Source organism: Micromesistius poutassou (assembly GCF_964030765.1).
Source record: "Micromesistius poutassou genome assembly, chromosome: 18".
NCBI classification, from domain to species: Eukaryota; Metazoa; Chordata; class Actinopteri; order Gadiformes; family Gadidae; genus Micromesistius; species Micromesistius poutassou.
In genome coordinates this window covers 10,391,781-10,463,869 of record NC_140288.1, presented here as the reverse complement: position 1 = coordinate 10,463,869, position 72,089 = coordinate 10,391,781, and the positions used below count along the sequence as shown (strand labels likewise).

Genomic DNA, 72,089 nt, shown 5'->3' with positions numbered 1-72,089 from the left:
ACGTAAGCTCGCCTTTTGCTGTCTATCAAGCAGAGACGGCTTTTCATTGGCGCAAAAAAAACGCCCATGGGTCGCAGCAGTGTGCGTCCCAGGCCAATGGTATGGCTTTTCAGTTTCTTTTATCACCACACGATTGGACAATTCAGCGAATCAATCAAATAAGCTACCTCCCTCAGCAACACTCGCGCAACACAACTACAGCAGAGAAGAGATGGATCGCTAACTAGCAGAGAGTTGTAAAAGCACTTTCCACCCATTTCAGTGGAGGAATTTGACTCCCCAAGCAATGTTATACTTAAAAGCAGCAAGTAAGTTACATATTAATTTAGTCTTTCGGCCTGTAGCATATAAATAATAAGCAACTGTCCCATATTTCTAACTGCATTTGAAAAAGCTATTGAGACACAATAATGGACGCTATAGGACAGTGATCATGATTTGCCTCAATATCATAATAACAACAATGGGTAAGCTTGCCCAGGCCCTGCAAGTCAGGATGTAGGCTATTAATCTGAATGAATAGTAGGTAATAGGTAGTGGTCATCTCCAAAATGCACCAGAATACAGGAAATCAAATCTACCAAATTATTTTTTTTTCTATTACTGTGCCCCACCAACATTTTTTATCACCAGCCACCACTGTCTAAACCTAACCCCTAAACCTAACCCTAACCCCTAAACCTAACCATAACCCCTAAACCTAACCCTAACCCTAAACCCCTAAACCTAACCTTAACCATAGCAGCTAATATCAAGCCAGAAAAAGCATGTATGACGGACCAATCAGAAATAGGGGCGGGCGTGTCTTTTCGGGATATTGGCGTGGGGTTAGGGTTAGGTTTAGGGGTTAGGGTTAGGGTTAGGTTTACGGGTTATGGGTTATGGTTAGGGTTAGGGGTTATGGTTAGGGTTAGGTTTAAGGGTTAGGGTTAGAGTCATGGTTAGGGTTAGAGCTCTTTTGTGACACTCTCGAATGTTCACAACGAGGGTACCGTAGCGTCCCGTTGAGTTGCATGCAACCCAGCCAATCACAGACAGAGTAGGGCGGGTCTTGGTGTGGCCAAGTAGTGACCAAAAATAACGCCTACGGGAATGAATGAGAAGGACATCGAGTCAGTCAACCTGCGATAAGCAGCTGATTCTGAACAAACTCGTCTTCGAGATGGACGTGTTTTAACGCATTTTTAGTAAATTAAATGTTAACACAACAATATATATTTGACCATTTAATTTTGGAAATTTTAGGGGAAGCTGAGCTTCCCTTGCAGTCTTAGAGAAATCGCCACTGGCGTAACCAAACAAGGAATTTGACTGTTTTGACGGTTAACCCTTGCTCTCAAAGTACAACATGTTTATATTAAAAAATAATGATAAAATAAAAAAACAGAAAGAACAGTACAAAATATAAATATACTGTTAAGTGTACAGTATGACAATACCATATCATTTACAAATTTACAAGAAAGAAGAATATACAATAACAATTTAGGAGAGGGAAGAAATGGTGCAATATCAGTACAGTCAGATTTAAATATAAATATATACGGTCAGAGATTTAAGTAAATATAAATATAGTGCCAGGCAGTTCAGTGCAATGGCAATATATTAATAATATTGGAATTATAAAATTGAAATATCCATGAGGTAGATGAGCAGAACAGTGTTGATGGACTATGTTCAGTGAAAGGGTGTGGGGCTATTTCAACAGAGTGACTGCTCGGGGAAAGAAGCTGTCTTTGTGGCTGGTTTTGGCAAAAAAGTGCCCTGTATCGCCTACCAGAGGGGAGGAGGTTGAACAGTTTGTGACCAGGATGTGAGCGGTCTGCGGAGATTTTTGCTGCCCTTTTCCTGACCCTGGACCGGTACAGGTCCTGGATGGTGGGAAGGTCAGCTCAATTGTCCGTTGCAGTCTGGCCCTGCGCCGTTTGGTGGCTGACCCAAACCAGACAGTGATGGAGGTGCTGATGACAGACTGTATGATGGCTGAGTAGAAGGTGGTCAGCAGCTCTATAGGCAAATTAGACTTCCTTAGTTGTCGCAGGAAGTATAACTTTTTCTGGACAGAGTCAATGTGGGGATACCATTTTAGGTCCTGAATACACACACTTGTATTGTCAATAAACGCAGACACTGGGTTTGCTGGTCTCTGTGATGTTGGTGGACAGGATGACCTGCAGGGGGCAGAAGAGAGCTTTAGACCGACCTGATAGCACCAGCACTCTGGGAGGAGATACGAGTGACCTGGCTAGGCTGGACTATGTATCGTCCCTCTGGTATCAAAGAGGTTCAATGTGTGAGCGAGAGTGGGGATTACCGTTCCAGAAACATGACCTTGAAAAAGGCAGAAGCTGCTACTTATGAGTGTGGCTGTAAGACATCCTAAAGACGGAACGCCGTGAGAGTACGTCGTCACGCACATTATCGCCGATTGAAGGTAATGGGAATCTTAAAGGTTAAGTAACGTGAACAAATTTGCTGGTACTAATCTGCAACCAAAGGTTTTATAGTAATGTTAAAATGTTCCAATACTTTGATTATTTTAATATTTAGGGCCAGCGTTTTATTTTGACTTAAAATGACACAAACGTCAGCATTTATTTGATCATTTGTTTCGTTTAACCATTTAGCTTATCAGTTAGAAAACTATATTGTCGGTTAACGGTTAAATGGTTTAATTGTTAAGATCACTAGTCGTGACGGAGGCAGAGGAAGTTTCCCGGCCCCCACCTTGGTGACTCCATCAGGTGCGGTCAAACACTCGTCTCTGCTCCTCCCGTGTGATCTGGGAGTGCAGCGGGAAGATGTGGTAGAAAACCCCCCCGAAAAAAACGACAAATGGATCATATTCCAGCAAATATGTTTCATATTAATACATTGATGTGTGTTTGTTATTTATCTCCACTGGGGGGGGGTAGTTTGTTTGGTCAAGAAATGAATGCATCACATCAGAAAGTACAGGACAGTAAAATTCATGAAAAATATCAACAAAAATTAAAAACAAATGTACAGAACCCATCTGTGGGTGTCGGGATGTGTTTGTTTGGCGATGCGTACCGAAGTATGGGTTCATCTCCAGGTGCCTCTGCATGGAGTAGATGAGGTCCCAGCTGGGCAGGAAGACCAGCACGGCGCCAGCCACCTGCAGGGTCTGTACCGGAGCAGCGCCTCAACCAGCTCGAAGGACGTCTCCTTCTCGCTCATCAGGCCCATGTACCGCTTGGTGTCCGCCGAGTACTCCGGCACGCACAGCACATTGCAGTCGGTCTGGAGGGTAACACATGGTAACGCACAGTAACATGTTACAGTTGGTCTGGAGGGCATGGTAACACATGGTAACACACGGTAACATGTTACAGTTGGTTTGGAGGACATGGTTACACACGGTAACACAAGGATCCATGTTGCAGTTGGCCTGGAGGAAACGTAACACATGCTACAGGAACAGGTCCGAACTCTGCTGTCTCTGATTGATTCAGAGACAGCAGGCCTGTGGTGATGCCACAGGCCCTTAGATGGTATTTCATGTGACATGGTACAGAGGTTTCCTTACGTCCTCATCTCCTCCCTCCTCATCCATGTCCTTCTTCTTGCGGCCATCGGATGGCGGGACGAAGTGGGTCATCTGAATGCAGTCCTCCATGTAGTACTCTGAGAGGAGAGACCGATCCACAAGACCGACCGACCGACCGACAGGACAGTGTTGTGGTGCGGCCCTACCATGCACCTCGAAAGTAGTCCTGGAACATGCTGGGCACAAACAGACATGTTTTATCATAACAATATGAGTGAAAGATAAACGTATATTTCTCAATTGCAAGAAATTCGAGGTGTGACTGACTTTAGCCGTAGTGGGTAGAGTATTGCTCATACCAGGCACGTGCCGTCCATATGGGCAGGTGGGGCGGCGAACTACTTGCAAAAGCATGCTCCCAAAAAAATAGTTTGTAAATCATTGCTCCAAGTCTATTTTTAATAATGTGATTGTCACATTAACTATCTAGTTTCTGTAGGCTTTCTGACTATTTATGGTCTGTTGACATCAAATTTTGGATGATGGTGGTGGGCGGCGATTCTAGCTGAGTTTAACGTCTCATGCAATGTTGGGGCAGGGCAGCTCAGCGTTCCTCCGTATGTTTATCACATAACCCTGCAGGCTTCAATAAGGATTTTAATCCGTGCTAACAGTGGATCCCCCGGCCCGTTCCCCCCCTTGTCTGTTCTATTTGGGAGACGAAGAGGTGAACTGTCCCCCCCCCCTTTTCTATGAAGGTATTATTGTAGCAAAAGTCTTGAGCATGCGTACACTAAAGTCACAAATGTGTAACAGTAAATTTGAAGTTGTAAATATTAATTTTGCATGTGTACACTAGTCACAAATGTGTAACAGTAAATTTGAAGTCGTAAATATTTTTTCTATAATTGTAAACACAAAATAGGGGCTACAAGTTCACAAGTCCTTTGTTACAGGTGCACAAATCCTATCCTGTGCATCACAACTTCAAAGAGTCATGCACTTGACACTTTTGCTACAATCATTACAGTGCAGTTGGTGCAAAACACATTTGCACATCCTGTTTCATATTCTGAGAACATGCACAACATTTGTGCATTTGTAAACCCAAATGTGAACTAATGCATCAGAAGTTGCACATCTGTGAAATATTTCCTCACAAATAAAATTATATAGATCGCTATGTTCATTTTAATGAGCGAGCACAAGTCCATCGATACAACTGCTCGAATCTGCTGTTACGAGTCTCAGCTGTTGTTTTTCCTGCGGGTACTTTTGCAACACGTCTAGGTGGTACATGTGTAGCAAAAATGATTTGTATCCGTATGATGCAGAGCGTCCGTGGGTGGGACAAAATTACAGCATAAACCAATGCAAGTCGCCGGCAGGGGGTGTACTTTTCAAACTACAATGGGACCTATCCAAGCAAACTCTTACTTTCTGGAGTCTTGAAAGAAGAGAAGAGGGCATCCTACACGACGGAGGTGGGTATCTTACATTATGTCAAATTAAATAACTTAGTTAAACTGAATTCCCCCCAAATTATTAAGTGTTCCCCCCCCCCCACATATGGCAGACACCTTCACCTTCCCTCAGATATTTGACTTTGTTGACTTTATGGGAGACAGTCCTCACTTTATGGGAGCTTGGCTCCCTCTGGCTCCCACGTAATTCGAACACTGCACTGCATGCAATGCATGCTGTGCGGTCCTGCGGCCAGGGATCAACATTCGTGGATCCCCACGAATGTTCAATATGGGATCCAAACTATTTTCTAATGATTTGGGGGGTATGGGGGAGGGGCAACTTCACACAGGCGGCGCAGTATGCCTCATGCCATCATGCCTTTACCAAAGTAAAGGCATGAGGGTCATTTTTAGTAGGCTACCACAGATGAATGAAGCCACAGTCAGTCAATTGTAGAAAATATACCACAGTTTACTTCTGTTGCTGGTAGACTAGCCGACAGCCTGCCCTGTGCCATAACCAATTGGAGGAGAGCCCTTCCAACCAATCAGAGGCGAAAAAGGCGGTACTTGCCCCTACCATCCTACGAAAAAAAGATTCGCCACCTGGAGCCACATTGACCTAACTTTATTGATACCAAGACAAAGAGTGTTAACACTAAATACACACCATATAAAAGATATGACATATCTTAGGCCCAATCCCATATTGCCCTTAACCCAAAATCTCAACCATACCCCTACCCCTACACCTTAACCCTACCCCTACGAAATGGGATGACAACCCTTCAAGACCCAGTTACAGTATGTCATTAGTAGTCGTTGACGGGGTTTTGATTTTCTTTATTTATCTATTTATTTTTGGCTCTTTTGATACAATATCTGTCTCTGGAATTTTACTGTATAGTTTGAATGTCTTAGGAATGCAACCTTACCAACATGGAAAAACGTAGCGCATATTAGCGATTTTGTAGTTATGCTTGCTATCCATGTTATAACGAAAATGACTACATTAAACAGAATAATAATGCCATCAAAGGGGCGAAATGGGACATGGAGATATGTCCAGTACTGTCATGAACCATCATCCGTGTTGTAAAGATTGCTAGTTAGCATGTTCGCTAACTAGCGATTAGCACCTATTAGCAATTTTGTGGTTATCCATGTTATAAAGAAAATGTTACAAGACTACATTAAACAGAATAATGATAATGACATCAAAGGGGGGAAATAGGACATGGAGATTATGATGGAGACTTATGGGCTTGTCCCGTGTGCGTGCTCGTACGCACTGAAAATTTCAGCTATGCACCAATCAACGTGGGCACCGCCCACATTCCCCACGGCACTGTGTATATAACGCGGCACAGAGCAGCGTTTGTCCTCCCTTTTCTTTCAGCAATTGTTGAAACCAGTCAACTACTTCGACTATCTACGATGAAGAAATGCAGCAGCGGCGTGACAGAGCCCACAGAGGTAAGGCCTCTCTGCTCCTCCTGCCCGGTGGCGTGACTGAGCCCACAGAGTTAAGGCCTCTCTGCTCCTCCTGCCCGGCGCCACGCCGTTCGCTTCGATGGTGCCAGTGAAGTCGGCATCATAGAAGAAGACTTAACATGGTGGAGGAAAAACCCCTAAAAGCGGTCTTCTACTGTCCAGACACCAGGTGGCGTCCAAACGTAGAGCCGCTGCCTCCCACCATCCCCAAACAGCTCGCCTCTGTGGGATAGACATGTGTCTGTGCCTCACTGAGCGCTGCGGATGTTACGAATATAACCTGCTCGCCTCTGCCTGTCGGCCATGACAGTCTCCTGCCAGACGACGTAGAAAACGCCGTCGTCATCGCTACGTCGAGGAGGACCAGACCGTGGAAGGATTGACCTGTTTTATCTTTCTTTCCTCACATAATGATATACATGTTGTATATATAATTTATGGAAAGTTATAAAGTCACACTTTACACAACCACGTGTAGAATTGTCACGCTCCCTCGCCCTCCCTTCAGCCTAGTGGTTGTAGTGTGGCATAGTATAGCCTGTGTTTGTTCGCCTCCATGCGGCAACCCTGTGTGCTTCATGAGCGGGCTGGGGACTTGTCGCACGTTGCCACACGTGCAGCCTCGTGTACCAGTCCCCTAGACCCCGACATTTCCCCTCTTCTCCCTACAGTCGGTTTGCTGTAAGGAGAAGGCGGATGTCTTGCAGACGAGCCAGACATCACACACGTTGTGAAGGTGGGAGGGGCCAGACAGCTTTAATCAGCTGTCCGCTCGCCCTCTCCCCGAGCGCTATGCGATTTGGCAAGAGCCTTTCTCCCTACAGTCGGTTCGCTTCAAGGAGAAGGCGGAGTTGCTTGTTGTACGTTCCTCTGTCACCCTGTTGTTGTTGGATAACACGCTGAAGTGGGAACCTCAGAGTGGTTTTTCCGCTTGCAGACAAGCAACTCCATCACAAACACAGTGTGAAGACGCCCTCCCTTGCGGTTGTAGGGCGGCTTAGTATAGCCAGGATTCTCCCACCTCCATGTGGCGTTCCCGTGTGCTTCATGAGCGGGCTGGGACTCGTCACCTGATGCCATTTGTACGGCCGGGTGTACCAGTCCCCTAGACCCTGACTTTCCCCGCTTTCTCCCTCTACAGTCTGTTTGCTGTATGGAGAAAGCGGAGCTGCCCGTTAGGGTGGCACGGTCCTCTGTCGCTTCAGCCGCCCCTGCAGCGGTATTCTCCGCCTGCAGACGAGCAATTCCGTCACTCCGCTCCTCTAGTTGGGAGGGGCCGTGTTGCTTGCCGCAGTTGGCTGCTTGGGTTTTTCCTAGCTCCGCCCCCAGTGGCGGATGTAGGAGAATGTTTGTTGCTCTGCATCGCCCTTTTTTCATATATTCTATGAAATGGGGTTGAGTCAGAAGTTACAGACTCTATCTCTATTCTCCTGATCATCGCTTTGCGTGCTCTTAGGAGAATTTAGGGTTATTTATAGTTGTTGTGTTTTGCACACCCTCAGCCTATTGAGCTAGGTCCCTGCTGAGAGCATGACTCTGCAGTGGAGGTGGTCTTTTCAGAGACAAGCCCATTCTGGATCTAAAAAAGCTGGCTCCACGCACCTCCTCATAGTCGACTCATCCACTCTGTGTTTGAGTCAGCTGCGTTGTTACGCCGAATTAGCTGCTCTTTGTCGCTTATTTCATGTAGGCTACGCCGTCTCGGCTTCGCCTCATGGTGGCGTCCCAGTGTTACGCTGGTATTAAGAGTGACCGGATATTCTGTCTTTAATATCCTGTCCTGTCCTGTTCTAATGAATGTTATCCTTGTCTCTTATACGCTTTGCGTTTATTGAGAAAGTTATGATTGCTTGTGTGGACTTTAATCCAATGTCACATATTTTCTCCAGTTTTACACATTCTGTGTGTTCACTGGCAACAAGAGCTTCTTCATTGCTTTGTGAAGCCGATTAGATGTCTGTTCATTGTTTTACCTGCCAGCAGTTCCTCTTACCGCCTCTCGTTGGGAGTGGACGTAAGAAGGGCCTTGCTGCTCGTCGCAGTTGGAGGCTTGGGTTTTTTCCTAGCTCCGCCCCCAGTGGCAGTGGACGTAGGAGAAGCCTTGTTGCTCTGCATCGCCCGGTTTTCATAGATTATGAATTACGGGTTGAGTCAGAAATTACAGACTTGCTTTATTCTCTTGATCCTCGCTTTGCGTGCTCTTGGGAGAATTTTGGGTTCTTGAGTCTGATGTGCCCTGTGACTTAGGTCTTGTGACTGGGGTCCAGCAGGAGTACATTGATTAGGCTCCGCTCGCAGCTTCACCTTAGCCCATAAGGCGAAGCCTACATGAAATAGAACGATAGTTATGTTATTATAACTCTAGTTCTATGATTGTAGGCATAGCCGTCTAGTTTCCCACCTGCTGTTCAATTCACCTTCACCTGCCTCCAATTGCTAAAAGAATAACGTGGAGGACAAACGCTGCTCTGCTCTTTTTCTTGATTTTCCATTTTCTCACAAGGTATTGTGGGAGCAAGCCTTACCTTACCTACTCTTACCCCTCAATAAAAGGACTAATGGGACAACCCTATGCTAGGGGTAGGGTTGAGCTTTTTGGGTTAAGGGCAGTAATTGGAATCAGCCTTAATCTAAACTTTATGACCATAAAGTACCATAAAGTAGGCTCCACTGGATCCAGACTCACGTTGATGTCTCTCTCGTGGATCTTGTCTACGATCACATGACTGATTCCTCTGAACCACGACTCCAACTTCCTCAGCAACACATACACACCTACACACACACACACACACAGTCCAAGGCAGGCCTGCCAATGTGGGGGAGCCCCAGATGTGGTGAGGCCTGGATCAGACCGTACCCATGGCGTGGGGCCAGGGGAGGACCGCCTCGAAGCAAACGCTGTAGCCACAGCTGTTCCCTAGCTCCTCCCCCCTTCTCGTAGGCCACAGGCCAGGAAACAGGAAACGTATCACAGATTGACCGAAACTAAACTAGCTCAGGGGCCATATTCATAAAGCCTTTTATTTTACCACCAGGAGTGCTCCTAACTCGTGCTAAAAGTTTTTACGGAACCTTTTTTCTTAAAGGTCCCATGACATGCCACCAGGTGTGGTGTGATAAGCCGTTACAAGCCGTTTTGGAAATCTGCCCCTTATGACATCACAGGTGGGTTTGTCCACCTGGATGTGTGACGGATAGATGAGCAACGTTTGCTACAGTCCACTGGGTAGGCTGGTAGACTGATCTATCCAGCATACATCTAGGTGGACACGCCCACCTGTGATGTCATAACAGACTGATTTTTAAAATGGCTTGTAACTGCTAATCACACTCACACCTGGTGGCATGTCATGGGACCTTAGTAATTCACAAAGCCAACAGTAGCCTTGGTGACGGTTACCTGGGTGACCACGATGTTGCAGTGTACGGAGTGGTGTCTGGTGATGCAGCGGTCCAGGATGTACTGGGGCACCTGGGTGCACTTCCCGCAGCCCGTGGCCCCCCCTGATGATCACCACGGAGCTGCCAGGGCCCTGCTCAAACCTCTTCTCTCCTGCAGGACGGCTTGCTCAGAGAGGATCTGGACATCACACACACACACACACACACACACACACACACACACACACACACACACACACACACACACACAGGTTAGCAGTAGAACACACACACACACACACACACACACACACACACACACACACACACACACACACACACACACAGGTCAGCAGTAGAATACACACACACACACACACACACACACAGGTCAGCAGTAGAAAACACACACACACAATTTTCCCCTTCCTTAATGCACTCCATGCTATTTTAAACTACATTTCCCATGATGCACTAGGAGTGGTGAACTTGCCTTATGCAGGCTCTCGTTGTGCTCGTGCTGGTAGCTCGAGCACGAGCACAGTTTGTTCGTGAGGTCAGAGCTGATCTGTTCTGGGGTGCACTGGGGAGGAAACACACACCATCATCATGTTGAGCAAACTTTATTTAAAAACCCATGGATCACAGAGAGGCTCTGATCAGAAACACCACCTTAGCAGTAAAGAAAGAAATTATGGTAAAAGTAGGCATTTAAACACAAAAGAGTACAAAAACAATAGTAACAAACATAAATATGCATATATTCACAAAAGGGGGGGGGACCAGGGCACGAAACCGCCCCCGCCTGCTGCTCGGACGGCTCGAATGACGCCATCTTGCCCTGGATCAGAGACATCGGGGGGCCGGTTGTGTCCACAACACACAGATTAACCATCCAATAGGAGACCAGAACACACATATGAACCGTCAAACAGTTTAACTTATAGTGACGTACATCACATATGAACCGTCAAACAGTTTAACTTATAGTGACGTGTGGTCCCAGGTTTAACTTACAGGCGGAAGGATGGTGACTCCCAGCTCCGTCACCAGACTCATCAGCTGGGGCTCCAGGTCTGGGGCCAGCCTGACGTCGTAGGGCTCCAGCTGGGAACACAACAGACCAGGTCAGGTCGGAGAAGCAGAAACTAAACCTGAAATAGAGAGACCAGCTGACAAGGAACATGGCAGTAAAATAAGTAGAAGGAAGAAAGAAAGAAGCTCCTGAAGAAGGAAAATCACCCACTGCCAGACAAAAGAAAGAAAGATAGAAAAAGACAAAGAAAATGGCCAACAAGCAACATATGAACCGTCCAATAGGAGACCAGAACATACATCACATATGAACCGTCAAACAGTTTAACTTATAGTGACGTACATCACATATGAACCGTCAAACAGTTTAACTTATAGTGACGTGTGGTCCCAGGTTTAACTTACAGGCGGAGGGATGGTGACTCCCAGCTTCTTGGTGATGCCACCGGCATCACCAAGAAGGCATCACTACGGCATCACCACGCCCAGGTGGTACAGCTGCTTCACCAGGGACAGAGCGCAGGACTTGGCCGCCAGCTTCTTGTTGGACCCATGCTCACCCGGCTCATCACCTCTGGGAAACGCCACAACCACCGTCATCACCATCACCATCACCACCACCACCACCACATTCTGATTCTGAAGTTTTATACAATCAACTTGGACTGGATTTAAATAAAACTGAGTAAAAAAAACAGACATACTTATGTCCAGTTGTCTCACGAACAACTGCATCTCTGCTATGTAAGTCCTGAAGAAGGAAAAACACCCATGATTCATAGTGGGATGATTAGCCTGCTCCTGTTACACCAGCGGCATTAGCGGTTGGAGTTTAAATAAAACCAGTGGAGTGGATTCATTCACCCACTGGCTGTCTGCAGCCTGCAGTGTTCTGATCTGCCCACAGGGGGCGCCTGTATGCTTTTCTGCCAGACTTGAAATCACCAATAATCATCAAGCCCCTGACTGCCCTATGACGAAACGGCCACACCATGAGTCATGACAAAACACTGATCGAATGCACTGAAACACCCATGGGACACATTTAGTCCATTTAAACATAGTCCCTGGGAGTATGCCCATCCGGTCTACATGTGGGGATCTGGAGAAAGCGTATGCCCAGTTCCCCCGGGAGATACTGTGGGAGTGCTGCGGGAGTATGGGGTGTGCGGTCACTCCTCATGGCCATCCAATCTCTGTACTCCCAAAGCGAGAGCTGTGTCCACGTTCTCGGCAGCAGGTCAGTTTCGTTCCCTGTGGGTGTTGGCCTCTGCCAGGGCTGCTCTTTGTCCCCAATCCTGTTTGTGATTTTCATGGACAGGATATCGAGGCGTAGTCAGGGTGGTGGGGGGGGGGTTGCAGTTCGGTGATCTGAGGATCACATTACTGCTTTTTGCAGATGATGTGGTCCTGATGGAATCATCGGCTTGTGACCTTCAGCACTCACTGGATCGGCTCGCAGCCGAGTGTGAAACGGCTCGGAAGAGGATCAGCACCACTAAATCTTAGGCCATGACTCTCAGCAGGAAACCGGTGGAATGCCTACTCCGGGTAGGAAATGAGTCCTTAACTCAAGTGAAGGAGTTCAAGTACCTCTGGGTCTTGTTTTTTGCGAGTGAGGGTACGATAGAGTGTGAGATTGGCCGGAGAATCTGAGCAGCGGGGGCGGTATTGCGTTCGCTTTAACGCACCGTTGTGACGAAAAGAGAGCTGAGCCGCAAGGCAAAGCTCTCGATCTACCGGTCGATCTTCTTTCCTACCCTCACCTATGGTCATGAAGGATGGGTGATGCCCGAAAGGACGAGATTGCGGCTACAAGCGGCCAAGATGTGTTATCTCAGGAGGCTGGCTGGCGTCTCCCTTAGGGATAGGGTGAGAGGCTCGGATTAGAGCCGCTGCTCCTATGCTTAGAAAGGATTCAAGTTCAAGTTCAAGTTCAAGTTTTATTTATCATGTACTCATAAATCATAATTTATCAGTATTGAAAATTGTTGTGCTCAAATGTCTGTTCAACTTAAAGAATAAATAAAATACTGGAGTTAAGGATGGAGAAAAAGGGTAGAATAAAAAATAATAATGTTCAAGGACAGTTCAGCATCCTGATGGCATGAGGGTAAAAACTATCCCTGTATCTGCTGGTACGAGTCCTTATGCTCTTGTAGCGTCTTCCAGAAGGCAGGAGGGAGAAAAGACTGTGGCTGGGATGACTAGGGTCAGAAATGATCCGCTTGGCCTTTCTCCTGCAGCGCTGGCTGTAAAGGTCCTGGATGGATGGTAACACAGTCCTTGTAATACGTTGTGCAGATTTGACCACTCTTTGTAAAGATTTCCTGTCCTGGGCATTGCTGTTACCATACCATGTTGTAATGCCACCGGTAAGAATGCTTTCTATGGTACATCGGTAAAAATTGGTCAGTATTTTGCAATCCATGCCAAATTTCCGCAGTCGCCGCAGAAAAAAGAGCCGCTGTTTAGCTGTCTTTGTGACCACACCAATATGGTGTGACCAGCTTAGATCATCACTGATGTTAATTCCAAGGAATCTGAAACAGTTGACTCTCTCCACTGCTGTGCTCCCGATGTAAATGGGTGAGTGTTCTCCTCCCTGCAGCCGCCTGTAGTCCACTATCAGCTCCTTGGTTTTGGTGGCATTGAGCAGCAGGCTATTATCCTGACACCAAGATGTCATAATAGCCACCTCTTCTCTGTAGGCAGACTCATCACCGTTCTTGATGCAGCCGATTATGGTGGTGTCATCAGCAAACTTGATGATGGTGTTGGAACTGTTAGTGGCTGTACAGTCAGATGTGAACAGTGAGTACAGCAGGGGGCTCAGCACACATCCCTGTGGAGCACCAGTGCTGAGTGTTAGACTGGAAGAGATTATGTTACCTAGCCGTACCGCCTGGGGCCTGTCTGTTAGGAAGTTTAGTATCCAGCTGCACATGGAGGGACTGATGTTCAGGTCTTGCAATTTCATAATGAGCCTAGATGGTATTATGGTGTTGAAGGCGGAGCTAAAGTCAATGAAAAGCATCCGTACGTACGTGTTGTTCTGATCCAGGTGAGAGAGAGCAGTATTCAAGGCCAAAGCTACAGCATCATCTGTAGACCTGTTAGGCCTATATGCAAACTGGAGAGGGTCTAATGTAGTAGACAGACAGGATGTAATATGATCTTTGACTAACCGCTCAAAGCACTTCATCACAACAGAGGTGAGCGCAACTGGGCGGTAATCATTAAGGCCGCTCGCTGATGGTTTCTTAGGGACTGGAATAATGGTGGCCCTCTTGAAGCTTGTGGGGACAACAGACTGGAACAGGGAGAGGTTGAAGATGTCAGTGAACACCTCTGCCAGTTCAGGAGCACAGGCCTTGAGAACACGGCCCGGGATGTTGTCAGGTCCTGGAGCTTTATGTGCATTCACTCTTCTGAAGGATTTGCACACATCGGTCACAGATACCTGAAAAGGGCAGCAGTCTTGTTCTAGCAGAACCTCTGATCTGATGGGAGTCTCAAACCGGGCATAGAAGATGTTTAGTTCTTCTGCAAGAGAAACAGAGACCTCTGCTTTTTGGCTCTTTCCTTTATAATCTGTGATGGTCCTTAACCCACTCCACATATCTCTGGTGTTAGATCCTGTGTAATATGACTCCACTTTCTCTCTGTACTGTCTCTTGGCCAACTTGATGGATTTCCTGAGTTCATATCTGGCTATTTTGTACTCACATGGGTCTCCAGAATGGTAGGCTGCTGTTCGTGCTTTGAGTGCTGAAGACACCTCTCCATTCACCCATGGCTTCTGGTTTGGAAAAGTTAGTACTGTCACTCGCGGTACAACGTCATCTATGCACTTGCATATATAGCCTGATACAAACTCAGTGTAATCGTTGATGTTATCAGCGGCATCCCGAAAAATTCCCCAGTCTGTTGTTTGGAAACAGTCACGTAATGCATCATCCGATTTATCTGTCCAGCGTTGTACTGATCGGATCACAGGCTGTTCACGTTTCAGCTTCTGCCTATAGGATGGTAGTAGGAGAACAGAGGAATGATCCGATTTGCCGAAGGCAGGGCGGGGGCGGGCTTTGTAGGCATGACTGTACGGCGTGTAGGCATGATCCAGGATGTTTTGAGCTCGAGTTGGGAAGTTACCGTGTTGACGGTACTTCGGTAAAACTTTTTTGAGGTTGGCTTTGTTGAAGTCGCCCGCCACAATGAATGCAGCCTCTGGATACAAAGTTTCCTGCCGATCGATGATTTCATATAGTTCGTCCATAGCCCGTTTGGTGTCGGCTTGGGGTGGAATGTAAACAGCGACAAAAAAGACTGCAGAGAATTCCCTGGGCAGATAAAATGGTCTGCACTTGACCATTGAATGTTCGAGATCAGGTGAGCATCCCGACGATGTTTTTTGCGTATCCACACACCACTGGTTGTTAATCAGGATACACACACCTCCACCTCTGTTCTTGCCCGATTCAGTTGTTCTGTCCTGCCGATGAATGGACAGGCCTTCGGAGTCTGAAATTGAGGGGTCCAGCCAGGTCTCCGTAAATACAAATGCATTGCAGTTCTTAATATCCCGTTGAAATGCCAACCTGGCTCTTAATTTCATCCAGCTTGTTGTCAAGTGACTGGACGTTAGCAAGGAGGATACTAGGAAGCGGAGGACGGTGTTGTCGTTTCCTTAATTTCACCAAGGTCCCGGCTCGTCTCCCTCTTTTCCTCCGGCGGCGTCTTTCCACAGGTATCCAGTGTAAACAGCCAGGTAAACAACTTTGGTAACCAACGGAGTGAAAGTCCCAAGATGTGTTTTCAGATTGTAGATTTAGTCTGATATTTAGGAGAGCCTCTCTGTCATACGTGATTAGCGCTTGACACGTTGCTAATACATGTGAAAATATCATAAAAAAGATTTAAAAAGCGTAAAGTTGAAGATTCAGTTGAGGTGGTTCAGGCATCTGGTCATGATGCCCACTGGGCGCCTCCCTTCGAAGGTGTTCCAGGCACATCCAGTGGGGAGGAGACCTCGGGGAAGACCCAGGACTAGGTGGAGAGATTATATCTCAACATTGGCCTGGGAACGCCTCTGGATCCCCCCGTCAGAGCTGGTCAATGTGGCCCGGTAAAGGGAAGTCTGGGGCCCCCTGCTGGAGCTGCTGCCCCCGTGACCCAACCCCAGATAAGCGGTTGAGGATGAGGATAAACGTAGTCCCATGTCTGATTGGCTGTGAATTTTGGTGTTCCGTCCGTCTTCTCCATCTGACTGAACGCCAACGTATCCTTGATATCATTGTGATGGGATATCTGGCACTCATGGTCTAGAACACACATTTGGTTGAGCTGAACCCTTGTTGTGAAACTTAAAGGTGCTTTAAGTAATAGGGGTATACCGATAAATAAGATTGATCGTCATAAAAGCCACTTGTCACTGGGTGTGATTGTCTGACCGATGATAGTCTAAAATAACGTCCCAAATAATCTAAAACTATTTAAAGAATTGGCACAGCGCTAGTAAGTACAATTTCAGAGTGGTAAAGAGAGGAAAAGAGTATGATTTCAAAACTTAAACACAAAAAACGTCTTCTCCCTCTCTCTTCCCCTCCCTCCCCTGGGGAATGCACTGGGACAGTACACAGGTACTGTGGGCATTGTACCGGCAATGAAATTACAGCATATACGTTTCCACCTGGCAACCCAGCCTTAGAATTAGAGTACAGAATCCAAACTGGCAACCAAGCCTTACGACTAGATTACCGAATCCAACCTGGCAACCCCACCTTACAACTACAGTATAGGATCCAACCTGGCAACCGATCCTCAGAACTAGGCCCTATTTCTAAGGCTAAGGTTAGTCTAGTCAAGCCTAGTTCTAAGGCTACCCTAGTTACTAGGTTTTTACTAATAACTAGAGTTAACCTGACAACCCAGCCTTAAAACTAGAGGGTATTTCTAACTTATTACACTCAGCGTGTAATAATAACTTATTACACTCCTTGAAGTTGATGGTATGCTGAGGGGTTGCGATCCCGTGCATGGCTGACCTGTTGTGGTCGGGGCCCACATAGCGGTTTATAAACTCTGAGGTCATCTTCTCCTTCTGGAAGAACTGAGTCAGCCCAGCCCTGGCATTTTCCATGGTCCAGTTGCCATGGAGACCAGCGTTGAGGTCCATCCCCTCTGACTCAAGAGTCTGAGGACACAGGGCACGCGTTGGTGATGCTACGCTACACCCCATTGGCTGCTGTGGTCAATCAATCAAAAGCTTGGAGACTAGTGGTGTGTTCCAGGCAACCCGTAACTCGTGATTTCACGACTTCATACTCACGACTCACGACTTGTTAGCGTTCCAGGCAAGTCACGACTAACAAACAAACAAACAAACCTGCGGCTCTGTTTTGATGGTGTCCGCGCCAGCAAGCCAGATCTGCTCGCACAGGTGCAATGACTTTTATGGAAACCTCACTTCACTTACACGAGCAGAGCTTGGATTGCTGGTGCAAAGACGTTCTGCTCGCGAAGATACCAAAAAATAAACCGTTAAACTTAACTGACAAATCGACATGGCCGACCGTGTAGCATTTGTGTTTTTGTGCGAAACTTTTTATCGCCAAAGGAGCCGGGTCCTTGCCCAGCTGAACGAAGAGGAAGAGGATGAACTGCGTGTAAGGTAATGAATGTTGGATGCCTCTCCCTTTAAGAAAGGTCTTTAAGTCTAAAGTCTTTAAGGTCTGGGTAAGTAGAACTGATAAAATAACAGAAATTAACTATATAAACTAAGCTTTTGCAATCTGCAAAATCAACTGGTTTTTAGAGGTCTGGTTTTGTGAAGACAAAGTCTGAAACTGGAAATATTCACAGCTCCATAATCGATAAAATAATAATATTTGATCAGTACCATGTATTTCCTGATATGTGATTGGCTGCAAACTTACAGGAAGTGACCTACCACATTGGTTTCCTGTTCGTCTTTTCGAGAGTAGTACTCCTGCAGTTTGGCTCCTCGTTCCCATGGGGCACCTCCTCCAACACCTCCAACGAGTGTGTGAATTTCCGAGTGTGTGTGTTTGTGTATTTCAGCATGTGTTTGTGTATTTGTGTGTGTGTTTTCTACCCTGTTCAAACTTCACCAGCATGTGTGGGGGCCCACTGGAGTAGCCTCGTGAGACCATCCTGATCTCGCAAGCTCCATTGTATTTACTCGCAGATCAGTCTGGTAACCTGCGATAGAGAAAATTTGGAGCCGATCGCAGAATGACCGGCCAATCAGCGTTGGTTTTGAGGCGGGTTTAGGTGTGACGCAACAAGAAGCGATTGTTCAGTCTAAACAACATGGCGGCTTCCACGGATGAGATGAGCATAGCTATCGCGCAAGTTTTATCAGAATTAGTGAGTATTCCTTCACTGAAAGAAGAGCAAAAAACGTCACCGGAGGCAAAGATGTTTTTGCTCTTCTCTCGACTGGTTTTAGATAGAGTTTGATCTACCAACTGGCTACGCTAGTCGCGAAGAAAATGGGAAGGTCAAGAATCCCATAGTAGTGGTAGTGTCTCCATTGGTTGCCCTGATGGAAGATCAAATTGAAGAGGCTGGGAAGCTAGGAGGATGCCATGCAGTGTCTCTGCCATGCAGCTGGGAGGAATAAACGACACAGACATCCTCCACGGCCGATTCCAGTTGGTGTTTGGTAGCCCTGAATCTTGGGTACTTAACGAGAAATGGAGGAATATGCTTTCCTCAGAAGTGTACCGTGAAAGCTTGCTGGGGATTGTCATTGATGAGGTTCATGTCACATACAAATGGTAAATTTAAAAATGTTAACGTTAGCTATGTTACCTAACTTAATTGTATGTAAAACAATGGCATTAGAAGAACCGCGAAGTCCTTGAAGCCAAACTAACGCTAGCTACACTAACTAGCTAGAGAACAAGCACTAGCAATTTGTTCATAAACAACGTTGGCTTACAGTCACAAAAGGATGAAATGTTTTTGTATGTTACATAAACGTCTATATTTATGTTGTATGTCAATGCCAAACAACCTATCCAGAGTGATAAGCTAGCTAGCGTTAGCTAATTTAACATTGCCCTTGCTGTAAATGCTTCTATGCATGTTGTTATTAACCTTTACTCAGTAAGACTCATTTGCCGCTTTTCCACCGACAGTATCAGCTCGACTCGACTCAACTCACCTCGACTCGACTCGGTTCCAGGCGCGTTTCCATCTAAAAAAGTACCTCTTCAATGTGGGCGGGTCGTAGAAAAGAAGCTCTCCACCATGGGCGGGTCGTCATTAGGTCACACAACCACACCCGACACACATGACGTGCAGCCTAACTCTAGCCCCGGGAAAGGAGCGACACACACGGCGAAACGCTGATCAGTGTCCCCCTCGGGAGCGGGTTCGTGGACTCCAACCACGCCGGACACAACTTAACTTTGAGTGATTATTCCCATTTACCAGCAGTCTGTTTACGTCACACAAAAGTACCTACTCCGCTCGCTTGGAACCTCGACGGAGGTAGTACTAAAAAAAAGTACCCGATACTAGGTACCAGGTACTTTTTTTGCCAATGGAAACGCAAAAAAGGCATGGCGAGTCGAGTCGAGTCGAGCTGGTACTGGCGGTGGAAAAGCGGCAATTGTTGGATCTCTTTTTCTGTCAACCAGGGGAGAGGGTGCAAAAGGGGAGGCTGCCTTCAGGGAGAGCTTTGCCAGGCTGGGAGAATTCCGATCCATTGCCAAACAAGGTGAGCTAGTTAATTGGGGGCCAAAGCAGTGAAGCTCTGTAGTCATCCATCGTGTTTCTACGTTTTCTTATTATGTGTGTTTGTCTTTCAGGTACACCTGTGTTAACGCTGACAGCGTCTGCTGATACCAAGAACAGACCCTGGGTGACCAAGCTGCTGCATATGGAGAATGCAACTGAAGTGACTGTTTGCCCAAACAGGACAAATATCAGGCTTGGACTGACACAGGTTCCATCCAATGACATCCAATAAAGCTGCATGGACTGGGTAGTGAAGGAGGTCAAAGATAAGGCACTATCAATGTCCCCCATCATTATTTATTGCAAATCACTGAAGTCAGTAGGGAAGGTGTTCTGCTATCTTAAAGCAGAACTTGGTGAAGATAGGAACCTTCTGATAGGAATGTTTCATAGTAAGACACTCACGCAGTATAAACACCGAGTGCTGGCATCGTTTAATGAAGAGGGGAGCTGCAGGGTTGTTGTAGCAACAACAGCTCTCGGGATGGGCTTGAATTTTCCGAATGCTTCACATATTGTCATGTATGGGTCATCAGATGATGTAGAGGATATTGTTCAACAGGTTGGACGGGCTGGCAGAAATGGGTTGCAATCACATGCAATTTTGTATGTTATCAAACAGTCCGTCAAGGTGGATAAAGTAAACTGCTTTAGAAAAGCTTTATTCAGCCATTTTGAGGAGCACACCACAAGTGTTGAGCCAGGACATCTGTGCTGTACCTATTGCCACTCCGTATGTTCATGTGCATCTGATGTTTGTGGAGAGCCTATTCCTAAACATGAGTTGTTAGAACCAGATGTTTGCATTGATCTGAAATGTAGAGCAGTAACAGATGATGATAAAACCTTAGTCCGGGATATGTTGGAGTACAGGAGCTCTTTAGTTAACACTGCTCATCTCTTCACTAGCAGGTCAGCCTGTACAGGATTTAGCACTGAACTTATTGAAGCAGTGGTAGAACACAGCAAACACATATTTGACTTGGCTTATATTGTTACCAACCTTCCAGTATTCACAGCACGACATGCAAGAGAAATCCTACTAGTAATTAGTGAGGTTTTTGGTGATATTGAGTTGGATATAGAGCCTACTTCCCAGGAGGAGAGTTTCACAGAGCCAGACATTGATTACACTGGTTATTTTCATGAGGATGAGGACTTGTGAGATGGGAACCCAACACAGCAGCACAGACTCAGACTGTCACCACCATTCAGGTGCAGGCCATTAGTGTCGATTACAACAACTCAGAATATTACTCAACCTGAACTCAACCTAAGCTGTGGTCTTGTATTTTGTCAAGTATTTAAATTACTTTGCCATGTACAGTTTCTTGAACCAATGCAATTGATAAAGCTGCTCAAAAGTGTGTGTCACTGTTGCTCAAAACTGTTTATTTTTGATTAATGATACTTGCATCATTGTGAAACAAAGTTTGGCATTTGTTACTATTTGATCATGAAACAATGACCCATGGTACACTTGTTTCTCTTTTTAATCTAAGTTTGACGTGACGATTGAGGTCGATGCTTCTGCTGGGTTTGTTTCTTTCTCTGCTTCTTGCCATCTTCTAAAAACAGCAAACTTGTTCTCTTGTCTACCAAGCAAGCGGAAGCAACGCATGCAAATCCGACCTGATCTAGACACATTTTCAGACAGCGGTAGCCCTAATTCTGTTAGCCACTCACTAATGCTTTTTTCTCTTGGATCCTTCTTTTGGAATATGGACTGGACACCTGAAAGTGTGCCTTTTATACGTATCCCGTATCCCAAAAGTTCTCCAACAGAAGGTTCCCAGATGGATATGCTGAGCAAAAGCGAATCAATCCATCTGGCGGAGTCAGGTTACCACTGGAGGGCAGGCTGCTGTACACCTCTCCATCACCACTAGGGGGCGGAGGGCTGTCCGGTACAGTAACACTGGCCTCACACACACACACACACACACACACACACACACACACACCTTTAAGCTGAGATTTGTTCAACTCACAGAAGTCATTAGGGAAGTCTCAGGAACAAGATAATTTCTAAGGTTTATAAATAATATTGTATATTATGAATCATTTCCTTTAAAATACTGTATACTTATTACACATTTTTCATTGGCTGAAATTGTGCCCAGTGATGTCACAAGTTACAAGTTTCAACATTTCCCTCGTTTTTTTTGCGGTAAAATATGAATCAAAACTTAGTGTAAGGCTGTAATGCTTATGCATAATACCTGTTATGGAAATATGTGATTGCTGCACAGTGTTTTCTTATTCACTGTTTTAACAGTACATCTTCTCACCACCATGTCAGCTCTTTTCCTGCTGCTTCTAGGAAGTGCGCTCCCGTCTGGGAACGGCTATATGGTTTTGGTGCATGCGCGAATGAAGCAGTTGCTTCTCCTCTAAATCAATTATCTTTATCTTAACATGTACTTTGTATGTAGTGGCATGTGTCCATGCATGAATGTTAACTGTAAGCCTGATGTAGTGAATTTGTTATAGGTACCTTTTTAACTCTGTTTGATGCATATTTGTTGGATGATTGTGAAAGACTGTTGTGGTCACCTCGCGTATTCGAGATGTGGGCCACTGGATTGGAGAGTGGGCAAAAACACAAGGGCAATTCTCATGGGGCGTCCTTCTTTCTGGTGGAGTTCCCCATGCTGGTTTAGTTGAAGCTCTTGATGGTGATGTTGTAGGTCGGGGTGAGCCTCTTCTTTCTGCACCAGGCATACAGGAAGTTCTTGATATCCTCCATTCTGCAACATGGACCTACAAAGAAAAGGACAGCAGATTAAAACATGGCGCCCATCCATTCCTATGAAAACTGCTCATAGGCGCAGGGCAACCATGGGAGAACCATGCTGATTGAGTTGAACATAGACATATAAAGAGTAGACACCGCATTGGCTGCTGGGTGCAAGAAATGCGGCCGCCATCTTGGACTGGTCATACTCCTAGTTGCGTAGCAGCAGAAGACACAAGATGCCAGAGCACTGTGCAGCATATTCCTGCTGAAATTGGTGGACCATCGCAAACAGGCCTCTGCAAGAAGAAAGAAAAAAAGAAAACAGTCCTTTCAGGGGTTTTAGCTCATACAAAAACGTGTTTCATGTTTTATAGATATCTAATATATTCATATATTGTTTATGTAGGCTATGTATATATTTATATATAGCCTAATCATAGCTGACAATAGCTGACTTTACTGCCCCTATCTGTTTCTGCTTCTCTATCATATTTATAGTGTGTGAAATGCAAAATACCTAACCCTAACCCTAACCCTAGCCTTCATGACATATCATAAGGTGACCAGACGTTCCCGTTTTTGGTTGCCTGTCCCCGGCTAAATACAGAAAAAACTACCTGTCCCCATTTTGTTTTTGAAGACACATCAGATTGCTAGTTAAACTGGAAATGTCAGTTTTTTCCCCCCCTTTTCGGGATTATGTTCCCAGTTTTGATCTCGGACTTCTGCATGGTCACTTTATATATATCAGAATATTCTATTACTGTTAAGCCCACTAAGAATATTAAAACTAGTCAAACCATGTGTCCTGTATCATAGCTACATGTATGACCTTTGCGGCAAAAAAGCCTGCGTGAAAATCAGTTTGGTATTCAGTGAGGTTTGACTAATTGAATGCGCTGACAGTTCATTGCACCAGCCAAACAGATTACACTGAGTGGAGCAGTCGACCGGTCCAAGATGGTGGCCCCGCGGCGCGTCAGCGCCGGTAGCGGTCGATGCGGCGTCTATTCTTTATTATGACTATGGAGTTGAAGACATTGTGCTGTGTTCCGATATCCATACTTCCATGAGTACACTTAAACGTACGACACATCTGCTCTCACTAAGCGTGCTGATTTTCAGATGTCAGTGTCATTCCAAATCGAATACTCCATGGTGCACTGACTGGAAATTACGATCCCGACTGCCGCTGCGGCTCCTCCCCCGCAATAAATATCCCGCTTTGAACGGTGAACTCTTTACGCATAGTTGCTATAAAAATATATAAAAGCTATAAAGCTGTATAAAATGACTCCATTAATGCAGGCTATGTGGAAAATGCACCGATGTTGGCTCAGCCTGGCTCTGCCTCTTCCGCTACATAGCTAAGATGGCTGCCGTTGAGCACGAAAAGTGTGCATCGATCCACACTCCGCAGTTTGACCATTTTGAGTACACCATCCGGGTCCTTTCAGTACACTTCTCTTCGCCCCAAACTTAATTGGAACGCCCTACGTACTCAAGCTAAGTATAGTGATTACAGATAGTATGGATATTGGAACACAGCATGCTCCAATATCCAGAAATACGTCACCTTCACTATCTACGACGCGCCTCTGGCCACACTGCCCCCTATTGGACTAGTACAACACTCCAAGCAATGTGTATGTGCAAGACTTGTGTAACAGGAGACCAAACAAATACCTCAGGGGGAAGCGGTAATGTCATTTGGTCAGTAATCAAGAGGTCGCTAGTTCGATTCTCTCCTCAGTCAGGCATAAATACTGTGGTATTTGTGTTGTCATTTGTAAGTCTTTGACATTTAACAAACCAATAGGCGTTTACAATTTATTAAATATAGATAGATAGACCAATAGGTCTATTTATTTATATATATATTATAAAAAGGCCTATTGGTCTATCAATATCTAAGCTATATATTATTATATGTATGTTTTTATTATACTGATGCACGTATATTAGTGCTAAATATACGTGTGTCAGTATAATAAAAACGTACATATGTAATATACTTTGATATCAGTGTAACACGGTTCACACTAAATTCCCCAGTGGCTGAAGTGGTAGAGACGTCAGGTTAGTGATCAAGAGGTTACGTATTTGTTTCCCTCCAATTATTTTAGCTCTTTTAGTCAAACTTATTGACACATCCACCTCTTTCATTTGAAAATGTTAATATGATTATACTAAAATGTTCAATTATTATTATCAATTATATATTTATTCTGTTCAATGAGATGTTAACTGATGAAAAGCTTTTGGTTGTGACTGAAACCAATTGGGAGAGCCCACTGGGATAGGTGACAACATCAACACAACAACCACAGAAAATAGCCGCCACCACTAGCCAAAATCCTGTTATCAGTTAACATCTCATTGAACAGAATAAATATAGAAATTATAGTGTCTGTCTTTCTCTTCATCTCCCTCGCTCTCCTTCTCTCTCTCTCAATCGCTCTCTCTATCTCAGGTTACGGGATCCGTTTCACTGGGGCAGTGGAGGGACAGCAATACAATGATGGTGGGGTCTTTACTAATGGATGACCCACCACTGATTAACATGACCCCTCCCCTACCAGCACGGCCACCCCCACCCCCTCCATCCTGTCATGTCCACCAGACAGTAGACAGAGCCTGACCTATCTTGGTATAGGGGGCTGGTGTGCATGGTTGTAGTTCTATAAAAAAACAATTGTGTGGAGGCTTAAGATACTTAAGGCGCACTCACACTAGGCAAAGTTGCCCTGTACCGTACTCAAGTACGATTGCCCCCCCCTCACTGTGCCGCTGGCCAGTGCTCACACTAGGCAATCTCAACTGGGCCTGAGTACGATTGCCTTTTGTACATATAGGTTGCATATCCGTGCGTGTGCGCGTGTCGGCTCAATAGCATCTGTACCGTAAGGTATTTAACTGTACTTGAGTATGGATGGCATGCTCACACTAGCCAATCAATCTAGACTTTGGGGGACAAACATACTCGGGCACGGTACAGATGGCCTAGTGTGAGTGCGCCCTTAGTGTAGGTACACATGCACGGAAAGGCGAGTGCGCGCGCACACACACACCCACACACACACCATACACATACACACACACACACCCCACAACCCACACATCCTCACTCAATTTGCACAGGAAGAGACACACTTTGCCAATTACTTTGTTGGTTACATTTATTTGTTGTAATTTGTAAAAAGAAGGAAGTTCCATTTTTAGCCTAGGTTTATTTTTTGTAATTTTAGTATAGTCATCTGTTTTCATCTGTTATCTGTAGGTCATCTGTATATAGTCATGTTCATTTGTTGATGTTTTGAAATGGCCTTTTTTAAGCACCAGATTCATTCTGATTCTAAAAAGCATTTTCATTCACGAAATGTATCTTTGAATTGCATCAACTAAATTAATGACAGTGTGAACTAGATAATAAAAATCTGTTTACACAACATCGTCATGTCCAGTTTAATAGTTTAATATTCATATTCGCCCAGATGAAGCGGTTGTTTAATTGGGGTGGATGTTCTATTTCGGCCATTCACCGGGATATCTTGGGTTAACTGGGTGTAGTGATATTATAGCCGAAGTAATGTTGATTCTGTACGCCAATCTGTAGGCCTATACTTAAACACATAGTTAATTCACTATGTATTTAATTCCTGCTTGGTGATGCTGTATGCTGATTTGTCAATTAATAAAATGATATTGCCCTTGCATTTTTCCTCCTTTGTTTTATCTACAATAAAGAAAAAAAAGATATATCTTTACTTTTTGTAATTTAAGTACAAGAAAATTAATCTCTAACATTCACGGCTATTTAGCACACATGCTATATACCAAAAATCATGTTTCAACATCGTCATGTCCAGTTTAGGGGAATAAATATATTTATGTTTGTCCTATAGCGCACAATGATATATATATATATATATATATATATATATAGTCTGAAACGTGCTAGCCTATACAAATAAAGTTGTCTTTGATCTAATCCCGTTTTTAATCCTCTGCGCATGATAATCAGCAGCCAAGAGACGTGTGCGAATAAATGCTTAAATGCTGAAATAACGAGGCCTACTATTTATAAATCCATACTATGACCAGGCTACTACCTGGCTATTTGTATTACTAGTGTATTATTATTTTTATATTACTATTTTCAATGTTGAAAAAAGGTTTGCTGTTCCAAAGACCCATATAATATTTTTGAAACATAATTTCCAACGATACATAGGGCTAGAACAGGAAAGGCTATATATGCCTATATGCTATATCAATGCAAATACATTATAGACCCAATTCCAACGCAATTTCAATGTATACAAACTAGCCTATGTAGGCTGATAAATATCACAAAAATATTGAGATATATTGTATTTGTATGCGAAACAAAACAGATTTTGTTTGCTTGCTTTTTTTGCAGCTCGAATCATCAATGCTCGGGTTGGGCAGGCCTACCTAATACTATAGGCATACTAATATTATATTAATAAACTAAATATTAAGCTATAGGGCCTAATAGCCAACTAAATGCTAATATTCAAAAAATATATATATGAGAGTGTATTAGTGGTGGTGGTATAAATGTTGTGGACGCACAATGACGCATTGCATTTCTCAGTACTCATATCTTATATTCGCGCCCTGCGCGGTCACCTGGCCCGTCCGTCCTCCACGCACGAGACGCGGTGTCCGTTACCGGCTGGCCGCGCGACGTCACCTGGACCCGGAGAATGAAACCAACGAGCGTTTTAAATATTCATCGAGGGGGTATTCATCTCCTACACACACACACACACACACACACACACACACACACACACACACACACACGCACACACGCACACACGCACACGCGCACACGCGCACACACGCCCCAACAGGTGACCCGCGGATAGCGTTACCTTTTCCAGGTGGAAACCAAGCAGAGGTTCGCGGGGCTTTGGGGTCGCGTTAAGACGCCTCACCAGGCGGACTTCAAGCGACGCGTCACCCGGGGTGGATTTCACCGTCGCTATTCACTCCACACAAGTGTAACCGTACACGACGCAGAATACTCCTAAATATTAGACGATTTCAGAGATGAATTAATTATCAACAGCCGGTAAGCGGACTCTACGGCCGTCGGCGATGCGTGTGGGTAGAGTTTACCCCGGATATATAAGACACTCGGGTACCGATGAGGACAGCGTGAGCCCCCCTGGAGCCTGTAGCGCCTCTAGACAAGTGGGCCCCCGCTGCTCTCTCGGGGCCGTGCTGCAGGACGAGGTGCGCAGCAAGAACCGGGACGTTTTGTCTGCCAACGAGGACCTACCGGTCCGTCCCGTCCCAGGTTGTATGCTCTCAGAATATTACCTTCTCGTTGTATTTTTGGGGTGTTAATACTTGGTCGGACCTAGCAGCCTAATTGTAGCCCTGATGTGCATTGTTTTCTTGAATTATTACAAAAGAGTAGATTTACAGAGAACGCCTTAATTAATGGCATTTTTGTTGTAAGAAGATTAACGTTCATACAGCAAAACAAATAAGCCTACGTCCCTTCCTAACCCGGTGTCCTCACATCAGTAATGACCCCCTCCTCCACCACAACAGTAGGCCTACTACTGGAAATCTACTATTTTAGTTCTTGATTATCTCTGGCCATCTGGCCATGGTCATTTGATCCCGCACTAGCTATTTCCAACTAAGCATCCTCCTTCTACCGCAGCAGCACTGACAGACAGCAGGCCTCCTGGCCCTAATCCCGGAGCCGGGGACTCGCAGTTCATTAATGCTTCTGATGCAGTAGGCCTGCAGCACTGAGGGAAAGGCCCGTTCACGTTAAAGGTACTGCGTCTACGATAGGCTACATAATCCTAAAAAATATGTGTTGAAAGTGTTGGAGCCTAATTTGTAAAATGGATAGAGCCTCATTTGTTGTATTTATTGGTGGGCCCTCTGTCGGGCCTTTATGGTAAAAGGCCTTTTGCAACCAAAAAGGGAGGTAAAATCAATGGATAAAATGTAAAAACTATAGATTTAAATCCCCCCCACGCCCGTTCAACCTATATTAGGCTACTTCCACTCGAGTCTCATAACCTGTTCGGTAGGACATGCCTCAAAGTAATGGCCTATTCAGTAAATAATCCCAAACACAGGCCTAAGTATTTCCAAGCAGGGCCACACGTCTGTCTCCTGAACCGAACACGACACACACAGCGGAGGGCTGGGCCCAGTGATTCGCCGTGAAATCGTTTAATCCGGAGGGGGCGAAGCAATCCTCATCTGCTCGCTCTGCACTAGTCTCTCCGGTGGAGATCCAAGCACTTTTTAAGGTTGCCTCGGCACCCGTGTGGCTCCACCTTAAAAAGAAAAAAAGAAAAACGCTTGCACCTGGGCCAGTGACAGCGCAAAACGGGGGGGGGGGGCGAGAGAGAGAGAGAGAGAGAGAGAGAGAGAGAGAGAGAGAGAGAGAGAGAGAGAGAGAGGCGGGCTGGATTATTCCTTTGGTGCTGGGAGGAGCGGGGGGGGGGGGGGGTAAGGGGAGAGTAAGATGCTTACAAACTAATTATCTTTCCATTGGCAAATCCTTCTCTGCTCACTGCCGTCCGCCTCGGAGCGCCTCGGAGGAGCGGAGGAGGATGGAGCGGAGAGGCGCTCTTTTGTCGGCGCTACACCGTCCGGTGCAGGGCCCTACTCTGGGAGGTCGCAGCGGCGCACGCACCTGGAGTCCCGCAGGTAACCGGGAGAGAGCGAGGGGAGAGAGAGAGAGAGAGAGAGAGAGAGAGAGAGAGAGAGAGAGAGAGAGAGAGAGAGAGAGAGAGAGAGAGAGAGAGAGGGCTGGTATGGAGAGAAGAGGGCTGAATTTGACACTTGATACTCAGGAAGTTAAGGACGCCGCTCTGCATTTCTTTGTCTCATAGTGATCGTGCTCGCTGCGAGCAGCACGGATCCCGGGGCTTTGTATCGTGTGTGTCGTTGAAGTAGAACCGGCAGGTAGTTGTAGTTTTAGCAGTTTATTCGGAACAGTAATGTTTGTTAATACCGGAGCCGGGTCGGTCCTCTTCGTAGGGGGTGTGGATGACGCACCGCATGAGGCCGGGTCAGATCCTGAGGTTATAAAGAGACTATGAGTGGAAGTGATACTCGGTCCTGGTTTTGGGTCGTGACTTGTGTGTTAGGCTACCTTCTTCATCCCGGAGCAGCAGAAGGTAGGACATCATTTAGGCTACTCACTTGAAAGTTGAAACACTTCGTCATTATATTAATGATCGCTAAATCCCAAACTGTAGTATAAATCGCGGCTATAGGCCTATTCAATGGAAACGAATTAAAAATCCAAATCAGGCCAATGGTTTATTCAAATTGGATCGCGGTTTAACTATGCGCTTTTATTCTCTACCTGCATTATTAGCGAAATTCGGCCTGCAATTAAAGATAAAAAATTAACCTAAAAAACAAAACGTTTCGATATAAATTCCCATCTATTTAATTCGCCTATTTATTATGCTATAATTGTGATGTTTTCAGCATTTATTGAGAGTAAGGTTTATAACATGGGCCTCAGCGATCCACTGCACCTGTTCTCCGAGCAGAACCAGAGAGGAACGGGCCTACAAACTCCCGTATGTGAGGCCTTCTTCAACCTAAAGTTTATTTGAGTGTATATTTTAACGTGTTCGATTTATCTTATTTCTCGTATAGGTTCGTATACGACTATTATTATCGTAGGCTGTTATTTATTATAATCGTATAGTCTAAATGAGAGGCCGCATTCAATCGTTTCACCTTGAATTGAAACCATCGATTACCCGATGACCTACAGAAGCTGATCCTGTGAGGCTATGAGTTCGAGTTTACTCTACAACCTGTCACACAGCCCTAGGCTACAGGACACCTGGCCAAATCCTCCAGGGCCCGACGCCGTATTCAGACAAATGCGATTAAGTCAAGGGCTTTGCTGCTCGGCTGTCTCTGTGTTTTAGATGAATGGGTGATGACCAGGACACAATGCAGTGTAGATCTGCAGTCAATCCCTGCCGTGGGATGTTATTCCGGTTAACAAATATAGGTCTAGGGGCCATAGGCCTATGATATACATCCATATTTTAAGGCAAAATTGTTTATAAATAAATACATATATATGTATATAACCCCATTTTTCCTATAATCTAAACGCAGGAAATGGGAAAGATATGACATTTTATATAATAAATATTACTATCGAAGCTATCTTGACAGTCCATGTAAAATTGCAGCTATGTTTTTTATTAATGGGTAAAAATAGGACTAGTGTTTATGAGATCTATTAGAAGGCCCTCCCAGTCATCTGCTCATGGTGTTTATCATGGTATATTATTACATTAATTACCTCAAAGAAATGTGATTGGCTCAGGTGGGAATATGGCATCAGTATCCATTCAGGTATGATGGTTCGTAATGGAGGTGACCTTGTTAAAGTGGAGACTGACTGGTTTACACAGGGAAATCATAATGCAAATCCTTCTTCTTCCTATAGCGTTCCTTTGGTGTAGTGGGGTGATGGGATGGGTAGGGAGAGCGGGGGTGGGGGGGGGGGAGGGGCGGGGGGGTATAGACAGCAGCCTATAAAGGACATAGCTTCCTTTCAACTTTGGTGTTTTAGTGCTATTGATTTCCCCAGGAAATGGCGCCTGGAGTCCTGCTCAGGGAGCCATTTGGAAGTCTGAGGAATCACTTAGTACACGGTTTGATGGCAGGGATCAATGGGGCCCGAGCTCTGCCCATCCCGGAGTGAGGGGAGAGAGATAATGGTTGCTCGGATTTGGGTGGGGTGGGGTGGGTGTACTCCAAGGGTGAGGCCCCCGGACTGCGGACATCCACCCGGTGCAGAGCAGGGCAGGGCTCTTAATATAATATAATATATTTATATATTTATTAATATATTATATTAATATATATATTTAATGGGACATTATGTCCACTGCAAGCTTTTTTAGATATGGAAGTTGATGTTCAGTGTGCAATGTTTTGGGGTATTTAGTTAGAGTTTAGCACCGTATTGCAGTAGAAACTGGACAGGGATTTTAGACATTTTCCGTTTTTTTCAGTGGTAGAGCTGTGATTATTTAGGAAGATTAAACCCTGGAGTTGTCTTTTTTCATACACTTTGAGGTAAAGTGTCCGCACTCTACTCGTTTAAGTGATGATAAGAATGAGGAATATGTATCATTCTTATGATTTCATTCAATGATCAATTAAGTCATACTCCTAGTATGGTGGCAGGGTCATCAACCAATATCAAAATTGATCAATTAATCACCTAAAATCTGGTGGTCCATCGCTCAGGGTTATTTGAAAGTGGGGGGATCATTTTAGAAGCTCAGGTTAAGAAAGTCGCCATGTAGTCTGTAGTAGACCACCTTACATTGGAGAGGATGTGGGTTAGAGTCGGACCTGACCTTGAATAGTATGGAGCCATGGGAAGGTAACATGTATGCGTCATATAACTTAAGTCTTTATTGGGGGAATGGGTAAGTATTTTATTTTGAAAACCGTGAAATGTTTTGATGTTATGACTTCCATTCCCCACAATTAAAAAACAATTGCAAGGAGAAATTAGAATTGTATTTCAGTGAATAGGCAGTGCTTAGTTAAATGAATATTAAAAACATGTTTTGTATTGCATGCTAATATGTAATGTTGGATTGATTGTCCTATATCATCTAATGAATGCCAAATGTTAACCGATCTTTCCCATGTAATGCAAAGAAGGAGGGGTTTAGGAAGTAGGCAACAAGAGGATACCGAAGGGTGGATGAGGCTTGGTCCTACGTGCTGCTATGGTCCCTCACCTGTCCTCTTTACTGCAGTGCAGTACTCAGAATATGCTGCGTCACTCCGTAACTTTGCAGTCCTTGGAACAACATCAACTCTCTCCTCTCTCCTTATTTGATGTATCATGGCTGCTGTTTCCTTCCTCTCTTCCTCCTCTCCTCTAGGCTATGGGTAGGTAGGGATAGGGGGGGTGAGATGGCGTAAACCATGACTCCTGTTCTGTGTATGGCACTGGTAGAATTCACTGTGAAAGCACACTATCAGTGAATTACCATAGGGCCATAAACAGAGCAGAGAAAGAACCACATATCCCACGCCTGTCTCTTGACCCCCCCCCCCCCCCCCCATCTCATTGGCTATGGCCATGCGTGTGGGTGGAGCTTCATGTGATCATGTCAGGCATCTTGCTTCTGCAACACTTAAGTACTTCTCGGTAAGATGAAAAGCTCTGGGTCTTTCTGGCTTGATTTAAAAAAGTATGTGTTTGTTATCTGCATCTTTCGCTTTCTAACTTCTCAACAACTCCCTCTTCTTCTTTGCCCATTTTGGCACTAGCACATTTTTGCTTCTGTTTATATACTTTGAGCAATTATGTGTGGTGCCAATATGGGACAAGAGAGACTAGCATCGGTGAAGTTTGATTGGCTCACGTTGTCTTCCGATGGGTACGTGACAAGATGGAGGCCGGATGGGGAGTGGGGGTGGGGGTGTGGTGGGATGGGGTAGCTCCCGGATTGGTTTCAGAGTTCTCCTTGCTGCACTGTGTAGGTCATTTGCTATATCTGGTTGTCCTTTTTGCCATGTAATGTGAGCTCCACAATGCAATTGATTTGGGAAGGGCAAAATTCAATAGACGCATGGGCCCGCTTCTGAAAGACATGGAGTCTGCTGAACCTCCCCTATGCATTCTCCAATGCCGTCGTGCCTTTTAAAGCTTGAGGTGAAGACTTTCTATGTTCTTGCCTTTTGCCCTTGGCGCACAGCACGATGGAGAAAGACCATATATAATGAGGAGCAAATTGGCCACTTACTGCAGGGGGGAAAGTAAGTGGGTGTGTAGTTATATCTTCCCCTTTTTTCCCGGTTTGTTCAAAAGACAACCCATGGCCCTTATGACCAATCACACCAATCCAGTGTTAAGGTTTGCCTCAGTCTCATTTGTTGTCCATTAACAACAACGCCATTTATTCATTCGTTTGTTTGGGGTTGGTGAGGGGAGTACGTCTTAGAAGCCGCTCTCTGGCGGTATTTGGCAATGGTAGAACTCACACTGGTGAGCTAGAAGGATCCGGTGGTTCTAGACTTGCCAACTACCGCTCTGGATCTAAGCTCCGACACAGAGGAGGGAACCAGAACGTTCCGGTTCTTCTCAGCAAGTCTCTGGGGTCATACAGCGAGTGAGTGGCTGCCGGTGACGAAGGGTGGGCTGGAATAATGTTCCCACCCTGAGCACCCCAGTTTCAAAACTCCAATGACCCCCCTCACCTGTCACTCAGAAGGAGATCAGCATCATGGCTGCATGCTCCGTTGTGTGTGTATATAAATGTGTATTTATATATTTGTTGTTGTCGACGCCCATGACCCTCATAAGTGAACCAGAATGTTGGGAGCAGTTGGGGGTCAAGAAGAAATTCTGAGAATTCTATGCACTGCAGTGATGGATTAAAAATACGAAACTTAGTCTTCACTATTTTGGACCCTCAAAATAGTGAATTTAGTAACAGAAACACAAATTCCCAGAATGAAATGTTGACAGTTGTATTCATTAATGGTGTATTGTACAAACTCCAAAAGGCATTTTAAACACAACTTACATTGAGTCTTCCTACATCACTTCATCACAGAAGGTACATTATTTTGTCTAAAAAATCGACAAAATGTAAAGGTTAGTTTCGCTCACCCTGAGTTCCCTCCTCACTCCAGAGGAGTTGGGTAGCCAGTTGTGGATGAAATTCCAGGACAAACAATTTAATTATTCCTTCTGTGTGATATTGAATACATATATTAAGATAAATGTCCACAAAACACAAAAAAATCAATAATACGTAAACAATGAAATAGGCATATGTTTCCTAGATATATTGTGTAAAGTTATGTTATTGACTTGTTCATTCTTCATCATTTAGATACCAAGACATAAATGTATATAGTGTTACCTCAATTTCGTTGCATAGTAAAAAATCAATCTGTATTTGATTTGCGTTTCTGTGGAAATGGGCTGTACACCATGTGACATTTGGAGTTAGAAGAAACCAACTGACTTCCCATGTGCTTTGTGAACCAACAACATAAAATAAACCCCAAAAGTGGGTGGGTACCATTTCAAGACAAAACATATTGAATTGCTTCTCAGAAAAATGACAAAAGACAAAAGACAACAAAAGACGACAAAAGACGACAAAAGACAACAATAGCAGATGAAATGTTCAGAACAGACCAATCAGAATGGGGATGACATCCCAGGGCTGATTCATGATGAAGACTGGTGTAGCTTGAAGATGGAATAAGGAGAGCTGTTAGCAACATTTCTTTTCATGAGCATGAGACATGCATCAATACACCAATAAAACAAACAGTTTTGAAAATGTTACATTTTCGGATCTTTTTAAATACTAGCTAGCTAACTAACTAGCCTGATCACTAGTGGAAGCCGCCAAGAAACACAATACTGAAACAATTTGTGGAATAATGAACTCTCAAATACTGCTTTACAATCTGTGACCTGGCCCTTGGATCAAAAATAGTAAACTTACCGTACATCCTTTAAAGAACCTTCATGTTGCATATGGGCAGTGGATTTACTTTTGAAAGCAATTTTAACTTATATTTAGTCAAAGTCATTGATTGCTTCTTGCATTCATTTAGCTCACCCAAATGTCTGTATTCCCTGTTTGTTAAATCATGTACACCGACAGGTTTCATCTCAATGTCATTGTGTCGGAAATGGAATACAGTTCAGAGAGAGAGAGAGAGAGTGAGCGAGAGCACGAGAGAGAGAGAGATGAAAACAGACCCGTCAGCCCTCCGGGCATAAAGGGTCACCTGTTCTCCCTGGGTCCACCAACAGGGGGTGTCTGTCTCAGGCCACTGCTGTAATTGGCAAGGCGGTCGGTGTCAGCTTACCCCCCCTCTCTCAATGCAGCTTTTCTCTCTCTGTTCCTCTCTTTCTCGTCTCCCTCCCCCCAAACCTGCTGGGTAAAACTATGTATGGAGGGAGCAAGGTCTGTCTCTCTCTCTCTCTCTCTCTCTCTCTCTCTCTCTCTCAGACACTTTGCTGAAACAATCCGTCCACAGTATGGTTAGGCTGAGCTGCGTATATCTGGGTCAGAGTCTGTTAATGTAGGTGACAGGGGGATCTGGCAGATTAGAACCACTCTATCTGCCTTTGCATAAATCCTGCTTTATAGCCCGACAATTCAGCTTTGGATAATATGATTTGTATTGTTGCTGCTGCTTTGTCCCCATCGCATCTCCTGGTCTGAAATATTTGTTCCTGCATAGATAGACGCCGTTGGACCTGTGCCAGAGCTGTTTTTATTGATATATTTTTCATATTTTTTTCTATTGTGAGAGAGAGAGAGAGAGAGAGAGAGAGAGAGAGAGAGAGAGAGAGAGAGAGAGAGAGAGACGGGAAATACTCAGCAAGCCAAAATGAAGGAACTCAATGTTAGCTCTGATAAACAGAATGCGGAACATGATAGGCAACTAACTTGACTTTTACATTATTTTTTATCTGTGAATAGCTGGTGAAGTATGTATTAATTGTACATGACATGAAGACCTGCTGATCACAAAGAACAATGTTCCCATATCTCAGATGCAAATAAATGTATATATTGCTCTCTCTCTCTAATGATTTTTCCCTGCAGCAAAGTGCATTGCGTGGAATCGCTGTTGTCAATGCAAGGCCTCCTCCAGATGGGCCGAGAAGCTCAGGTTACACTGCATTTTTCTGCCGCCCAACTATCCCACAGCCCCTGTGGCCTCACCCCACACACACACACACACACACACACACACACACACACACACACACACACACACACACACACACACACACACACACACACACACACACACACACACACACACACACACACACACACACACACACACACACACACACACACACACACACACACACACAGCCCGCCACAAGTGAGTGGCGGGCTGAGACAGAGCGTGCTTGTGTTCTCTACTGAGCATTAGCCAGATCTGATTAGGATCCGTCATCCTTACGCAGCGTCTGGACTGGAGGTGCGGAGGTGAGAATCTCATCATGGGGAGCAGACGGTTCCGCTACTCATCCGTTCATTCACAATGTTTATAATCTCTGTGCTATTGGTTACGTTCATCTCTATTAGACGACATAATGCCTGTTGTATCTCTGGCTGTGTGGAGATGGCATTTTTTAGAATCTTGAATTTATTGAAAAAAGCTCTGGGATATATGTCCAAGAGAAGGTGACATGATAAATTTGACAGATGGGTCTTACAGTCAGTACAGGACTGTAACAAGGTGATGCTGTGTAAGCTGCAGAGGGCAGGACTGATTTCCATCAATACATGCTATTCTATCAAACGACAATTCACCAGCAGTCCCTCGGTCGGCCAACCCTCCAATTCCATTAACTATGTTCAGAATTATTGCCTTTCAATGAAACATCAGGTGGTTTCATTGGTTAATTCCATCAGTAATTAGCCACAGTCACGTGGATTCTTTTTTTTTGGCATTGTACAGTCATCTCCACTGACACACTGACACTGAACAGAGCCAGCAGTCGTGTGTAGAGGTCTTTCTGTGTGTGTGTGTGTGTGTGTGTGTGTGTGACGGGCAGGCGTACAGGGCGCTGGTGGGGGAGGTGAGTGAGTGGGTGTAGTAGCTCCCGGGATGCGAGTATTAAGAAACGATTAGTGAAGATTAAAGTGCTGCGGCCAAAGCCTGCCAGCCTGCCTGCACGACTCCCTGCTGCTAGGATGAACCCCGCCCTTCTCCACCACCCCCACCTCACCCCTGGAGCCTCGGGGTGAAATCAATCACTGCTCACCATCCCCTTCTTCTTGGCTTCCCAGTGATCCACCTCCACCACCTGTCCGTCACCATGACCCCCACACCCACCACCACCTCGCCCGACTTCAACCCCTCCACATCCACCTCTAACATCATAGCGGCACACCTCACCAACACCAACACCATCACCACCACCACATCCACCAAAGACAGTCACCTTGTGTCTGCTGGACAAGACCCTCTAAGCTTGGACTGGCTGCAGATGAAAGCCATCCATCAGATTTCTCCCCCCCCCCACTCTGCCCCAGACAAAGAAAAGAGCGATCGATGTGAGCAGTGATTTCTGTGAGTGCAGAGCTGTTTGTGCGTTTGCGCCAGCACTTCCTATAATACATGTGCCTCTAAACACGCACGCACACATGCACACACAAACACAATTAAGCCAGGGTGATAAGCACACAACAGTTACAATATGAGGACATCCTGGTCCCCACAAGTCAGGCAAGAATCAGTTTAATTTCACAAAGATCAACAAGCTCAAAATATCTCCACAGGAGGTTGTTTATTCACAGACGTGTGGGAAGACACACCTGGGAGACCAGCTTCCAGGAATCCCAACGCTAACAAGGTCTTAATCTGTACAGACGCGGTTCATGGAATTACCTCAAATTTACTAAGCGCCTAAAAGTAGCAACCCCTGGGAGGTATATACACACACACACACACACCATCACAGAGCTCCAAACACTCCCTATGTGAAATAACGCCCCCTGCTCCCCCCCATATGAAATTGACGAGGAAGTTTATGAAGAACTTGGCAGAAGCAAACCGATTTTCTGTTTATGTTGATATTCGTATGAATGCAAGCTGCGTCCGGCTGAAGGGACATGATAGACGATGGCCGCTGACAGATTAAGGCCTGGCTGTCTCTCGCCCCCTCTCGCTCTCCTCCTGGTGTGTCGCTCGGCAACAGAAGGGCCTTGCTGGCAAATCCTGGGCTTTAAAGTGGGAGGAGGGGCTGGCCCACCTAGATTATGATGTAATCATCAGGTCTCTGTCACGCACAGCAGTAGGGGTGGGGAGTGAGGGGGCGAGGTTTAGAGGTCACAGAGTTTGATGCTTTTATTCTGCTTCTTTATTTAACCACAGCACATTTAACGCATGTATCACCGATGGGAGTAAAAGCGGCTTTTTACATTTAGAGGGATTTCATATATACTGTCTGAAGGCAATGTCTCTGCTGGAACACATGTTTTCGAAGTGTTTGGATATGGTTTCATCGCCCTTTAAATAAAAACATAATATGCTTTATTGAATGGCCTCCATGTATTAAACGGTTGTTTATGTCCATTCTACCCACTTTCCTAAAGCATTACAAACACTGTAAAATAGAAGTATGTTAAATGGACTGCATTTACGTACACTTATCTAACCACATATCTAGACACATTTAAAGCTCCATCTTCTCACACATTCCATACAATAATATCGCATCTGATAACCAGTCCACAAAGTACTGTAGGACGATAACAATGTGTACAACCAAACACATCAAAAATGTTTTCTAGTTAGATTTTGATTATTAACTTCAAATCCTGTCAACCGCCTGACTTAGTAGGAGTTGCCCAATACTACTATTTTGGCGGGGCACACTTATAATGATTAACATCCACCTCCTTAATGTAGCTCCATTCCTTGGTGGGTTCAATGAAATGTCGATCATTTTAAGCAAGAGACACAATTGGTGAACAGCAACCATTTTATTGGGATTTCTTTTCTTAAATACAGAGATTTGTTTGGCTTCACACTAACTGTGACTATAGCGGTGAAGTGAGGCAGGTCTCGGTGAACAATTTGCTTGAGGATAGAAATGTTTCACACATTTACATAGATTTGAATTAAAAATGAGAAGAGAAAGAAAAAACACTTAACTATTTAGACCGCAGTCTCTCTTTACAGGATTTGTAGAAAATTAGAATGCAAGGTGTCTATTATTCCATGCGGTGTACATAAATGGACAGTTAGTGGACAAAATGGCTGCTTCCTGAGGTCAGCAAAGCAGTATATAAAAACACTGACCAATATCCTGAGTCGTCTTGGCATGTGCATGGACTAGAGCGAACAGCACAGGAAATAACCATACACATAAAAAGTACATTGTCAACGTAATATTTCATTGGGCGACACGAGGATTCGGTTGGAGTGAATACAGGGCAGACGCTGTATGAGGGGAAATCATGGGGGGAAATACATTTGATGGTGGAAGATATGCCTGCGCGAGTTTAGAGCAATAACCCCCGCAGGAGTTTGAGTCAAAAAATGAGTTGTCTGGTTACAGCCGTAGAAGTGGCTAATAAAAGGTAAGACGCAGTGTGTACAACGACAGACAGCGATCATGTCCAGGCTAGCCCCGCAGGCTTTCCTCCCTCGCTTTGGTTAATCTTGTCATCTTCACCAAACTAAATAAAAGTATTCTAAAAGTAATCCTAAAGAAATAAATACTAAAAACTTGCAACACGGTTAACGTCACAGGAGCTAAACACCACCCCCCCCCCCTAACAAAAAATGTCTGGTAAAGAAAAGAACAAACACAAGGCATCATCATTATCAACACAAAGCAACAAACCCAGTCAACACATCAGAGGTCACATTGTAATATCATGGGAGCACGCTTAAAAATATATGTTACACTGTACATGGGGTCACACATCACACTGTACAGGGGGTCACCGCGGGGTCACACGTCACACTGTACAGGGGGGTCACCACAGGGTCACCGCCGGGTCACATGTCACACTGTACAGGGGGTCACCACGGGGTCACCCGTCACACTGTACAGGGGGTCACCACGGAGTCACCGTGGGGTCACACGTCACACTGTACAGGGAGTCACCACGGGGTCACCGCGGGGTCACCAGGAGGCGTGGGGAGGCCAAGAGGAGAAGGAGAGTCGACTAATCCGTCTGCTCGACGTCGGGGCTTGCACGTGGGCGGTGGCACGTGCACGCCCCGACGCCGGGACTCATTGTCACTGCTCCAGGGTCACGACCTCTACCGCCTGGCCATCCAGCGTCACCGTGTTGTCCACGCGCGTAGCCACAGGCGCCATGGCAACCTGCACGGGCCGGTTGCCCTGCGCCAGGCTGGTCACCACCGTCTGGTACATACTGACCGGGATCTGGACCAGGCCTGGGGAGCAGGAGGAACAGGAGGAGGATGAGGAGGAGCAGGAGCAGGAGCAGGAGGAGCAGGAAGAGGAGCAGGAGAAGGAGTAGGACGAGGAGCAGGAGCAGGACAAGGACGAGGAGCAGCAGCAGGAGCAGGAGGAGGACGAGGAGGAGCAGGAGCAGGACCAGGAGCAGGAAGAGGAAGAGGAAAGTACAACAATTGGTAGTATTTAGTATTTCAAAGGTAAATGGAGTGCATTTATACTGCGCTCTCTGACCTGTGGCCAGTCAAAGTGCTTCACATTCACCCGTTCACACACATAGACCCGTGTGTGTTAGGGTTAGTGTGAATGGGTTAGTGTGTTAGGGCAGACCACCAACAGGCTCCGCCATGTTCTCCTGTTTACTTTATGGACATGTTGTGGTATTTATCTTTTCTACTCATCTTGTAAAACACTTTGTCACCTATTTGCAGTGCTATACAAATCAAGATATGATCATTATTATTATCATTATCATCATCATCATCATCATCATGATTATCGCTGGTGTCTGGGCCTACCCCCGCCCACCCCCATCCCAGCTGTGTGTATGAATACACACGCATACACATAAGGTATCTGCTCTAGGGATTATCTCTTTAGACAACACCCCGCCCCCCTTCAAGCTGTCGGTGTCATTGGCCGGACAGGAAGGTCATGTTGACGGGGGGGGGGGGATCCAGGAAGTGGACTTTAACCCATCCCGCATAAGATGCTGCGTTCAGAACCTTACGTGCAAGGCAGTAACACACTCGCACACAAACAATGTCTTCATTGAGTTCAGTGCGCCAGGATGGCACGTTTATCTGTCAGGTTAAAATAAGCTGTGGGGGGGGGGGGGGGGGGTGATTATGGAGTGGGGCTTAGGGGGCTTTGGAGTGGGGGCCAACGGCACAGCATGCTTACTCCATCAAGCGGACCCACTCCAACTTCATTACTGTGATGTTAAGGGTGTGTGTGTGTGTGTTTGTGTCAATGCATGTGTGTGCATTTGGGTCTGTGAATGTTCATGTCTGCCTCTGTGTGTTACTACAAAAGGTGATGTTAACTGTGTGTGTGTGTGTGCACATGTGCGTGTGCGTGTGTAAGCAGGCCAATCAGGCTCCTTCAGAAGGTGCTCAAGGACCCTCTGGTGCTCAGCAGAGGTCAGGCGGGCTCCAGGCGGGCTCTGGCTCCAGGCTGGCTCTGACAGGTCTTACTGCTGGAGCCAAGAGCTCCATGTATGAAGCCTGATGACCCCCAATGCATTCACACATGACTTATCATACAAACATAATGTTAAGAGCCTTCAGAGAAGCACTAAATAAATATAGAAGGGTTAGGTATATTTTTATATATCATATAATTATTATTACTTACACACTGACCTCTGTACATGTCAGTTATTTGAAACTAATACAATATTAATAATATCAAGCATATTCCGTTTTCTGTTGAATATTCAATTTATTTTTTTTAAAGATTTATTTTTTGCATTTTTCAGCTTTATTATAGAGAGAGACAGAGAGGAAAGTGTGGAAGACAGAGGGGAAGACATGCAGTAAATGACCCATGCCGGATTTGATCCTGGGTCTCTGCGATTAGGACTTTGCCTAATGTGCGCCTTAGCCCAGTGCGCCACCGGGGCTCCCCAAATACTCAATTTATTTAACTAAAATGTGCAGCATTTTTCATGAATCTTTGGAATTGTTTAATTTACACCTTTGTTGTATATTCATTAACTTTTGTCAAACACAATTTCCTGTGCCCCATTTCAACTCCATCGCTGTGACCAGTGGTTTAAGTGGGATTTGGCAGGTGGGGGATTTTTTTTTCAAATTTTGTGTTGACTCCCCATGTAACAACATATTGGGTATTCTTTTTCGGATACGATAAGAATCACTGTTGTTCAAAGTATCACACAACTTAATTGCTTGACATGAGAGAAGCTATGAAATAATTAAAAATCAGGACAAAATATGTGTATATATATGTCTATCAGTGGTTGCTGGTGATTAAATTTGTGTGTGGGGAGTAGTCATGGACGACGTCTGGGGGTCCTCCTCCAGAAAATGTTGAATTTGGTAGATGTGATTTCCTGTATTCTGGTGCGTTCAGATTCATAGCCTATGTATGCTTAATGAACCACAAGTTTGATTTAAAGGAGAATTTCACTAATATTCGGTGGATATTTAGTCGAATAGCAACATAAATTTCTAATTTGGTGCCTTCTTGACCGAGAAAAGGCAGACAGAGACTATTTGGAGCTTGTGGATTGAAGACGACAACTTCCACAATGCCAATCAGCGTTCACTCCCTGACGGACGTAACATAACAGCCAATCAGCGTTCACTCCCTGCAGTCCAGAGTCAATGCAGCAGGAGGAGGTGATTGTTTCCGTTTGCGGTCTCCCGGAGCTCTATATCTACAAAATATAATAATATATAGGTATCTATATAATATAATATAATATAAAATATCACGGCCAAAAGCTGTGTGTGCCTTCAGATGATATTATGAATTAAAGACTGTCGGGCATTCCATCAAATGTGTCTAATTTTCCTTTGGTTGCAGGTCGGGCGTCTATATCAATTTATAGCGGGTCTGGTCGGGTGTGGAATGTAATTTGCGGGTGCAGGTTTGCAAAATAAGACCCATGTATTGATTCTCGGCCATGGTGGAGAAGGAATTTGAGGAAAGCAACTTTGGCTTTGACTTTCTAAGTCCAGATTGAACCACGACTTCAGATTGATGTGGAAGGACCAGAGACGTCGTAATACCCGATGCAGTCGTTTATTCGTAATAGCATCCAGGCGCACACAGCTTTTGGCCGTGATATTGTATATTATATTATAGATGTCTATATATTATATTATTTAGATATAGAGCTCCAGGTCTCCCGCCGGAGCTCCCGGAGTTTTCTAGAATATCTTATAGAACACGGCTCCGGATGGTATTATGAATAAACGACTGCGTCTCTGGTACTACATTATTGCTTCTTTAGCGCTCGTGTGATCTACCCGTCACACGGTAACGTCACACCAGTGTACTCTCTACACTGTTTATACCATACACCCCTAAGTCCCACCCACTGGAACTAGTGCTTGTAGTTTTTTAGAGCCCCCCCCCCCCCCCTTACACTGCCTGCTTTAAATGACGCAAAAATCTTAATTTTGCATCATTTAAAGCAGGAAGTGTTAGAGGTAGATACAAAGCTTTCCCATCTAAGGGGCAAATGAGGGAATGATGCAGGACCATTCAAAAATATGACCGATACCGATACAAAGCCTAATGCAAATGGGTGAAGTGTCCCTTTAAAAGAAACAACAACAGCCACATGAGTGATTAGTAGGGATGGGTCAGAATATTCGATTATTCGATCCCGAGGGTTAAAGTCGATTTTTAACATTTGGACCGTTAACATTTTTTCCTATTCAAATAAATAAGAATTAACGGACGGAACTAATGTTGGTTCTGTAGCACTATTAGTTTTTATTATTATTATTAATCATGTACAGATAAACAATATACACAATACACTAGGGGTGTACGGTATAGAAATGGTATAGGCAGTCTGCTATTGCGCAAGCACGCAGCCGTGCAGCAAGTGCGCCTGCGTCCCTTCACAAGCTCTCATTCCACACCGTACGAGACAGACGCTGGTAGCGTGAAGCTGTCTCTGCATCTCAGACATCGCTTCCACAGGCATTTTCCAAAGCTTACGACAAAAAAAGCCAGCGGTGGAACGAGATAACAAACGCCGTCAGATGTTGTTTACCATCACTGTCAACACAGTCACTGTTTACCTGTGTATGGACTAGGGCTTTGACTCCGAACTTCGTTATTTGAATATTACAATTTTTTATAATATTCAAAAGAATATTAGGCAGCCCTTAATATTCTAACCTTTTATTGGCATTATTTTTTGTAAACGGGACGTAGACCGACTCATTTCACGTATTCCTGTGAGACCAGGTTGCCTTAATTACATCTGTCGCATATTTAAGGTGAAAACTAAACGTCAAGGGAAAGAGGCGGTGGTTGCAAAAAGTATTTAGATCGCTTATTAATTTCACTCGTTGCTTATAATGGTTTATTCGTTTCCCAGTATCATTTTCTTAATTTAGAAGACAGTTTTGTTCATTTTTTAATTGTAAAATAAATAAAATGTTTTTTTTTAAGTTATTGGAAGCGAGTCGAGCTGACCCTTGCCTGCTGTACCCACGGCCCAAAATAAAGAATAGCCAAGACAATACCCTTAATTCAAACATTCAGTTTCATTTGGCCTCAATTGGCTACGGATGCGAACTTGGAACGAACATGCACATCGCGAAGTCTTACCTCTCTATCCCTGCCACGTCTATCCCTGCTGAGCGGGTTTTTTCCGCTGCAGGTGTTATGGTCAATAGGCTCCGCACTCGTCTCCTCCCAGCACATGTTGACATGCTGTTTTTCCTTAATAAAAACTTGGTTTGATGAGACTGCCTTTTGGCTCTCTTGATTTGTTGATAGCTAGGAGCAATTTGATATGCCTGTCCAAAGGTAAGAAAGGCTATCTTAATTTTCTGTTCCACAAGCCTGCTTTGTCAAAATGTTGTTCGGCTACTAAGTAATTTCATTGATATCCTCCTTTATTATAAAGGGCGATCATTTTCGTTCCTGCATGTGGCCTAAAGTCTATTTATTTGTTTGCACTAGGGCCTGTCTTTTAGGTAGGCCCAGGGCCGCCGCTCCCCATACGCAGAGTAGAGCGCGTAGGGCACCAAGTAGGCCTACCTGGGGGGGCCCCCCCAAAATTAAGGTTGATAATTATTACACTATTACATTAAAATTTACAAAATATATAAATGAATTACGAACCGGCCCACCGTTGTTATTTCTTAATTGTGAATTACACTCCGATTTTCGCATCGGAGGCGGAGCAGCCTTTCTCAGCGCACTGTGAATGTCGGCACACATCGAATAATCGATTATTCGTTCATACCACCCACCGATTATTCAACCATGAAAATTTTGAGTTATTCACATCCCTAGTGATTAGTATGTTTTTCAGTGCAAAGGGCTCACATACATCATAATTCAATGATGGCACAAAACTGAAAAACAGCGGCCCAACATTAAGTGCAACAAGTAGCATTATATTCAGTGCAGTTGTAGTAGTTGTAGTGGCGACTTAAGTTGAAATCTTTCATGACTGATAACGTTTCTAAGCAAACTAGACACATGGGTTTGCCTTTGAATTATATGAACAGACACTGTCCAGTGTTTCCCACACATAGGCGCTGTTCAATCTGTGGCGCTGCGCCACAGATTGAACAACGAGCGCCACAAATTGATCCCGCTTTTCTTATTTATTTTTACTTGAACGCGATTTTTTAATGTAACTCCGCCAGCCCGTAATCGCCCCCCCGTAATGCTGCCAGTCCGACATGTTCCCATTCCGACAGTCCTGTGCACGTATGCAAATTAGCCATGTGCGCCAAACAGAAGAAGGGCCCTATCTTGCGCCCGGCACAATTGACTTTCTACACCGACGCGATGTGTCGTTGCTAGTTTGCACCCGGCGCAAAGCTGATCTTCCCCCGCAACAACCAGGCACCACTACACTTGCATGTTAAATATTATGATGTCAAAGATTATTCATACGTGTGAAACTGCATAGAAATAGCGTGTGGATTGTGGAAACATTTTTTTTCCATAGGGCTGCATGAATGAACATGAATGAAGTTTAGTAGGCTATGTCATGCGTTAAAATAATAATAACAATAATACATTCGAGCAAAGTATATTCCAGGCTTCCAAAACAAAATCTAGTTTTAGGGTAAATGATTGGTTAAATGATTTGGGAAAGAACAGCTGATACAGCGGTAAGTTGTACTTTTAAATCAATGCATCTGCAAACACTGTACAGCAAACACATATGTTCTTGACCCAGACATCGTGTACAAGCCCATTACTTTTAGGATTGAAGAGTATTTGATCGTGAGAAAACATAGTTTTACCGCGAGTGAGTATTTAATAGAATGAATGAATGCGGGTGATGCTTGGTGCGCGTGTGTGTGCGCGCCCATCTGTCTAAACACACGCAAATTAAACACGTAAGTGTATGAGAACGAAATCGAGTCAGTCGACCTGCGATAAGCAGCTGATTCTGAACGGACTCGTCTTCGAGATAGACGTGTTCTAACGCATTTTTTATCAATGAAATGTTAACACAACAGTATATATCTGACCATTTAATTTTTGAAATTTTAGGTGAAGCCGAGCTTCCCTTGCAGTCGAGAAGTCGCCACTACGAAAGAATGCAATGTATCCAACTAGCGGGATCTAAACAAACTAAGCTCCAGCGAATTACTACAATGCAGAAGTAGTGGAGAATGGCGAAACACAGCAACTCTAGCCTACTCTCAACCAAAATAAAAATAATCGCCGCCCGGTGCAGCAGTGTGAACTGCCCCGTTTTTAGAACGTCTCAGCCCGTCTCGTCGCAAGGAGTCGCAAGGAGTTGCGAGTTGCAAGCAGTTGCGTCGCAAATCTTTGGTCTGAACTGGGTCCCGGAGCGTTCCGGCCCACTTTAACCCCTGGCTGTGACTTTGGGTCTAGAACAGGCAGCGTGGAAACTTCCCATCACTCAGGGAAACTCATAAACGTGTCACAGCAGCAAACACCCAGCACTTCACATGTATTAACACCCTGCACTTCACATGTATTAACACCCTGCACTTCACATGTATTGGGTACATTTTACAGCCTATTTTGTGAGGTTTGGTTAACGGGGAAAGACGATGACTGATGTTGTGGAGAGGTGTGGTGGTGACCTACTGCGAAACACTGGAAAAATTAAAACTGCGCGCAGTGATGAACGGGACCTCGTACCGGCTTGCGGCCGTTTTAAAACTGTGCTTCTTTAAAACTGCGCGCAGTGATGAACGGGACCTCGTACCGGCTTGCGGCCGTTTTAAAACTGCGCTTCTTTAAAACTTGTCAGCGCACATGTTACGACGGCACGTGACGCGGCTGCAAGCAGGTGCTCGGTCCCGTTCATCACTGCGCGCAGTTTTAATTTTAATTTTTCGCGAACTTATGTAATTTTAACTTTTTGCGAATTTATGTAATCTGTAGAAGCAGATGAGATTAATTCCCTAGGAGGAGTTTGTTGAAATACAAGGCGAAAAAGTGAAAAAATGCTCGGTCCCATTCATCACTGCGCGCAGTTTTAATTTTTCGCGAACTTATGTAATTTTAACTTTTTGCGAATTTATGTAATCTGTAGAAGTGGATGAGATTAATTCCCTAGGAGGAGTTTGTTGAAATACAAGGCAAAAAAGTGAAAATATTCCATTCAAAATGGCCAACTTTGACGGCACGCCACAGACACGCCCTTCAACGTACAGTCAGAAATAACACGCCGTTGGTTCAGCTCCATTTGATGACTGTACTGACCAATTGTGAAGCAGGTCCGATAAATTCCCTAGGAGGAGTTCGTTCAAATACAAGGCGAAAAAGCGAAATTTGCCGGTAAAAGTGCAAATTAAAAAAGAAAACAGCCGACTTCCGGTGGGTCCAAGAGGCTTTTCTGTAGGTATTGGCATGTTGTACGTGCCTACCGAGTTTCATACATATTGGTGAAACGTGGCGCAGGGGCTGGTTTTTAAAGTTCCTGTAGGGGGCGCTACAAACATGACAAACACGAATTTTGGTATGTGAGCTACAGGCACCAGTTTACACGTGTCCTGTGAATTTCATATTTATAACTATTACGGTCTCCGCAGAGTGATTTTGAGCCTCTGGCGGCCATGTTGTTTTTCCAATCGACTTAATTTTACTTGAGCAGTTAGAACTTTCATCCCCAAAGGCCACTGAGTTGGTCCCGCTCAAATCAAACATTGCATCTATGAACTGTGGCTATTTTAGTAACAGGCCACGCCCATTTTGAAGCCACGCCCTATTTGAAAAAATGTTGACTTTATCTTGTTCAGAATTTGATTCTGAACAACTTTAGTAGAGGGGTCCAAGATCATAGGAGTCCAATTCATGTAGATATGTGCAATTTACTATTTTCGGGGTGAAAACCACACCCCTTTTAGAACTCAATGGCTCATGGGAGCTTTAAAATTTACAGTACAGACTAATCCTTATATGAGATTGAAGATAATGGGCCATAGATGATATGTGCCAAAGGATTTTTGTGAAAGTCGAAAAACCTGGGATCCTTGGGGAATTGACTGTTTTTAACTAAATTCAAAATGGCGGGAAATGTGGCTACCGGAAGTGCTAAGTTAGTATCTGCAAATTGTTCATCATGAGGTTTTGCATGTGTGGCAAAAGTTTCATAAGTGTAGGTGAAACCGGTGACGAGATATGCTTGTGTAAACGTTGAAATTTTGGCATAGTTGGAATAGCGCCACCTTGGGGCGAATGTGAATTTGACGGCTAGAATCTCAAATTTTACAGCAGTCCCACCAAATGTGCCAAGAAAAAATGAGTTTTCGTATATGTTCAGGGGGGGGAAAATGCAGTCAAAGTTCTGAAAAATAATAATAGGGAAGAATAATAAACTAACCAAAAACAATAGGGACCTTGCAGGTTCTGCTCGGTCCCTAATAATCAGAGCAAAAACAATAGGGACCTTGCAGGTTCTGCTCGGTCCCTAATGATTATCATTCTAGGAATGTTACACGATATGCTTATGAATTAAATATATAGCTGAGGGTCATTACATTGAAGAACATAAAACGATAAAGCATGGTATCTAATTTTAATTAGTTTCTCTCTGATGTCTTAAACATCCTATTTAATTCATCATTTTAGGGGCATGTCTTCTCAAAACAATTCATTTGGAGCATAAAACTGGCTATCACGATAAGCCAATTCAAGTTTTCATTTCCGGACGATACAATACCAATCAAAGACGATAAGAGAACATTGAATTATTGCCGGTTCGATCACCAGTTCTTCAAGGTTGGCTATAAAACTAGCTAATGAGCTTGGTTACACACAAACATCCATGTTGTTCATGGACAGCAAAAGTGCATACACATCATAAATATCATGTACTCATGTGTATCATTAATGTATATACATCACTCACATTACATGTGTGTTTGTGTGTGTGTGTGTGTGTGTGTGTGTGTGTGAGACAGTGAGTGTGTGTAGCCTGGCCTAGTGCTGACAGCTGGCCCAGTGATTAGTCTGTGGACTATAATGGAGTCGACCAAAGCTCTTTAGGAAAGCTCCAGGGAGACACGTCCATACCCCTGGGCTAACACACGGTGTGTGTGCGCGTTCTCATACGGTGTGTTCCCATGTGTGTGTTCCTGTGTGTGTGCGTGCATGCACACGGTTCCAACACCATAGGGAAGAGCGGAGGCAGGAGATGTATTGGATACAAGAAACGAGACTGATTGACAACATAAGTCCTGACCCCAGGCTCCCTGAATCCATCCCACTGGGTGAGCTGAGGCTCACTAGCCTAGCTCACTAGCTAGCCGCGAAAACGAGCTGCCGTTGGCGCTTACTCGTTGGCAATGGAAGACTGCTCTGGAGGGATCGTGTTGCATGTTACCTTTAACCCCTGGGCTGTCACGCTTCGGGTCAACGATATTGACACGTCAAGGTTATTTTTAACTTTTATTTTTACTAAAACCCTTTTTGGGAAAAACATGGTCATTGACTTGACTGAAAGTCATGGGAGGCTATGCTAACGCTAGCACACTGCTAGTCGGTACAGAATTGTACAAAAACAAACAATCGACAATAATCAATCAGATGACTGCCGGCACTAGCTTCTTAACGGCTATGGGCTTCTTCTAAGCCCCCCACTCCCCAGCACAGGGCAGATGCCCACTCTGAATGCATATAGTGGAGCAGTAAGTAGGCTCATGTATCAAACCGTATCATTATGGGAAGAAGGGCTAATGCTAGCAGGAAGACACACCCTTCATACAGAACCATCTGTCAAACTAGCTCCAGGGGTTATGCTGCACTGTGCTAATAGCTAACCCTTCATACAGAACCACCACTAGCTCCAGGGGCTACACTGCACTGTGCTAATAGCTAACCCTTCCCCACCGAGCAGGAAACAGATGAATACGCAGAGAAGAAGTGTGTGCGTGTTTGTGTGTACATTTTAACAGCAAGAGGCACCTGTGTGTGTGTGTAGCAGGAAGTGGTACCTGTAGCGTCCTGCACCCCGGCCAGAGCCCCCACCGCCGCGGCTGTCTCCCCGGCGAGGACAATCTGCCCGCCCCCCTGCAGGGTGGCCTCCGCTAGCGTAGCCACCGCGTGCGCCGCGGCCTCACTGCAACACACACACACACACACGATTAATACAGAAAAACAACATCTTCATCCTTACAACGAGAGCAGCCTGCTCCTAACCCTTCATCGTGTTGAGTGTGAAACTAATGACAATCGGTTGTGTTCTGAAGATGACAATGAAGTTCACTTGAGCCTAACCCAGGAGCGCTTAGGGTTAGCACTCCTAGGTTAGGCTAGTGGCACGTTGCTAGTTCGAGTCCCCTAATCCGGGTTTAATATTTGTTTTATTAGGATGTGTGTGTTTTGGCCCCACTTTTAAACAACACACACTACCCGGAGCCGGGCTCCTCAAAGGGGACGTGCAGTGGAGGGTTTGGCCTTCTCTGGCCCCTCCCCCCCGCCCCAACAGGCCCAGCAGGGCTGATTCATTACCCAGGAGAGATGTGTTTCCCATCAGGTCTTACACCTGAGACACACGTGTGTCTGCAGCCTGAGCTGACCCGCCGCCCAGGGGCCAGCTGCAGTTCATCACCGCATAGGACAAATAAAGAAGAAACAGAGACACAGAGAGAGAGCGAGAGAGAGACCGAGACACAGAGTGAGAGAGGGAGAGAGACAGGCAGACACACACACACACACACACACACACACACACACACACACACACACACACACACACACACACACACACACACACACACACACACACACACACACACACACACACACACACAGGAAGATACAAAGAGAGTAAGGGAAGGAACAGAAAGCATCGAACCCCCACCCCTGTGGGGTGGGGAAGGGGGACAGAATGTTCCGCAGTCTTCCGTGGAGGCCTCCTCAGGTAAACAGCTGAGGTAGTGGATCGGGGCCTCAGGTGAGTCCAGGTAACGAGCCCTGGTGGGACCTGCTATACAGCTGCACTGTCTGCCTCAGTGCAGCAGGAGGAAACACGGCACACGGACGATTGGAATACTTTGGTCTGATGGTCGTAAACATCGGCAGCAACGCAACCGTTAGACACACGAGCGACCCGCCTGATGACATCTGCACCGTTCTGACGGCTGAAATATTACTTAAATATATTAATTAAATATGTGCTGAAGCATCGCCATCGCCGCAGCCGGCAGTTTGTTAGCTAAACCCCTGTTGTGCGCCGTCTCCTTGGTTACAGGAGGACACCTGGGTGGAGGGGGGTGGTGGGTGTGGCCATCAGCCGCTTATTATCTCTGGTCTGTAAGCAGATACGCTAGCTTTAGCAGCTAACATGACAGCGGCTGCTATTGTATCTCCCCTTCCTGCGCAGCAACATCAGCGCTAACCCTAACCCTAACCCTACAAACCGCCCTGAGAGGAATAAACTCTCCCACATGGTTTAGCCTCGATGTGTGGCCTTGCTGTTAAAGCAACGATGGACGCTCCTGGGGTCTAAAGGATGGTGCAGTGACTCGACACTTGGACACTACTAACTACTTCCATTTTCTCTGCATTTGTATAGTCAACACGTACTGTACAGCACGATGTGCTACAAACCTGCTTCGGACCTGACACCACACAACTCTTGAGCACGCCAGAATCAGGGATCATCAATCCCGGCGTGCTCCAGAGACTTCTGTGTGTTGCTGCTCCCCACCTCCAAGTGTTTTGGATCATGACCCATTTTGGGGTCTCCACCCATGGCTTAAGAACCTTTTCCTCCTCCCCCCTCTTCCCCTTTCCATTGTAGCAGGGACCATCACCTGTTGAGCGCCATGGTAACGGTTGCCCCCGGCTGCATGTCCTGGGAGGCTGCGACCGCCGCCTCAGCCAGCGACGCCACCGCCTGCGTGGCCTCCGAGGCCTGGGTGGTCTGGATGGTCATTTCACCCCCCTGCAGCGTGGCCCAGTTCTGTTCCACCTTGGTGGGGCGTCGGAGGGAGAGAGAGAGAGAGAGAGAGAGAGAGAGAGAGAGAGAGAGAGAGAGAGAGAGAGAGAGAGAGAGAGAGAGAGAGAGAGAGAGAGAGAGAGAGAGAGAGAGACACACCGAGAGTAAGGGCCACGAGGAGAAATGGTAATTCTTGCAATTGACGTTTCTCCATTGGTTGATCGGATCGTTTCAATATAATTTGGGTATTTTTTAACATTCACCATCAAAAAAATGTTGACATGCAAAGAAGAAGAGCGATATAAAGAGAGAGGGATAGAAGCATTAGCCCACGTTGACAGGGGGGTGAGGGGGAAATGGGCGGGAGTGTGCTTACAATGATGTGGGGAGACATCTCCGTCTGTCCTGCGCGACACATCATCTGGTGAGGAGCAAACACAAGCTGACTTGGTGTGAATGGCCAGCACTGGTGAAGCGGAACACAACGTCAACAACTGCATGGCAAAACACACACACATTCTATTGCTACTGTGTGTGCGTGGAGGGGGGATTATCTTTACTTGCTTAAAAAGGAACATGACATTACTCTGTTTATGTGAGTAGTGAGTAAATGGGTAGTATAAAGTATTTGAGGTTCATGAAATAAAGTGGAATGGGGGACTTAAATGTCTTTCTATACATCTATCTATTTATGTATGCACCACTGAGAAAAACAAGATCAGAATCTCTCTTCATCTGTAACATCATCCCCCTTCATCATCCACCTCTGGTCAGAGTAACATCTCAACATGCATGCTCTTAATAAAATCCCATGCGACAGTAGTCCTTTTATCGTGTCCTAGTGTAAAAACACACCTTCCTATGCTGTCCTCACATGACCTTCAACCTTAGACTGTTTGAAATGGGAACACAATCTCAAAGCATGCTACTAAAAAAGAACAACATTTAAGGTCTTTGCATACCAAGTTCAAATTTTATGGACGCTAAAAAAGGTCCACTGAAACAATGATTGCTATTTTTTGGTGAAAATTGCAAACCTTTCAAAAAAAATTACAGTTCCACAAAAGTAATCGACCTGCTGCTTGTTCACGTGAAAACATGACGGGCGAACAGTGCTGCTTAGCCCTACTCGGAATTGGTGTACAAAGACCATTAGCATCTTAATGGAAATAGTCTCCGAGCGTGTGCTTTCTACCTCATCGGTAACGGTGGAGTAGTTGACTTGAGCCACTGTGACGCCGGGCAGCTCCGACGCATCGGCCAGTGTGGCAACCGTGTGGCCCGTGCCCACCTGCAAGGGGCAATAGATAGTCGGAAATGAGAAATACGATAAATCATGGTTTCAACATTTATTTCGTCAGGTGCTCAGAGACACCTCACCACACTTCCAACACAAGGAGCATGTCAAAACTATCAAAATGTATGTGTAAGAAATATCATTGCCTTGAAATGACGGAAATGTATCGACTATATTGCAGCTCAGACTGTAAGAATAAAGTAGAGCATTCATAGCAAAAAAGGAAAGACAAAAAGAAGGAGTTAAAGCGAGGACGGGGCACCACCTGGATTAGGGAGACAGTGCCGTCGGGGTTGTTGACTGTCTGCACCACGGTCTGCGAGGGGACAAGGTGCGCGATGTGGCTCTGGGTGGTGGTCATGTGGTGGTGCTGCGGGGCGGCCGGCGCCACCTGGTGGTCCTCGAAGGCGTACAGCAGGTCCTCACGGCCGTGCTGGCTGTAGCAGTTCTTCACGATGGTGCGCAGCGCCTGCGTCCACGACACCTGGGTGGACATTTAACACAATATCATCGTCTGTTCGTCGTACAAGATCAACCAAACAACAAAGTTCTGCCTACCGCTGTTTCCCAAGCAGTTATTGGTATAGTGCTAAATCCTCAACTTTCCCATGACCACAGGTTCAATAAATAAATAACAATTACCAAGAAAAACGTTATAATTAATCTAAATCGCCCCAAAACATTCAACACCAAATATTTGCAATTCTTCAGTGACCGTCCAAGTAGCACACCGATCATAATCACAACGATACAAGATAATCCATAAACTAGCTTTGTGCTGAAGGAACTGTGTCCATAGAAAAAACGCTGTAGTCTACCTCCCCAGCCAGTGTCGCCCTGGCAGGCAGCAACGATCAGTAAGCATGCCCTCCTCCCCACCCCAGGGCTCGGCCCCCATCCTCACCCTCTGCTTCTGCTCCTCGGTGCGCACGTCGCTGCGCACGTTGGCCCAGGGAATGTCCTCGGGCCACCAGACCGGCTTGCAGCTCTCCTTGCCCCAGCCGGGCTTCCCCCGGCCCGTCGAGTACTTGAGCATCTCGGGGATAAAAGCCCGCAGCTGGGCCTGGCGCAGCCAGGGGGAAGGGAGGGGGAGGAGGAAGACAAATACATTAGAATGGGATCTTCATTGACCGGGGTGACATCATGGCCCTTGTTAGCCTAGCGGATGATGGGAGCCCACTGCAGGAGGTCCGCATTGGGTCCACTGGCTGGCCTTGAACCTGCTGGAGGAGTAGGATTTCCTGTTTGATAGATTATTCAGGTTTTTAGTTTCCTATGCTAGATGCTTGTTTTCTAAGGCTATGATGCAATAATCATCTGTTGGATCCTTCTTTCTGGTAATGTTTTTCAAAAGATTTTTGTATACATTTTGGTTTGTGTTGAACAGAATTTTTTTAGTTAGGTTGATAAATCAACCCTAAAAACCATGGTGCCACTTTTGTGATGTATCCTTCTCTCACCCCCTCCGACACGGCGCTCCTCTCACGCTGCCCTTGAGCAAGGTCAGAGGACCGAGGTGCACATCCATACCCGCTGCAGCACGCTGAGCAGGGCAGGAGCCACAAATACAGTTCCAGGCCGACTAAATATAGGCCAGACTCCCTGGTCAATTAACAGGAACTAAACATCGATTGCCCCAGCTCAAGCATCTCTGGAAAAGCGCACACGCACAGCTACGTCGACGTAGGAGGAGTCCCTTAGTTCTCTTGGAATGTGACTAATGCTTGTATTGTCAGAGTGTCCCATGGTTGGTGCAGTCAACCAGCAGTGTGGAGACGTTAAACAGGAGCCTGCTCTTCAACAGACTTCACAACCGCAGACGGAGAACATGCGTAAGGCCGGACTGCTGGGCCCGTTTACCCCCCCCCCCCCCCCCACCTCAACCCTCTCTGGCAGCAGACACACTTAACTACTGCTAGGTCACAAGCAAGGTTGCACGCATGTCAACCCGTTTTTTAGGATGGGCACAAAAATCCCCACACATATACACCTTTTTTTCAGTCACACACACACCTACACAGTGACAGTGTCACTGAGTGTATGGACGTGTGTGTATGTATGTATATATATATATACATATATATATATATATATATATATATACATATATATATATATATATATATATATATACACATATCCATAGATTCATACCCTCAGTGACAGATGGCTCTAGGGGGGTGGGGCGATGCATACACAATAAACTGCATTAAGGCTAGCAGCGTTTGTGAATGAGACACAGAACGACCCGACACGCCCTGAAGAGAAAACGCTGTTCCAGGGAGGACAGTGCTGCTCACCTGTAGCTGCTTGGGCTACGTGTGTGTGTGTGTGTGTGTGTGTGTGTGTGTGTGTGTGTGTGTGTGTGTGTGTGTGTGTGTGTGTGTGTGTGTGTGTGTGTGTGTGAATGCGTGGGTGTGTGTGGGGGCAGATGGCCTAATTACAGTGGCTGGAGAGTTAAGTGGCATGTTGTCCCTCATACTCCCCCTCCTCAGCCTAAGTCCTAATCCTCTACTCTCCAATCAGCATCCAGAGAGAAGTGTGTGTGTGTGTGAGTGTGTGTGATTACAGGCTCAGACCAGGCCTCTAGCCAGGATCACCTGCTGCCGCTCACGCCAGTGCACCACACTGGGCCCAGAGGACGGACCCCCGACCAGCCCCCCCTCCGCACGCACGCGCGTGCACACACACACACACACACACACACACACACACACACACACACACACACACACACACACACACACACACACACACACACACACACACACACACACACACACACGTATTCTGTTACAGCATGACACACACAGGGCCAGGGTTTGTATACCTTTCTAAATGTGCTTTTCTAAAAGCCTTTGGCTCCATATCTCTTTCCCGGGGGGCCGCGGTGCATGTGCCAGCTAGACAGCATCCCGTTGCCCTTGGTAACACCCCCCCCCCTCCCATGGCTGTGTTAATTGAGGCAACAGGTTACTCATGCTAATCCTGTCCACCGAGCCGCAGAAAAACAAGCGCCCGCCTGCTTCCTGGTTCAACCCCCCAGCCCCAAGGACACCCTGAACCGGGCCCCCTGATTGGCTCACTGCATTCCCCCCAGAGCAGGTAGCAGGAGAGTGCCTCATCTCAGGAGAGGGGGGGGGGTAATGCCAGGTCTGCTGACAGAGATCCAGAGGGTTATCAGTAACGTAAACAGGGGGTGTGTGTGTGTGTGTGTGTGTGTGTGTGTGTGTGTGTGTGTGTGTGTGTGTGTGTGTGTGTGTGTGTGTGTTCCTAACCATGCTAGCACTGCAATCAAGCAGCAGCTTTGCTTTGTGTAACCTGAGCAAGGCATCAAGGACGCACGGCCAAACATCTGACCCTCCAAATGTCACAATTTACCACACACACACAATAAAGTACAATATGAGGTGTGTTTCCATTTCTGCTCCTCATATTGTGTATTTAAATTTACACATTATGTATCGTTTCGCATATATAGTGAGGCATATTCTGTCGATAATGTCCACGGAGATGGGTATTATATGACTAGTTTGACTAACTCACTCATATCCCATTACTGTTGAATGTTCTACTGGAATTATGTCATCTGTATCATCTCATCTTACCAGGGATGAGAGTGAATAATCATGCATTTGTGAATCTAGAAAAGAGGACATTGGTTGGCATGCCTTAGTAGGAAGGCACGGCCGTTTGACCTTGGTGCATTCGTATCAGCCTAAGCTCTTATGGCGCATTTCCACCGGAGGGTGTGGGTCGGTTCAGTTTGCAAAGGTGCAGCACCGGTCGCATTTCCACCGCCAAAAGTGGGCGTATTGAGCCGTACTCGTCTCGCAGTACTCCTCCGTTGGGGTACTGAGACGCCTGAAAGGGTGCCGACAAGTTTGAGCCACACACGCCGGCCGTTGATTGGTCGACAGAATCGTCCCTTCCGTGTGACAGGGGGATAATAACAAACACAGTACCCACGGGGTATTTCTGGACAACGGCGAAATCTTTGTTTATTGAAGAAAATGTTGCACAAAAGTTTGCCGTCCTTCTTGGACGTCCTACATTGTTGCTCTTTCTACATTGTGCGCGTTCATCTTTTTCCTTGGATTTATTAGCAGGCTACACTGTGTTGGGCTGCTATGAGATCACGATGCTTACGTAGCTGCTATCGCCTTCCGGCTTAAACCCTGCCCTACCATAAGGGTACTGGCAGCGGTGGAAACGCGAGCCGTAACTGAGCTGGGCTATACCGCACCCTCACTACTGGGCTGAGGCATGCTGGGTCCGAATCGTACCCGCCACTGGAAATGCACCATTAGTCACGTTTCTGATTAAGCTCACTATGGCAGCAGAGGTTCACTAAAGGCCCCACAGCGCCCTCTGGTGGAACACTGCATAACACAGTTTTGGTTATTGACAGATATTTCACTCTTTGCAACCATTTATTTCAGCATAAAAATAACAATTATTAATATAATTAAATGAATACAAGGATATACCATTATTTTTCATATATATTTATACACACCATTAATATTCATAAATATATAAAATAGTTGATACATTGATATAATATTGTGATTATATTATACAATATCATGATTTTATATCTATCCATCTAAATCCATCCCTTAATCTATATCCATCTATATATATCATTTTATGAATATATATAATTTATAATTATTTATCCTATAATCTGTATCTAGGCCTATATACCTAGGGTTAGGCCTAACCCTATTATATCAATATACCTATATTAGAATTAAAATTGAAGTGCTAGTGGGATAGGGGTATATCTTATATAAAATATGCAATGTAGTGCTTTTCGTAAACTTTTTTATCCCATGTAATTATATCATTGTATTTAGTTTTTTTAATTTAATTTCCTTTTAATGTTTAATCCCATGTTTATATATTAATGTGTCTTGTTTAGTTTTGTAGCATTTATTCTTCTTACCTGCCCAGGTGGAAAATAGCAATTTGCTAAAACCTGGTGCAATGCATCTATCCTTATTCTAAACAAGGTTAATGTTTCTTTTGTACATTGTCCCTGTCCAAATAGTTACATTACATAACAATATACCAATATATATATTGAAGGAGGTCGCCGCCCCTCCGCTGCGCGTCGGGACGGACAACGCCCCTTAACTGTGGTATAATGAGCGTATACCACAGCCTGTCGTGATCTATTGCTTTTATAAAACGGTTACGTAAATATGGCGAAATGAAAGTCATAGACACCCTCAATTTTGAAAAAGCTAGAAAGTCGGAAAAGCATTTTTTTTAACAAATACAAAAAAGTAGTCCCTCCTGGCTGCCGGCAAAGTGTACGGCGGTTGCTATGCAACACACTGTAGCGTCCTTCAGAGAGAAGGCTAGGCTAAAGACGGTAGCTTGGTTCGCCGGCAATTTAGCCTTCTATCGAGTTCACTCGAACTCGATAGTAGGCTAAATTGCCGACCGTGTGCCTATTGCTTTACAACATTTCCACCCTCTCCAGCAATCAACATGTTTTTTAGGCTTCAGTGAACTACGCTACCGCTTTTATATATACATAAACAACAGTTAGAGTTAGGCGCGGAGTGATACTGAACTCTGTAAACTGAACGGGCGTCATAGCTGTGTGTATACGCTCAATATACAACGGTTGGGAACCAATCAGATCGCTTGATTTAGGCCCCCCGTTTTATAAATACCAATATAATCTCTATACCTATATCTATATATCTATTTATCTATATCTCTATACCTATATATATATATATATATATATATACCTATACCTATATCTGTATATCTATCTCTATATCTACATATCTATATCTCTATATCTATACCCTCCTCTGGACCGGCGGTCTCACCTGCGTCATCTTGTCCACCGACACAGGGATGCCGTCGATGGTGAGGGGGGGCAGCTCGGACGCCATGTCTCCCCCTGCGGGGGCGTGCTCCGCCAGGGCGTTCTCCAGGTCCTCCAGCATCATGCTCTTGTATTTCCTCACCTGGGGGGAGGGAGGAGGGAAGGGGAGAGAGAGATGGGGGAAATAGAGTCAATCGCTTCAGTCATTAGGAGAGATAAAAACTTGCGGTACAGACATTATTACAATTTATTGATCAAGCCCTGAGCAGTCGTGTCGTGAGGGTTGAGTTTCTAGGAACAGTGCCTGCACTCACCACGTTCTCCAGAGGGGCGGCGCCAAACACCTTGAACACGGGGTTGGGCTTGGAGGGGGAGACGCACAGAACTATGGCCTGCTGTCCAACTCTGGTTGTGTACTCGTCCAGTGTGGCCCTCAGCTTCCTTCAGACAAACACAGTTATACAACCCACACATCACTCGATTAAGTGGCATTAGGCACGTTGTTTAATGGCTCATGTTTTTGACTCCTAGCTGAAAGGATCTGGGGTTGGATCCCCATGACCCCAGGCTACATCTAAGCATCCTTGAATAAGATGGCCTCACCCCTATCTGCTCCTTAATAACATGCATCAAATATGAACATCTGGACCAAAACATCTGCTAAATTAATAAATAGTGACTAGTGACTAGGGATGTCACGAGAACCAATACTTCGGTACCAAGTCGATGCGACAATTCTAAAAACGTGACGGTACTCGTTTTTCTACAGTACCGTAGGTACCGGGGATGCAATTCCTCCGGACGTGACATGGGCAGCATATACAGCTACAAGTGTTGTAGTCTGCCGTTAAATGCCAAAGGAACACGGAAGATGCCAACTGCAGCTGGCTCCGCCTCGACTCATCGAAAAAAATAATAGGAAGAGTCGTGTCTGGAAGTACTTTGCGTCTGGAATGCTGCGCCGCAGGACTGTTTCATTCTGTTTATTGTTTTTGTTTTTTACCGTGGTATCGAATTGGGTATTGAGAATCGTGGAATTTCACTGGTATTGGTATCGACTACTAAATTTCTGGTATCGTGACATCCCTACTAGTGACCACAAAGCCCAGTAAAGTTCTGTGCAGCGATGGCTTGTTGTTGGTGTTTATGGTGGAGGTGACCGTGGTGTTTAGGGTGGTGGTGTTTAGGGTGGAGGTGACGGTGGTGTTGGTGTTTAGGGTGGAGGTGACGGTAGTGGTGTTGGTGTTTAGGGTTGAGAGGACGGTGGTGGTGTTTAGGGTGGAGGTGATGGTGGAGGTGCTGGTGTTGGTGTTTAGGGTGGTGGTGGTGGTGTTTAGGGTGGTGGAGGTGGTGTTTAGGGTGGAGGTGACGGTGGTGTTTAGGGTGGTGGTGGTGTTTAAGGTGGAGGTGATGGTGTTTAGGGTGGAGGTGACGTTGGTGGTGGTGCTGACGGTGGTGATGGTGTTTTGGGTGGAGGTGACGGTGGTGGTGTTTTGGGTGGAGGTGACAGTGGTGTTGGTGTTTAGGGTGGAGGTGATGGTGGTGTTGATGTTTAGGGTGGAGGTGACGGAGGTGGTGGTGCTGACCTGAGCAGGCGTGTCTGCTGCCTCTTACGGATTGAGGGGTTGGACTCAAAGATGTGCGGTCTCTTCCGTTTCTTTCCCGTTGCCACGGCAGCGGCGGCAGCCATGCCAACTGGTCCTGGGAGAGAGACACGTACAGAGGTTTGAGTTTAAATTCACAGTGTGTGTTCATAGACGACATCCTGATTAGGGGCGTATGCATCTATTCTGATTACTCAATGGGTTTGCTTATTAAAAATAAATTATTTATCGCCAATCATTTCTGTTTCTTGTTTAGAAATAATTCTGTCGTCCACAAAGAACTGTGACTTTAGAAACATTACATGGTGAAGAAATGTTTATTATGGCAATATATTATGTGTTTTCCCATATCTTACTACCCTGGAAATCCAGAGTTTGCGCGAGAGCACAATTTGAATTTGCTCAGCGAGTCACTCTGGGAACGAGCAATATGCTCACTCCCCGATTCCCCTGGCCTAGAACATTAACCAATCACATCCATGTATCTGATATAGGTGGGCCAAAAGCGTTGCTGTTTTACCGACCGGATACGGCAAGAGTCATATCTATTGGTTAGCTCCACTGGTCTGGATACGTCACCCCTTGTATTCTTCTGATTGCTCATAGTGTTATCCATTTGTGTGCAGTGATATTTTCAAATGCATGCTTGGTGCCGCCCCTCGAGTTGGGCCATTTTCATTACTCGTTGCCAGACCCTAACGGTTAGGGTTAACCCTAGGGTACCCTAACCATAACCAATCGGAGGAGAGAGTGGGCCATTTTCATTACTCGTTGCCAGACCCAAACAGCTTTCTAGATGTGGGTCTGGATTTCCAGGCTAATATCTTACTGCTGATTCATGTCAAACTTCAGTGGTCTACCTCTGTAACTGTTCACTGTTATGTTGTGGTATATGGAAGCATATATGTAGTAAAATTCAAATGGAAATGCAATTTGCAATTCAAAAGGAAATGCAATTTGCAATTCAATAAGTCATTACATTATGCAATTTACAATTCATTATGCAATTTAATAATGTCATTTGTAAATACATTATTGAAAGTGTATTTTAATATGCAAAGTGACAATGAAATCCTCAATAAAATTTGCAAAAGTTCTAACAAAAATAGAATAACATTGTAAAATTTTTTGAGTTCCTTTATTCAAATTGAAAAGCTATAGTGTCCCCGTGATTGCAATGCACTTCGCCACGCTCCGTGTGTTGCAAAATTCAAATGACATTTCAATCCGCAAAACACTTTGCAAATCGTTTTGCAAAACGTATCAGCCAATCGCGTCTGGGCGGGAACTACGTCACTTGCTCGTCAGACCAGCTGATCATCCACGCACATTGCAATTTATTTTCTATGCCTAGCATTGTGCCAGATTTGACTCTTAATAGGTCTATGGTTTGACTGAGTTTATAACTGAAAATGGCGGAAAAGACGGTCTGGCAGCTGCTGCGGGAGGTCGCTACAGCTCTAGAGGAGCAGCGGGATGCAGGGTCCGGAAATTACGAGCAAGTGACGTAGTTCCCGCCCAGACGCGATTGGCTGATACGTTTTGCTAAACTTTTTGCAAAATGATTTGCGGATTGAAATGTAATTTGAATTTTGCAACACACGGAGCGTGGCGAAGTGCATTGCAATCACGGGGACGCTATAGCTTTTCAATTTGAATAAAGGAACTCAAAAAATTTGACAAAATGTTATTCTATTTTTATTGTTATAACTTTTGCAAATTTTATTGAGGATTTCATTGTCACTTTGCATATTAAAATACACTTTGAATAACATATTTACAAATTACATTATTAAATTGCATAATGAATTGTCAATTGCATAATGTAATGACTTATTGAATTGCAAATTGCAAATTGCAAATTGCATTGCCATTTGAATTTTATTACATATATGCCTCCATAGTGGTAGTTTGAGTTGACCTAGGCACTAGAGTAATAAGACATTGTTGGCTGACTATTATAGTGAGTGAGACATAAGAAAGGCATGGCTGGCCGAGTTGCAAAACAGCTCAATGGCAACCCCTGCTGGTTTGTTATCCACACTACCATTTAACATAGTTGTGAAATGACTGCAAATTCTCAGTATAGTTAATAGCTTCCACTGCACCAGGTCCAAGATAACTGACCGCCGCTAAAAAACCCAACCAATCTCAACCAACCCAACCAATCTCAACCAACCCAACCAATCTCAACCAATAGTTTTTCCTAGAAAGGTTTTGCTTGGATGATTGTGAATTACATTTTCTTATTGTATTATTGTATTTTAACATGATGCACGTGTAGCTTCTGTATAGTATGAAACACAATTTAATTAAAACATAGAAAAACAAATGGTCCAGGATAGTTTGCAGAACTGGTGTCAAAGGTTTGTGGGATCGATCCCCAATTGTGTACAGGTAGGCATCGTTGAGCGATATGTATTTGAATGAATTCATTGTCACTTTGGACAGACTTTTCTGCTTAATGATTAAACTATCAAATATTATTTTTTTGTGACAGACTACTAGTAAGTAGTAGTGATCTATTTCATGATTCTTTTCCTTGATTCAGTTTGCCAAGAAGAATTCAGTCGTGTTTCCGGTAGCGGTGAATCATGGAATGCACGGTTCTCAGCTGAGACAGACTCAGCTCCCCCCTCATTCTCAAACGATCGTGCAAACGGTCATCAATCAACACACAACATTACAACTAGGTTCCTTTCAGCCGAGGAGCACTTCATGTTCAGAATTGGGATGTTGTTGCCCAGGCCAGTCCCTCTTCACCACTCTGGTAACACAGTGAACAGCGAGTCAGCGAGTGTGAGTTGAGTCTGGGAGAACAAAGGATACGAGACGAACGAGAGAGAACTGCAAAGTGGAATCAGGTCGGTTTGTTCCTTTGAACTGATTCGGTTGCAAACGACCCATCACTAGGAAGTAGTTGATGTCAGCCAACTCAAGTTCTCTCCTGAAACCACATTCAGTCTGCAGGCTACAAGTCTCTGCAGAATGTCGTGTGCCCCCACCTCTGCATGGGCTAAAGCGTACAAGGGTGCCACTGCCTGTGATGTTCAATGCTCCTATGCTATATGTGAGTACGGACATCCACAACCTAGCTCTGCCAAGTTCCTGATCTATTCCTAACCAAACACAGGCAGACATACATTAAACTGAAGCCGCGTCCTGCCATTGGAAAATGTATCTCTGTATTGACTGGGTCATAGGCCTGGGCAATAAAACAATAAATTATCGTATTGTGATATACTTTTGATCAATATCAATATAAAACATGTTCAATTTATATAGATAAGAGACTGGACCACCGAATCTAGCAGCTGGGTTTGTTACACAAACACGGTTCCATACTTATTTACAATATTTTTCATTGTTGTATCGACATTGGAGTATTTATCAACGAAGAATAGTGGAAGGTCATATTAAACGTTAAACAGAAGTGTTTAAAGGTCCCATGGCATGCTATTTTATGGATGCTTTAATATAGGTGTTAGGGTGTTAGGTTAGTGGGCCCCTAATACAGTACTTGAAAACGTTCAAGAAATTCAGCCTTGGTGCAGAGTTACAGCCACTACGAGCCAGTCCCACAATGAGCTCTCCACAAACGTGCCGTTTTTAGAGGCGGGTCAAGGTGGAGGGTGGGAGTGTGGCCCTGAGCAGCTTGTGGCCACGGTACCATGCGCTAGTGTTTACAGTGGAACACTGAACACTCAGAGTGCTCCGGTGGGAGTCCTGGAGCTCTATATCTAAATAATATCATATTATATTTAGATATCTATATAAAATAATATATATTATCATGGTCAAAAGCTGTTTGCACCTCCGGATGATATTATGAACGACTGCGTCGGTTTCTTAAGGCCAATTTACACCGCAGACGTTTGTTTTAGATGCGTTTTTTAGTCGGCCGTCAGACGTCCGACTTCAGCTAGAGATAGAATTAATTCAAACTAGTGCACTGACTTACACCGGCAGCGTTTTACGCCCGTCTCACGGCCGACCAAAGCTTAACTTATGCTTCACTTCTATTTTCAAGCGTTTCTGAAGCGTCTCGGTTATGATGTTATCTGATGAATCTTGAAAATATAGTGAAATAAACGGCGGCGGTGTGAATTGATACGCCTACGTTACGTTCACGTCTCTCTCTCGCCTGCGGTGTAAATTCCCCTTCAGTCGCCTCTGGTTCTTCCACTTCCATGTCAATATTAAGTACAGACTGAACCGCGAAATGGAGGAGAAGGAGATTGTTGCCCGCGATTGTCTGCGTCGGGTTGGTTGAGAAGGAATTTGGAACCGCGACATGGAGGAGAAAAGGATTGTTGCCCAGGATTGTCCGTCGGAGCCCCGCTGCCCACTACGCTGGCCACCCCCGGGGCAGCCCACCCAGCCCCGCTACCGCGGCCCGTCGGGGCCCCGCTGCCGCGGCGGCGGTCCATCGGGGCCCCGCTGCCACGGCAGCAGTCCGTCGGAGCCCCGCTGCCCACTGAACACTGGCCGCCCCCGGGGCTGCCCGCCCAGCCCCGCTGCCCGCTACAGCGGGACTTCGATGGACAATCCTGGGCAACAATCTTTTTCTCCTCCATGTCACGGTTCCCAATTCCTTCTCAACCAACCCGACGCAGTCTAGTCTTTTCACCAAATGGGAGCTTTATGCAAGCTTGCGTTATTGTGTTGCGTGTTATGCGCCATAACACCAACAGCAGAAAGGTTATCCAAATAACAAAGAACACTTGCGTTACAGTGTATTCACACACACACACACACACACACACACACACACACACACACACACACACACACACACACACACACACACACACACACACACACACACACACACACACACACACACACACACACGGTGCTCGCACGGTCCTAGCTCATTGGCGGGCCAAATTCTCAGGGCGGGCCAAGCAGAGAAAGGGGAGGTAACATGGCCCCATATGACGCCAAATCGTATGGGGCCATGAAAAGCCAAATCAAAGCGTTTCAGCAATCCTTTTTTCAAAGACAGAGCAAGATAGCTACTTCTCAGTTTACACCAAACACAATTTTTAGCTACTGGGGGACCATAGGGAGGCTAGGGGAACTCAACTTAATGTTAGAAAACCTCATAAAGTGAAATTTTCATGCCATGGGACCTTTATATCCAGCATGGTAATTCCTAGTCTTTTTAGGTCATTAAAATTATCAATAGTTATCGATATCGATCAATGTGAAGTTATATTGCGATATGTCTTTCAGCCATATCGCCCAGGCCTACTGGGTCACAATGGCCTATCAGTGACAACCATAACACACGGCATGTTGCTATAACGAATCAAGCCGTTGAGATCTCCACTCTGGCCATGGCAATGTGTGTCCCACACAACAACAACACACTTGTGTTGAGTTTTACATAATATCCTAATGTTTAATTGATTGATTAATTAAACTGAGAGACATTGAATATATTCGGTTCGTTTCAGATGAAGAATTCAGCTAAATCAGTTTGACGTTCCGTAATCCCCCCGTTCCGTTTCTTAATCTCAATGTCTCATTGCACTCATGTGGGCGGAGCTGGGTTTGTGAGTTGTGCCGATCTCGGCGTGACATTTAGTTCACCTGCGGCCGCCAGGTGTGCTGTGATCTCATCGGTGCCCGCAGAGTTCAGGATGTCCGTGTCATCATACGGGTCATCATCCGGGGACGAGGTGGAGTCTTCGTCTGCGCTCATCATGGTGGCGTCTGTGTACGTGGTTACGTGCACCTGTGCGAGAGCGTTGTTAGGCGTGTCAAGAGGGGTTTCTGGTTAGCGTTTATCAAAAGGGCTGCAACTAACTTATAATCAAAGTTAGGGTTAGGGTCAATTAATCATTCGTTTAGTCTACAAAATGTCCCAGCTAATAGCAAATGCAATCACAAGATACCATAAGATAAGTCCACAGTGATGTATTGACTGTGCTTGCTTTAAATGACAAGTAGCCAGAAATACATTTGTTTTAAAATGAGGCATGAACCAATTATTGGAATTGAACTGCAACTGTTTGTTATTGGTCCTTGATAATGACTTATACCATTCGACTCGTCGTTGTAGCCCTATATATAAACGAGATGTGAAGGCAAAAAATGGACAGTAACAACGGTTACTGTCGTAAGCAGAAAATTACACACGCACACATTTATTTCCAAATTCCTTATGCATATCAGTACTTGGTTCACATAAACATATATAACTTCCCATGTACAAGTGACTTTAAATCAAGTTGCTATTACATTCAATAAAGCTATGTCAACAGGAGGGTTTCCATCACATGATCTGAAGTTCCATGAAAGAAGTTCAAGCCGCTGTCTTGGTTCTCCCTTTTAGAATCTTTAAATTGTTCTATTAGAATGCTGAAGAAGCCCCATGACGGCGGCTGGGAATGTGTCGCCATCATGTGAGAGAAACCCTTCTGTAACTGGTGGCGAGCGGGCGGAGGACGGCACCTGTTGGCTAACGCCGTGCGCTTCGATGGTGGTCATGTGCTCTGTCTGGTGAATGCTGTGCTCCTCCATTACCTGCCTCCTGGTCTACCCGTGTGTGGGGGGTGTCGTCTGCCGTGCGGTACACTGAATTACTACGAGAGACAGAAGCAAGGCTAATGTTATTTATTACACGTCTGTTGAAAACCCCATTCTGTTCGCCGCATTCAGTGGTTATTTCAGCATAACAGACCCCTGCTATGTACGCCATTTTGAACAGTAGCATCATACATACTTTTCTTCTGAGAGGAAGTAATACAACTATTCCAATATAAATACACTATTTTTTTGTTGTCAGATTATTGATGATTTCTTCATTAAGTAGCCATGTTATAAACGAGATAATGCATCCCACCAGAGGGACTCAAGAACACTTCTGGGCGAGTTCCTGTATCACCCCATCATGGAAAGACCGCCTCCTTGTGTGTTATCCCTTACTTACAACTTACTCTCTATTTTGTTGTGTCGAATCAAACTGGCCAGTTCCGTTAACTGATGACACAGTGGACTAAGCTACTGAAAAAGTTGCTTGGTAGCAACCAACTTGGATGTCAATAAAATATATAGAGAATAATCATTAACGGTTAATACTATGCTATTTCAGATGTTTTGTACACCCTAATTTAGAGATAAATGTAGTGATGTTGACTATAGGCCTACACAATGAATAACAAAGCAATAAAATAGGGCAGCCATTTTTATTTCAAATGTGGCCATACAAGCATCAAATGTGAAATAATAATATACCAAATTGATTTACATCACCACACAATTCAATAGCTCTATATAAATTGAAATAAAGGTGGATTCTGGCACCTCCATGATATAGTATAATATATACATAATATAGTATTTCACAGTTTGAGTAGACACTTACACTTTTTATGAATGTCTCAGTACTATGTTATTAAAATGGAATGACCTAAGAGTAACAGATGCATGCAAGTGATGGGAACTTGGTTATCTAGTCAATGGGAGAAAGGGGCAGATGTATCCACTGTTTGACGTTCAGCACTAACAAACAAACGTTTACTCCCATCACAATGTAGATTAAGAGACACTGGGATATCTTATTCAGCACATGATCACTTGGTGAGATCCCAGCATCCGTCCTCCCAGCGCGTCACATACCCATTCTTAGTCTGCTCAGTGCCACTGACATCTCCACTATAAATTTCCGTGCTACCGATTTGAACTACAAACACAACGTCCTGAATGCATTTAATACCTGGACCACGTAACCCAGCAGGACCAATAGAAGGTCTCGGTGGAAGTGGTTGTAAACAGTGAGTCGCACCAGGTCTGATCCGTACCATGAGCCTGAAGCTAGCGCTACGTTCAGTCTGGCTGCAGCTGGCTACTTTCGGCTAACTAGCTGCTGGCTACTAGCGCACACATCTCCGCTAAACACTTTAACAGAGCGCCGGGTCGTCGGCGTCCGCAGACCCCGGGCCGCGGACCCCGGGCCGCGGACCCCGGGCCGGGCGGTAAGAACGTTTAACGGAAGAGCGTTGGCGCCATCCCATAATAAACAGGCCCAGCGGCCTGCGACCCCCGCTAGTATTCTGCTTTATCTTCCGTCCTGCTGCTGAATAGTGTCGAGACGAAACGTAAATAAAGACTGAAGTCCGTCTGCTGTCAACATCTAAACAATGCGCGTCCCCCAGCCCGCCGCGGCCGGTCGGTGGTGCGGCTGCGCCGGGCTGAGTGGAGGTTGCGCGGTAGGGCCTCACCTCAGAGCGGCTGCGCTGTCCGGGTCTGCGCTGTAGCGACGAGCGGAATCCGAGTAATGGAGGACAAAGAACCGCCCGCCCGGAAACACAGCGAGCCGGAAACACAGCGAACCGGAAACACACCGAGCCGGAAACGCACCGAGCCGCGTGCCGCCGGCGATATTTTCTTCATAGGATAAGTCTGGGATTCTCGCCTCTGATTGGTTAGTAGGCTCTCCTTTAGATCGTGTTTCGATTACTCCTAGCTGTTGGCGGGAGTTTATGGTTAGGGTTAGGGTTAGAGTTATGGTCAGGGTTATGGTTAGGGTTAACCCTTACCCAAACCCTAACCCTAACCATAACCAATCGGAGGAGAGCCATTCTAACCAATCAGAGGCGAGAATCCCAGACTTATCCTACGAAAATAAATATCGCTTCCCGCCGAGGGACTGATTTTTGAGGCCACGCCCACTTGAAGATACGGATCGGGCCAAGAAAAATACCAATGTGCCTTTCGCTGGGACCCCTGTTAGTGCCCGAGTGGCTCAGCGCAGAAGACATGGAAATCTTGGTTTATAACGTAGGTATGTGTATGAATAGCATTTTACAAAAGCAACGAACATAACATTAAACATTAAACAAAAAACACAAAAAAATTAAATCGAATATAAAGAATAGGCCTATGTGCATGATTATTATCATACAATAATACCAGATCATTCAACTTGCTATGGTAAACTAAGATTCATATTTTTTAACTTGGAATTCAATCCTTGAGCCTAATGTACTGTCATTTAAGCAATGGGGTGGCTGTGTATGTTAATTTAATGCATATATTGTTGGCATCATCATAGCTTGCTCAAACACAGTCTCAGACTCTTCTATCACTTACCCTCACTCTCTCTCTCTCTCTCACACACACACACACACACACACACACACACACACACACACACACACACTATGTGTGTCACTATTTCTATGAAAATTGTGATCGATTTGTTAACAAATAGACAAACAAAGTCATTCATGAACCTAAAATTAACATTCACACTTAAACAGTCGGTTAACAAACCACTCGATTAGAATATCAACGACAAGTCTGACATTTCTTTCCTGTCGCCACTAGGTGGCAGTCTTGCATCACGAGTTCAACTTGTCCTCAGCCTCTGGGGATGGCTATAGCAGAAGCGGGCAGGTGGCGTGTATTCAGGATAATGGATGTGTAATGGTAGTGTGTGGTGACAGGGGCTTATGTTTGTGTCTCACTAAAATGTCAGCGAGTATCATTCCCGTGCCCATGACAGGCCAGTCAACAGAGCATGACTCTGCATTTTACAGCTTTAATACCGCCAAGCTGACCTTGACTTTACCATCTGAAGAATGCCAGCAGTTATAATCTTTTGTGATCGATAAAAGCTCTACATGACAGATTTGACGTATGATTGCAAAATATACTGGTCCATAAATGTTCGTGGCTGCAATTCCAAGGGTTTATTTTTTAATACATTTACAGGCTACGGCATTTGCATAGGCAAATAGGAGAATAATGAGATTGTGTGGGGTTGTCCTTGGTTCTCTCTCCCCCCCTCTTTCCTTCTTCCCCTCCCCACTATCGCCCTCCTCTCTCCAACTCTTCCCCTTTCTCTCTCCCAATTTCTCCTCCCTTCTCTCTCCCTCTCTCTTCACCTCTCCCTCTCCCTCTCCCCTTCTCTCCCTCCCTCTCTCCATCCAATGGGTCATTAATTTGCCGTCATCCCTCCTCCTCCTCTTCCTCCTCCTCCTAGGCGCGTCCCCTTGCAGAGAGGCTGTGGTTTGGTGCAGATAGAGCGTCTACATGCCTGGGGGCTGGAATCAATAAGAGCAGTAATTGGTGGAGGTGGAAGTGGGGTAATTGCAGGTAATTGTGTAGCCGGTGACAAGACTCTGCAAGAGTGAGAGACGCACAATGGAATAAGGCGGAATAAGAGAGGGGGGATTAGGCCCCTAGGGACTACGAACAATTCTACCAGACACATATTTCCGTTGTAAAGAGAACATATACGTCGATATTTAAAGGCAAAATATAATGTTTTCTAATCGCATTAACCCTAAGAATCAGCTCTTTAGTCAAGGCTTGGTTTATCATGCGTTCCGGTACGGCTGAGTACCGGAGTTGCAGTGATGAATATGATCGACAGGGGGCACTCCAGCGTTACGCATCGCACCAAATTGCAATATCTTTTTCAAAGTTCTCTGCAGAGTCATGCTTAGCGATTCAACACTGTCATTCATATTTCACTCTGAGAAATAATTCCAAATAGGTTATGGGGAGGGGAAAACAGAGCCAAGATATATGCAAACACCGTTATCTTTTCCTGGATAAATCTATAATAGAGGTCTCTTTGAGTTGATTTCACTGCCTGCATCACATGCATGCATTCGCTCCAGAATAATTGAATAAGAAGACGCGCCTTCTGGAAACAATGTTAACTAAAAAAGTAAAGTGTGGGCTTCAATAGTAAGCTCCATAATAGTTCTAAACACTCAATGGCCTTGATTGGATAAAATGAATAAAGATTAATAAATTTATAAATTAACAAGCCATACAGGATCAAATGAAAACC

General features: G+C 45.2%; 1 protein-coding gene and 1 pseudogene across 8 annotated transcripts; one reads left to right on the top strand and one right to left on the bottom strand.

The window, feature by feature from the left end:
• The first annotated feature begins 15,074 nt into the window (after nucleotides 1-15,074).
• Nucleotides 15,075-21,054, top strand: LOC311362986 (bifunctional 3'-5' exonuclease/ATP-dependent helicase WRN-like; annotated as a pseudogene). Its single transcript, XR_014684210.1, has 3 exons — nucleotides 15,075-15,282; nucleotides 19,563-19,642; nucleotides 19,734-21,054. The product of XR_014684210.1 is annotated as a bifunctional 3'-5' exonuclease/ATP-dependent helicase WRN-like (transcript).
• A 17,916-nt stretch (nucleotides 21,055-38,970) lies between these two features.
• nrf1 (nuclear respiratory factor 1) lies at nucleotides 38,971-69,585 on the bottom strand. Of its 7 annotated transcripts, none has more exons than XM_084482755.1 (13): nucleotides 69,505-69,585; nucleotides 67,736-67,866; nucleotides 66,872-67,016; nucleotides 61,256-61,370; nucleotides 59,984-60,110; nucleotides 59,671-59,811; nucleotides 54,720-54,878; nucleotides 54,081-54,299; nucleotides 53,714-53,809; nucleotides 52,895-52,984; nucleotides 52,394-52,551; nucleotides 50,570-50,694; nucleotides 38,971-40,396 (listed from the first exon to the last, which is right to left on the bottom strand). In XM_084482755.1, exons 2-13 carry the CDS (start codon nucleotides 67,802-67,804, stop codon nucleotides 40,236-40,238), a joined length of 1,605 nt encoding a protein of 534 aa, XP_084338881.1. In that variant the 5' UTR covers nucleotides 67,805-67,866; nucleotides 69,505-69,585; the 3' UTR covers nucleotides 38,971-40,235. The 7 variants fall into 7 exon arrangements, with proteins under 7 accessions (XP_084338881.1, XP_084338883.1, XP_084338884.1 ...); XM_084482757.1 differs by having other exon boundaries at nucleotides 52,394-52,542; XM_084482758.1 differs by having other exon boundaries at nucleotides 52,895-52,960.
• Nucleotides 69,586-72,089: the final 2,504 nt, after the last annotated feature.

Bases quoted from the DNA above. Each gene is read 5' to 3' on its own strand.
- nrf1 (XM_084482755.1), bottom strand. From the start codon at position 67,804: ATGGAGGAGCACAGCATTCACCAGACAGAGCACATGACCACCATCGAA. The intron at 54,300-54,719 runs GTGAGGATGGGG...ATGTCCACCCAG, and splicing joins CCGAGGAGCAGAAGCAGAGG to GTGTCGTGGACGCAGGCGCT. The intron at 53,810-54,080 runs GTGGTGCCCCGT...TGCCCCTTGCAG, and splicing joins GCACTGTCTCCCTAATCCAG to GTGGGCACGGGCCACACGGT.